Below are 64,545 nucleotides of genomic sequence, written 5' to 3'. Positions count from 1 at the left end.
AATGTAAATTGTTAAGAAAATTGTTTTCTTTTAGTGCCTTCTGTAATGTTACATAATTTTTTCTTTAGCCATTATTGCCAGAATTCCTATCTTCATCCCAGTGCTGGTGAAGTCAAAGATAAAACCAATCTACAGCTTCTACAATAGCCATCACTGAACTGCTTGCAGAACTTGCCTGGACACATTGTGAGCTCACCTGTATGCATTGTGAACTATCTGTTGGTGCAGCGACTTGTGGTAGTGTTGGGGTATTTTTGCTGATGATGTCACCGGTGGTACAATTTTTCAAAGGAGCCCTCAATTGGCTTAATGTCATGGCATTTTGCATCCTCCTCTACTAGTGATGGTCTAAAATTTGGGGGCCAACAGAGGTGAGGCAAAGAACCTCACCCCCCCACTGGTGCAAAGGCCTATCCACAAGTATAGCTGTATGCTGGACCGGTAGTCAGTGACGGGTATGATCCAATTGCAGTGGTACCAACCTAAGACAGGAGGCTGACGCCTAGAGGTCAGTTCATCCGATGACGGGTAAGGACCATATGTTGAATTGGACTGCCTAACAGACACGGTCCCTAAGCCACATGCTTGTTGTTTAAACAGAGAGGGGGAGATGTTGAGAGCCACAGCCAAAGGGGCCCCAGCAAACTTCCAGCTGCCAGCAAACTTCCAGCTGCCGGCTGATGATTGGCTCACAGCGGCCCCAGCAACATCTAGCTGATTGGCTCCTCGGCCCCAGCAACATCTAGCTGATTGGCTCCTCTGCGGTGATGCTCATTGGACTGTTTCCCTGCCCTTTCAGACCACGGAGCTGCTCATTGGGGGACTTTTTTTGGCTCCGCCCACGTGACCCAGCCAATCGGCCTCAAGAGCAGGAGGATTGTGGGAGGTGGAGAGAGGCTTGTGTGGGAGAGAGAGGCTTGTGGAAAGCCAGTGGTGGCAGTTGAGGCTCTGAGGATTTTTCCTGAGAGGCTGTTTTGTTTGGCGTGTGTGGTTCTAAAAATAAAGTTAGTTTCTTTTGACAAGTGGCTCCTGATTGTGCCCAGCCAGACTGCGGCAACCACCAAAGGCAATTTGAGATATTGTGACTCTGTAAATTTTTAAAATTTTTTTGGTACCAGGGATTGAACTCAGGGGCACTTGGCCACTGAGCCACATTCCCAGCCCTTTTTTGTATTTTATATAGAGATAGGATCTCACTTAGTTGCTTGGCACCTCACCGTTGTTGAGTCTGGCTTTGAATTCATGATCCTCCTGCCTCAGCCTCCTGAGCCTCTGGGATGACAGGTCTGTGCCACTGTTCCCAACCTAGGTAAATATTTTTAATGTAGAATTCTTTTTCAAGTCAAGATTTAATGATTCTCTCAACATATTGAAGGAGGACCCCATCAAGTGGAGCACTGATAGATCATTAAAATTAATTTTGTGTGTGTATGTGGTAGTAGAAAAAAAGTGATAATCATGCAGGGATAAATTCATTGAGAAAATACCATATCCACCTCAACACAAGATATGTTCCAATTTTATTTTGCTTTTAATGTCTAATATATATTTGTCAAAATATGTAATGTAAGTTTTAACTATTTTAAAATTTTGTGCTTGGTTTGGTCCATTGTATCTATTCATAATTGAATTATTAACTCAGTCCATAAAAAGCCTTAAATATGTGAGACTTTAAAAATAGAAATACTTTGAAATTTCAAGTTAATAATGTATATACATATACTTACCTTTTATAAGACTTACATAATTTTCACATTGCTTCATTTCTTATCACAAGAAATGTGATATTTCAATCACTAGACAGTGGGTTAAATAGGCAGGGAATAATCACTCTCGTTTTTTGGACAGAAAAGAGAAATCAAAATGAGGATACTAATAGAATTTATGTGTAAACTTAAATAAATGAGAATTTATAGTAAATTTTTCATTCTAAAACTTACCTTGGCCAATGTACATTACCCAAAACCCCCTACTAGGCTAGAGAAGGAAAGGCCAACTTCCTATGAAAGCACAAACAACCCAGACAAAACCCAGCAGCCACCTGAAGCCCAGAGGTGTCTGGAGAGGGGCATGTGAAATGTGGATGACATTGGCCAAAGATATAGGAAGATAAGTGAAAAGAGACAAAGAAGGAAAAGAGTAGTAAATTAAACATAATTATAGAGCAGAGAACACTAAGACGCCTCAAGATTTTTTCAAGGGATAGGGCTATGCCAGATCTAAAGGGCAGGAGGATACAATCACTAGACAATAGGACTACCACACCGAGCGGTTATCTCACCTCAGGACCACAGACCTTGCAATGAAAGCCCAGCAAACACACTAGGAAGGCTGTACCCCTGGAGGGCAACAAGAGCAGAAGCTTCTTAGTGAAGCCGGTGCCTCACTCAGCAAAGCAGTCCAGCAGAATATCTTCTGGGCCCTTCTATTGAAAACTGCAGCAAATTTATTTCCCTTGATCTGTACCTATGGGGAAACGAAGAGTGAAAGTTTGGACAGAGTGAGATGTTGGGCAGCAATTTGGCCACAACTACTCTTGTGAAAGTACCAGAGATAAGGTACTTGAGAAGAGTGGTCCTAAACTGAGGCAAGAAGGTAGAGCCTTTATCCTATACATTGGTCCATTTTTTATTATGAGCTGTCTGTCCTAGCAAGTGGCAGAAAATAATCCAGAGGGGACACTACTGGGAGTCACCAGCTACCAACTCTCACAACAACTGAGGAGTGCGCTTCCTTATGAAAAGAAATGTTTCTGGGTGGTGTACCACAAAGCCCACTGCAACATTCAAGGACTACGAGATTGTTCACCTAGATAATCTAAAAGAATCCAGGGGAGCCAGGCATGGCGGCTACTTGGGAGACTGAGGTAGAAGGACCACAACTTTGAAACCAGCTTCAGAAATCTGAGGAAGTCTTAAGCCACTTAGTGAGACTCTGTCTTAAAATAAAATAAAAAGAGGGAGATGAGGATATAGGTCAGTGGTAAAGCACCCCTGGGTTCAACCCCCAGTACAAAAAAAAAAAAAAAGAAAAGAAGAAAAATCTTGGAGGAAATCAGGACAGTAAGTAAATGTAGCAAAGTTGATAGATTCAAGGCCCAAATACAAGACAAATATAAAATTAAATGAAAATAACATTAATAGGGGCTGGGGTTGTGGCTCAGCGGTAGAGCGCTCACCTAGCACATGCGAGGCCCTGGGTTCGATCCTCAGCACCATATAAAAATAAATAAATAAAGATATTGTGTCCAACTAAAAAATAAATATTAAAAAAAGAAAATAACATTAACAATAACATCAAATAACCAAATACCTAGAAATAAATTTAAATAAAATGTAAATGTGTAACACTACCACATTGAAAACTATAAAACATTGCTGAAAGAAACTGAAGATGGCCTTAATACTTAAGAGATAGAGCATGTCTATAAATTATGAGACAGTATTATAAAAAATATCGTTTTCTACAGTTTCAAAGCAATCTTCCCAAATTCCCAGAAGTTTTTTTTTAAATTAAAACTGATTCAAATTCATATGGAAATTCAGATTGCCAAGATTAGTCAAGTTTATCCTAAAGAATAATTACAAAACTAAAGGACTACATTACCAGGTATCAACAATTACCTCTAATCCCAGCTACATGGGAGGCTAAGACAGAAGAATCATAAGTTTAAGGCCAGCTTGGGCAATTTAGTGAGACTCTGTTTCAAAATAAAATTTCAAAAGGGCTGACTGTGTAGCTCAGAAATAGAATGTTCCTAGATTCGTTTCCCAGTACTGAAAACAAAGCAAAACAAAGGAATTACAATGAAAGTATATCTGTGAGTGTGTGTGTGTGTGTGTGTGTGTGTGTTAGAGGGTATTATAAGAGAGACAAACCAAACAATGAAATAAAACAGAATCCAGAAATAAACTCTCAGTTTTCCTTATTTATGATAATAACAACAACAACAACAAAAGACACTGTAATGTAGTAGGTAAAGATCAGTCTTTCCACAGATGATGCTGAGTCTGGCTATATAACTGGATATACACATACTAAAACAATGCATTGTGATCCCTATCTCACACCATGTGCTAAAAGCAAGTTTAGGTATATTGTATATCTAAATATGAAAATTAAACCAAAAATATCTTCTAGATGAAGAAAGTAAGACAAATATTTTTATGACTCTGGGACAGATAAAAATTCTGTTTGATAGAATATAAAAAGCACTACTATATTGAAATTGAGACCTTTTAACTAAGCATGGTGGCACATACCTATAATCCCAGGGTCTCCCGAAGCTGAAATGGGAGGATCATTGAATCTAGGGGTTTAAGACCAGCCTGGAAAACAATGAGACCCATCCCCCACCACCTTGTGAAAGAAAGAAACAGAACCAAACTAAAATTTTAATTTCATTAAAAAACAAAATACAAAATTAAGAACTTTTGTTCACCAAAAGGCGCTATTCGAAGAGTGAGAAGGCAAACTGTAGACCAAAAGAAGATATTTGCAATATATATATGTGTAAAGCCTCTTATCTAGACTGTAAAAAATTACAAAAGAAAGTCCGATACAAAAGTAGATAAAAAAACAGAGTGTGAGGGGCTAGGCAAAGGTTAAAAAAAAAAATCTATTTTATCAAGGATAACTGTTAAATATAAATAAATTTAAATTATTAAGGGAAAAAAGTAAGCAAAAGACTTAGACACTTTCTTTTTATTCATTTATTTTTGCAGTGCTGGGGATGCAACCCAGGCCCTCACACACAGTAGGCAAGTGCACTTCCATGAGCTCTATTCCCAGCCCAGACATAGATACTTGGTAAAAGAGGATCTCCAATCCTAAAAAGGTACCACTTCACACCCATTAACATGGCTATAGCCAAAAAGTCTGAGAGCAACAACCATTTGGGAGGATATGTGCACCACTAGTGGGGATGGTAAAGTGGGGATGCAACCACTTTGGAAAATGACCTAGCAATTCCTGAAATTATTAAATGTAGAGTTACCATATGGCCCAACAATTCCACCCTTAGGTGGAAAAGAAATGAAAATGTACATCCACTCACAAACTTCTACTTGAATGTTTACAGTAGCATTATTATAGCAAAAAGGTGGGGAAAAAAAAAAAACAAATGTCCATCAACAGATGAATAAACAAAATGTGACATATCTGTATAATTAAATATCATCTGACCATAAAAAGAAATGAAATGCTCATGATACAACTTGGATGAATCTTGAAAGCATTAAGGTAGGCAAAATAAGCCAGTCACAAAAGTCTACATATTATCTAACAGCATTCATATGAAAGTTCAGAATAAGAAAATCTATAGAGACAGAAAGTAGGTTAGTAGTTGCTTAGGGCTTGGCAGGGAGAGTCAGGAGATAAAGGATGATAGCTTAAGGGGATAACATTTCTTTTTGAAATGATAAAAATTTTCTAAAATTGACTGTGCATATCTGGGAACATACTAAAATCCGTTGAATTGCATCATTGAAACAGGTGAATTGTAGAGTATGTGAATTATATCTCAAAAGGTTTTTTTTTTTTTTAAGGGGATATTCAAATGACCAATAAAAAATTTTTTGGAGTGCTTAACTTTATCAGTTACCAGGAAAATACAAAGGAAAACCCAATGTAATATCAGTGTACATTTACATACTAGTTAAATAAATAAGGAAATTGCAGTTTTATCAAAAATCTAGAATAACTAGAATTTTCCATACCTTTCTGTTGAAGGTATAAATTGGTCCAAACATTTTGGAAAATAGTTTTGTAGTATTAACTAATGCAAAACATATGTATAGCCTATGACCCAGCAATTACATTTCCAGGCACATACCCATGATAAATATATGCAATATGTTCACCTAAAGGCATTTATTAGAATAGTCATAGCAGTGCTATACAGGCAAATCTAATAATCATAAAACCTTGAAACTATCCTACTTTCCACCAGTTATTACAAAGGATAGGTAAACTTAGGTATCAACTGATATAATGGAATACTGTGTAGCAATGAGAATGAAAGATTCATAGAACAATATTGATGAATATCACAAGCATGTTCACAGGGGATTTGTTTGCTTATTTGTAGTATTGGGGACTGAACCCAGGGCACTCAGCTACTAAGCTACACACTGAGCCCCATTTTTTTTTAATTTGTGCTGAGAATCAAACCCAGGTCCTTATGCATGTTAAGCAAGTACTCTACCACTGAGTGACATCTCCAGCCCTTTTTAATTAATTTATTTATTTATTTATTTATTTATTTTTTGTTTTGAGACAGGGTGTAAGTTGCCCAGGCTAGCCCCAAACTTGTAATTCTCCTGCTTCCACTTTCGGATATGTGGGATTACAGGTGTGAACCACAACACCTGGCTGAAATACTTATTTATATAGGCAAAGAGTACAGGCAAATCTAATTTATGTTCTTAGAAATCAGCATAAATAGTTTACTTCTGAAGATTGGAAATCAAAATTGGGGAGTGGGCTTTAAGGATGCTGGCTACATAGGTATTCTCAATTTGTAAAAATTCATTGAACTATCACACTTCTGATATGTATACTTTTGGTGTGTTTATTATACTTCAAAAGGTAAGTATGAAAAGTAAAAATAAACCATTCATTTTTCTCATTGCCTATCCAAGATATCCAAGGGTAGGGAGTCCAGGCTGGGTCAAGGACGTAAGTCATCAAGAAGCCAGGCTCTTTTGTCGCTCTGCTTTCTCCTCTTCATGCATGTGGTTCTATCTGCACAGCTGCAGAATGGTTACTTTACTTCCAGGTATCTTACCTTGTTCCAGTCAGGAGAAGATGAGGCCAAGAGGTTTCCCTTGAGAAGCTTTGTCGTTTTATTCAGGAAGGGAACACTGTCTGGAGACTACCCTTTTTTTTTCTTTTTTTCAAATTTTAATGTTTATTTTTTTACTTTTGGGGGAAACAACATCTTTATTTGTATGTGGTGCTGAGGATCGAACCCTGGCCGCATGCATGCCAGGCGAGCACGCTACCGCTTGAGCCACATCCCCAGCCCTACCCTTTTGGTAGTCTGTAATTCTGCTTCAGAATTCACCTAACTGCAATTCACCTAACTGCAAGTGATTCTGAGAAGGTGGCAATTATGGTGAGCATGATGCTCTAAATAAAATTGTGCTTTGTTAGTGATGAAGAGAATAGATAATGGGGAGGCAATAAAAGTGTCCAGCATAGGCTATAAGCTCTCAAGAACCTTACATTCTAGTGGAGGAGAGAAGAGGGTTAACAGAAAACTCAATTTAGCAAGTCCTCTGCAGGAAGTACAAACCCATACAGAGTAGAGTGTTCTTGGAGGAGACCTACCTACCGGAGTAGAAACACATTTGGAAAGCCACACCTTAGAGGACTAGTGGGAACTCTCCAGGTAGAAAAGATGGAAATGATTTTCAAAAGTGATATGAAGCATAAAACAACTATGCACAGAGTGCAACCTACAATCCCAGCTACTCAGGAGGCTGAGGCAGGAGGATGGCAAATTTGAAGCCAGTATGGACAACTTGGTGAGACCTTGTCTCAAAAAATAAAAGGTGTTGGGGGTACAGCCCAGAGTTAGAGTACTCTGAGTTCAACCCCCAGTACTGGAAGAAGAAGGAGATGGTGAAGGAAGAAAAAGCATATATCAGAAAGTTATCAGAGAGTCTAGTAGAAATTGGAACTCAATGTTGTCTAGTATTCCTGGTGAAAGGTTGATGGTGGTGTTAGAAGGGAAGAAAAGATCGGGTTATGAAAGACTTGGGTGTCATGAAAAGGAAGTAGAATTACTGAGCAATTCCCCTAGACCCCCACTTTTGTTTTGTTTTGTTTTGAGATAGGATCTCCTTAAGTTTGGGCCTCAAACTTGTGAACCTCCTGCCTTAGTCTCCTGAGTAGCTGGGAATACAGGCATGTGCCCTCATACCTGGCTGACCCTAAAGAGTTTTAAGCAAAGAAATAAAATAGATTAGGATTTTAAGTAGATATTTCTAGTAGCACATCACCTGGAAAAATTAAACACTCAGAGGTATTAGTTGAATGAATGGGGACAGCCCTGAGTATAGAGAATACCTAGTATGAATTAATAGATGAAGTGGTAGAGGAATGTTTCAAGAGAAGAGCAGAAATAAGGTTTTTGCAACAGTGTGGATGAGATGTGATAATGTGTGTTTGGAGCTCCAGGAAGAGGGATGAAATGTTTTCCATCCTCTGAATATGCTGTTGTATACATTGCTTTTTAAGGTAGGGCTCTTTCCTGGCATTGCTTCCCTTCCTTAATTCCATTTCCTACTAAATCCTTGAAATAGAGTGGGAATTAAGGGGAAAGGAGAAGAGAAAGCCTTCTTTAAGTGATCATTGTTAAGGAAAGAAATGTGTGCAGGGTCCTGGGTTCTGTACCCCTCTCCCTTCCTTTGTCATATGAATGTGGGCACTACCTTCCTCTCTCTCTCCTCCTCTCTTTCCAAGATCCTTAGCTAATTCTATGCACAGCCCTGACTTCTTACCATCTACTTGCTGCTAACTCCCCATCTTTACCTTCTATTCAGATTTCTCTTTAGTAGTTTATATGTTGCTTTGTATCCCACTGGCACTACATTTCCTCCTACAAGCCTCACAACTCCTCGGACTTAAAGCACTGAATAGAACACACTACTCCCTACATCTTGACTTGAGTGAATGGCACTCTCCACATAGTTGAAAGAAACTGGATCATGCCATCTCTAAATCCGTGTTTTAGTCAGCTTTTTTCGCTGTTGTGACTAAAGGACCCAACCAAAACAACCATATACAGCAGGCTTATTTGGAGGCTTACGGTTTTAGAGGTCTCAGTCCATAGAAGGCTGGCTCCATTCTTTGTGGCTCCAGATGAGGTAGAACATCATGGCGGAAGAGTATGGCAGAGGAAGACAGTTCACACGGTGATCAGAAAGCAGAGAGAGAGACTCCATGCTCCATAGCCACATCGGCAATGAACCACTTCCTCCAGCCATACACCACCTGCCTCCAGCTACCCCTCAGTTAATCACATCAGGGATTAATTCACTGATTAGGTTAAGGGTATAACCCAATCATTTATCCTCATTTATCATTTAAACTTTCTTGCATTGTCTCATTACATGAGCTTTTGTGGGACACCTCACATCCAAACAATAACTATTTGTGACTCTGGCTAAATGGAAGATGATGAAAATCAGCAGACATATGAGGCACTGTCTACTCTCCTATTTTCTACTTAACAACAGGGCAAAAATTTCCCCTCGAGAAGGAAGGTGTCTCCTTTCCCCTCTCCCATATGAGGAGGAAGAGGAGAATAACCCTTATCATAGAAGTCAGAAAGCAACAACTTGAATCTTGAATCTGTATAAATAAATCTTCCTAAAATAACCCCTATTCTCCATTACTGTTCTGCATCTATGTACATTCCTACACCCCTAGAAGGACAAATCCTTTTGCTTCATCTTGTCAAATCTCCACAATTTATTGCCTTTTGTTAAATTGTATAGAAGCCCACAATCTTAACAAATTCTTTGGATTTTTCACTTTTTTTCTTATGAAGTTTCCACAGGCATGCAACAAACCTTCCTCTTTTGTTCACCTGTTTGTTTTTTTTTTTGTATTATTATTTTTTTGTCAGTTTAATTCACAGGCCTCAGTCACTAAACATAACAAAGGTAGAGGAAAAGTTTGTCCTTTACATAGTTCACTCTAATCTCTTATATCTAATTAGTGACTGACAATGGTGAGCCATCTGAGACCTGTGCTTCTTGGAAAACAGACCAGTTTAGAAATGTACCCATCCTTATTTTCCTTCAATCCTCAATCTTTTATATTCTGGAGAAACAGCTAACTGCAAAGGACCACCTTAATCTTACATACAAATGTCACTTTAATGCTAAGTGCCACTCAACCTTTACAATCACCTTCCTTCTTCTCAAATATTCACAAATGTTTATGGTTTTTTATGTTGAACAATACACATTTTCTCAATAAAATTCTTTTATTCAGTATAGCTAATAAAGTCATGAGAATATTCTTTTTTTCTTCTATCAGAAACCCACAAGATATCAGAAGAGGTTTTTTTGTTTGTTTTAAGATAGATAGATAGAGAGAAAGAGAGAGAGAATTTTTTTAATATTTACTTTTTTTTAGTTTTTGGCGGACACAACATCTTTGTTTGTATGTGGTGCTGTGGATAGAACCCGGGATGCACGCATGCCAGGCGAGCGCGCTACCGCTTGAGCCACATCCCCAGCCCCTCAGAAGAGTTTTTGTAACCATTTAAAATGTTTTCTGCCCGTATAACAACTGCTCCTCCTCCTCCCCCTCCCCCTCCCTGTCCCCATCTCCCTCCCCCCACTCCTCCTCCTTTTCTGTTCCATAGGAGATTGAACCCAGGACCTCATGCATACTAGACAAGTACTCTACCACTGATCTACATCCTTTGCTCTGAACACAACACCTTAACTAAATTCTCCACTCTGATCCCTCCTGCATCTTTTGGTCAAGATTTAAGAAAGAAGCCAAAGACTTGAGTTTTCATTAAAGGATGGTCACTATCTTTTAAAAGAAACTTTGGTGCCCAAAGAATTATACACAGAGCCAAATGCACAGATTTTCTTTTTAGAGTTTTTTTTCTTTTTTAAGAGAGAGAGAGAGAGAATTTTTAATATTTATTTTTTTAGTTTTCAGCGGACACAACATCTTTGTATGTGATGCTGAGGATCTCTGTATGTGGTGCTGAGGATCGAACCTGGGCCACACGCATGCCAGGCGAGCGCACTACTGCTTGAGCCACATCCCCAGTGCTAGAGTTTATTTTTAAAAACCTGTCCTCAATCCCTAAATCCCAGCTTCCCAATACTTAACCCCCAGGAAGATGTTCTTATCTCCTTAATTACCCTCTACCACCATCCCTTCTCTGGCAGAACCACTGCTCTGTTCACTCTGATTTTTCTGTGCAATGCCTCCTTTGTGTGATTATTCCTATCCCATCTCCCTGTGAAGTGGTAGAGAGTAGCTGAACCTTGGGCATGCTCCTCTGTTACCCACCCACTAGTCAATCAGAGAAATCAAGTAAGTTGATTGAATGAATCCTGCTTCAAGAGGCAGAAGAAAATTCTACCCTTCAGCAATGCCACAGAGGACTACTTCAGTCTCTTTTCAGCTTCTATCCCGAAAAGCAAGCAAACAAAAAAATAATAACCAGAAGACATCAAAATACTCAGATCTTTGGAGCTTTTCTTATCGCAGATGTCAGAGTATCTAACTCTCTCCCCATCCCTCCATTCAAGCGCACACACACGCGCACACATACAGTCTCTCAAATATTGTATGGGTATTCAAAAATCTCACAAACACATGATGAGATTATTAATAGTGCTATCTCATAGAAGTGGAATCAAAGTAATCTTTATTTTCATTTTAGTACTGTTATATAATGAAGATATATTATGTAAAAATAATTAGAAAAAATCAATCTATTTTCAATCTCCTAGAAAAAAATATTGTTTTTTAAAAATCACATAGAAACCTCCATACTCATGCCACTATTAGCTTTTTCTCATGTGTACTATGGAGATTATTATTCTATCTTCAAGAATTTAGGACAGAAGAGGAAAGCACACTTTCTGTCAAAAATAAGCTTCCAAGAGTCAGTAATTCAAAAAAGTTTTCTCTTCTGAATGCTACCAACCTTTCCCAAAACTCTATTGTTTTCTCTGCTGGAATTAACCTCATTCACAGGAATTGGAAAACAGAATTGTTGCTTGTTCATCTGTAAAACAAAATAATGAATTGTTACTTGGGGGCTTCTCATATATTCAGAATGAAAACGTGTCATAAAACCTACTGCATTGCCCTTTTCTGAGCATATTCAGAGTTATAAGAGGATTTCAATTGCTCATATTCTCATGTTGTAGTAATTTTTTTTTTTGGTACTAGATTTTCAACCCAAAGGTGCTCTACCACTGCTACCACTGAGCTATATCCCCAGTCCTTCTTATTTATTTACTTTTTTATTTTGAGATGGGGTCTTGCTAAGTTGCCCAGGCTGGCTTAGAACTTGTGTTCCTCCTGCCTCAGCCTCCCAAGTAGTTGGGATTACAGGTGTGCAGCACTGCACCTGGCTACAGTGAATTATTATTACTTTTTTTTTTCCAAAGAGAGAGTGAGAGAGAGAGGGGGAGAGAGAGGGAGAGAATTTTTAATATTCACTCTTTAGTTTTTCAGCGGACACAACATCTTTGTTTGTATGTGGTGCTGAGGATCGAACCCGGGCCACACGCATGCCAGGCGTGCACGCTACCGCTTGAGCCACATCCCCAGCCCTACAGTGAATTATTAATCACAGCAAAAATATTAGGAATAGTTAGTCCCTTGAGAACAATGATTTATAAAGTTCTTTTGGTCTAAAGACTACATTATATAAAATGTCTTTGATATGGAAGTCTTTAAAAAATGTTTTAAGAGGTCAGATAGTATAATGCGCTACATATCTTAGGAAGGAATACTTGTAAAACTCAGAGAGACCATGAAGAATGAGGCAGAAATATGTCAGGAGATGTAAGTGAAATCTCAGCAATCACCTAGATAGTAGTCACAGACTCTGATGGTTGCTATTTTCAGGTTAGTGGCCAACACTCTTTGGCCAATGATAAAAGTATAAGTCTTGAGTCTTTTTACCTGGCTGTGGGGAAGTTAGATGAAATAGCTCAGTAAAACAATGGAAATAGGGCTGGGGATACAGATCAGTGGGTGAGTGTATGCTTAGCATGTGCTAGGCCCTGGGTTCTCTCTGTAGCACTGAAAACCAACCAACCAATCAACCAGCCCACACTGTCTCCCTGGAAAATAAGAAACCACAGCTAGATAAGTGAGTTGGTAGGAGGGCAGGGGTTGGAAACAGATGTACTAACAACAGTAAGTATTAATTTCGATACCCTTATTGATGGTTATACAATAAGGATATCTTTATTCCCTGTGTGGAAAAAAAATATGATGAAAATAAGTACTGTACCAATTTTTAGAACATGACTATTCCTTGAGAACCTACAGTTTTGTTGAAATATAAGGCAAAAGCAGGACATGGTGGGTACACCTCTAATTCCAGCTCTTAAGGAGGTTAATATCTCTACCGAACATTCCAACTATTAAAATTTGCTCATTCTCCCAAGTTTAATTTACATGTTACATCTTCAGGAAAACTGCCCTTAATTTCAACCAGTTAATTTGTAATTACCATGAGGACAAGAAATATTTTCTTCCTTATTTCTGTATTCTTGCTGAAATAATATGAACATTGTAGATATTTAATAATATTTTCAGAATAAATGTACTACTCTTGTGACAATCTAATATTGTGTGTGTGCACATGTGCATGCTGGGGATCTAATCCAGGGCAAGTGCTCTACCACTAAGCTATATCCACAGCTCCTAAGATAATTTTTGATGTAATTTGAATTTATCATACAATTCTATGCTTCCTTGTTTCTTCTACTGATACCCCTAATTCAATTTCCCCTTACCGCTAATCTTGGCAAATGAAACAATCTCCTGATCCCTCAAGTCCAGATTCTTTGACCTCTAAATTATCCCATATACCAAGAGACAGATTAATCTTTCTGAAACCAAGTTTTAAAAGAGAATCATTAATAGCTCCTCAGAATTAGGCACAAACTCAAGGCTTCCATAATATGAGCTTATCCTGTGTTTCCAACTTGAGTCCCAACTTGAGTACAACTTCAGTTAAACCCAATAGCCATTCAATACTTTTGCAAATTGGTACCTCTGTTCACACTCCCTCTTCCTTTCAAGAGTTGTCTAACAGGGCTGGGGATGTGGCTCAAGCGGTAGCACGCTCGCCTGGCATGCGTGCAGCCCGGGGTTCGATACTCAGCACCACATACCAACAAAGATGTTGTGTCCGCTGAGAACTAAAAATAAATAAATAAATAAATATTTAAAAAAAAAAAAAAGAGTTGTCTAACAAAACTTTACATATACTTTTAGATCACCCCCAAATGCCACTCCCTTGTAATGACTTTTTTTATCCCCCAGCTGAGGAGTAGCTCAGTGGTGCAGCACTTGCCTAGCATGTGCAAGGCCCTAGGTAGTATCCTCAGTACTGCTAAACAACAACAAAAAGACTTCTCTTATCCCTTAACCTGACATCAGCTCTTTCTCCCTTTTGAAATCCAATATATTTTACTTTTTGTATGTTATATAATCAGATCCTGCTTTGTAATCTGTAGAATGTAACCTAGCTTTCCTTCTATACTACAAACTTTTTTTTTTTCTGTGATGGCACCAAACCCAGGGCCTGATGCATGCTAGGCAAGCACTCTACCTCTGATCTACATCCCCAGCCCTATACTGTAAACTTTTTAGAGTAGAGATTGTATCTTACTAGCTTTCTGATACCTACAATAGTAGAAGAAAGAGTTACATCCATAAATCTTGTTTTTATGTTCTGATCTACATCCCCAGCCCTATACTGTAAACTTTTTAGAGTAGAGATTGTATCTTTCTAGCTTCTGATACCTACAATAGTAGAAGAAAGAGGTACATCCATAAATCTTGTTTTTATGTTTACAAATCCAATAATGTGTTTTCTAATTTGTGTGTATGTATGTGTGTGTGTGTATGTGTATATATATATTATTTAGATATAATGATATATGTCCTGTTTACATGTAAAATATCTCATGATATTTCACATTCTATGAAGAAAGAAAATTAAAAGCTTCTGGTATTATTTTTGTTTTCTTATGACCCAATTTTATTAATCCTTTTTTTATTTTTCATAAACTTTTTCTTCCTCTCTATAGAATTATAAGGACCTAGAAGGTAAGAGCAATATGTTCTTCTCTATCTCAGATCAGGATCTTGGCCTACCCAGTAAGTGGCAATAGGAGAATAGGCTGCTTACCTGAATGGAAGACAAGCCCCATTATCCACTGTGTTGCTTAGCCAACTAAGCCATTATGCTTGTGGTCTTGGCTACCTCCTTAAGTCAGGCTGGCCTTAATAAACTGGGCCAACGATACATAGGCTGTGAGTTCCACAATAAGAATTTCATGCTCAGAGCAAGACCTGGTATCCAAAGACCAAGTAGGTGTCTGGCTTCATGAATGGATACTCAAGTGGATAAAGAAGCATTGCTAGGAAGGTTTTGGAAGGAACTAAGTTTCTCATTTATGGTTTGTAAATATGTATCCTACTGCAGAGAAAGTACCAACTAAGAATTAATCATGGATTAGAAAAACTATTTCTCAGAATCAGCTGATGAATTGACCATGAGGCAAATGCAGGTATGTGTGTGTGTGTGCGTGTGTGCATGTGTATGTGTGTGTGTGTGTCTGTCTCTGTGTGTGTGTACACTCACATGTAATTTCCTAAAGCTAGAACATCAGTAAATTTTCTTAGGGCTGGGGATCTAGCTCAGTTGGTAGAGTGCTTGCCTTGCATGCACAAGACCCTGGGTTCAATCAAAAAAAAAAAAAAGAAGAAGAAGAAGAGGAGGAGGAGGAGGAGAAAAGAAAAGAAAGAAAAAAAATGTTCTTGCCACTGGAAAGGACATGAAAACCACCGTTATTAATTTATAGAGTCTAATACTAATGTAAATAGGTAAGAGGAAACTTCTACCATCTAGTTTCTCTTTGTGTTAAAATGTATATAATGCCCTTTGAGGACTTAAATGGGCTCTCACAAAGCTCCCAACAATGATTTTATGAGTTAGCTATTTCTACTAAATGAATCCTAGAATTGAAGAATGTATGTGGGACAGAGAATACCAGAAAAATGATAGGCAACATGCAGCATATTTTCACAATTCCAAAGAACTTCTAATGTGACCAATACACCTGAGATCACAGCCTGTTGACCTAACTTTTTAATAAGTGTATTCCTGAAATCCATTTCTCCAGCCAGGGAGAAAACATAAACTAACAGGATCTGTGTATACAGGTTGTTGCTGGAAGGGATAAATTTTTTCCAGAGTCTGCAGACCCTGACTCACCATTGGGTCCTAAAATGTGAAGATAAAGAACTCATGGCCAGGGCTGGGGATGTGGCTCAAGCAGTAGCGCACTCGCCTGGCATGTGTGCGGCCCGGGTTCGATCCTCACACTACATACAAACAAAGATGTTGTGTCTGCCGAAAACTAAAAAATAAATATTAAAATTCTCTCTCTCTCTCTCTAAAAAAAAAAGAACTCATGGCCAAGCGTGGTGGTGCACACACCTGTAATTCCAGCAGCTCAGGAGGCTGAGACAGGAGGATCACAAGTTCAAAGCCAGCTTCAGCAATGGTCATGCACTAAACAACTCAGTGAGATCCTGTCTCTAAATAAAATACAAAATAAAGCTGGGGGTATGGTTCAGTGGTTGAGTGACCCTGAGTTCAATCCCCAATATCAAAACCAAAATAAAACAAAACAAAAACTGAACTCATAAGGCATTCCTTATAAGATGAAAATGAGTAAAGAAATCATCACATCCTCCTTGACCTCAAAAGCTTGAATAGGGGCAAAGATGGGTGAATGCCTCTAAGAACAGTCACGTCAAGAAGAGTATAAAGAGAAGCTAAAGCCAGGTGCAGTGGCACATGCCTGAAATTCCAGCAGCTGGTGAGGCTGAGGCAGGAGGATCTGAAATTCAAAGCCAGCTTCATTGGGGCTGGGGATGTGGCTCAAGCGGTAGTGCGCTCGCCTGGCATGCATGGGGTGCTGGGTTCGATCCTCAGCACCACATAAAAATAAATAAAGATGTTTATAAAAAAAAAAAAAACAAAGCCAGCCTCAGCAACTTAGTGAGGCCCTAAGCAACTTAGTGAGACCCTGTCTCAAAATAAAAAAGGCTGGAATGTGGCTCAGTGGTAAAGGCCTCTGGGTTCATTCCCCAGTAACCCCATCCCCCCAAAAAAGAAGCTAGTAAAGCTCGCATCTTTGATGCTTCCCATATCCAGCAATGCTGCTGCAATATGTGTACTCAACACTACCCTAGAGGGAAGAGGGAGACAGGAAGTCAGAGCAGCAGACAACACCTGCCATAATTATGTGCAAATTGTAAAAAGCATTCTCTCTGAATGGATAAATTATTAATTTTTATTAATTAAATAAAATTAAAGCTATCACATTCTGCAAGCTTTCTGTAGCTTCAACATTCCAGGACAACAATGAGGAGAGAATGGACAGGACTTCAGTAACAGCAGCACAATCTTAGCAGTGGCCTCTTGGACCCAGCATGAGGTTTTCAACTGAGCATGCATTTAGGAAACTCAATGAATTGGAGGAATTGAGGTTTAAAAAGGGAAGACTAAGGGGAGAGACTGCCGTGTTACTGAACCTGAACTTCCAAAATGGAACTCCCCTCAAGTCCAGCTCCTTCTCCAAGAGAGATTAAATGAGACCTTCCTTGCTTAGCACCCTTCCCAGAAAGACCTTAGCAAGTTTTAAAAACTATGTCATCTAAATTATCATCCTCATTCTGTAGATAATAAAACAAACACTTAAAAAGATTAAATATCTTGTTCAAGATTACACAGCTTATAGGCAGCAGGACTAGGAAGTTAAACTTGAACACCTGTGCCAAACCACCAAACTTGACAGTGACAGGATTCTTAATGCAATGTCTGGCTCTGGAATGAAAGGAGGAGGAAACACCTCTGGCATCTTGTTGTAGTCAAGCCATGTCTTGTACCTCCCAGTATGCTATATTTCACAGCATGCTATAGCTTGGATCAAGTATACCCCAAATGCTTGTGTGTTAAAGCTTTGGTTACCAGCCTACGGTGCTATTAGGAGGTGGTGGAACTTTTAGGAGGTGGAGCTGAGTTTGGGAGGAAGTTAGGTCATTGGGGACATACCTTTGAAGGGGATATTGGGACCCTCGCCTACTTTCCTGTCTTACTTTCTTTGATTACCATGAAGTGAATAGGCCTCCTCTACCATGTGCTCCTGTCATAACATACTGTGCTATTGCAGGCCCAAAGCAACACAGCCAAGCAACTATGGGCTAAAACCTCTGAAACCATGAGCCAAACAAAGTAAGCCTTCCTCCTTATAAGTTCTTTATTGCAGATATTGCAGGAAGGAAGGGTACATAGGGAAGCTGATAAAATCTGTATGAGGAATACTAATGAATCTATACAGATATTTTATTTTGATATTCAAGATTATTAATGTAGGCTGGGCTCAGTGGCACATGCCTATAATCCCAGAGGCTCGGGAAGCTGAGGCAGGAGGATGGCGCGTTCAAAGCCCCCCTCAGCAATGGCCAGGGGCTAAGCAACTCAGTGAGACCCTGTCTCTAAATAAAATATGCTGGCTGGGGATGTGGCTCGAGCGGTGGCGCGCTTGCCTGGCATGCGTGCGGCCCGGGTTCGATCCTCAGCACCACATACAAACAAAGATGTTGTGTCCGCCGAAAACTAAAAAATAAATATTTAAATAAATAAATAAATAAAATATGCTGAGAGCCATAGCCAAGTAGGAATGACGCATGGCAATTTCCTTGTCAGCCTACCCAATGTTGCTTAGAGGGAGGACTCTCCATTGTGGAAATGGGCTTGCCTTGGACCCAGGTCATTTGCAGTGACATTGCATGAATGTTTGAGAGTTTTGGTTTGTAAAGTGACCCTGCTCAGGGATTAGGGCGGTTCCAGGTTTAGGGTGGATCCTGCTGGGAATAGGGCGTATCCTGCTGCCTCTGGTGCCCACTCCTTGAGTTCCCGTTGAGTTCTCGCAGGATTCAGAGGGTATTTGGTACGCAGAGTGCTGGTGTATTTTCCCAGAACGTGCGTGTAGAGTGCTGGTGTATTTTTCCCAGAATGTGCGTGTAGAGTGCCGGTGAGTGTTCGAGAATAAAGAGTTGCTGTTTGAATCTACAAGGCTTTTGTGGTGGCTCGGTTATTTTGTGCCCAGACAGACTGCAGCAAAAATACAAAATAGGGCTGGATTTGTGGCTCAGTGATTGAGTGCCCCTGAGTTCAATCCCTTGTACCCTTGACCCCACCAAAGAGAAATTAATGTAGGTCCTTAAATAGCAATGTAAATGATTTCTCTGGAAAAGTCTGTACAAATTTTTCTTTCACAGGGTGTATTATGAAATGAACAAATTATCCTGTAGCATCAATGCTTCATTCTGTGTTTGGAAGTGAGAGAGGAAATATAGTGCCTCTGGAATCAAATTGCCATGGTCATCTTAGTCCTGCAATTTTATTTATTTATATATTTATACATACATATACATACATACCAGGGATTGAACCCAGCAGTGCTTAACCACTGAGCAACAATCCCAGCCATTTTTGTATTTTACTTAGAGACAGGGTCTTGCTAAATTCCTTAGGGCCTTGCTAAATTGCTGAGGCTGTCTTTGAACTTGAAATCCTCCTGCCTCAGCCTCCCAAACTGCTGGGATCATAGGTGTGTGCCATTCCACTCTGGGCTAGTTCTATCATTTATTGGTGTGAACCTTTGGTAATTTACTGAGTCTCTGTGCTTAGTTCCTTCATCTGTAAATCGGAATTGATAATGGTATGACAGTACCTAGCTGACTGATTTACTGTAAACATTAAATAGTATCAATGTACTCAGAGCAGTGCCTGGTACAGAGGAGCAAACCTGTTATAAAAGTCACTGAGCTGCCTGCTAGACCATCACAGGAAATGGCTTTGCTTTGGTTTGGGGAGATAGTAACAGGCCCAAAGACTCTCTAGTCCAGTGGTCTGAAATCTCAGCATCTATCAGAATCATCTGGAGGCTCTGTTAAAATACAAATTGCTGGCTTACACCCCCAGAGCTTCTGTTCACTAGGTCTGGGCTGGAAGCCAGAAGTTGCATTTCAAACAAATTCCCAAGTATAACTGATGACCTTGATCTGAGGACCACATTTTGGGAACCACTCTCATTCTACAGACATTAAAGCTGAGACCCAGACTGGAAAGTATATTCACCAAGGTCACCTATAGCCTGGACTGAGTACTAAAGAAAACTAACTCCTAGGGCATACTCTTTTGATTTTGCTCAGAGATTAGAGATATGAATTCCTTCTAGACACAGCAGGGGAGCTGCAGGCCCCTGCACAGATCTGCACTTTCACAGCTTTGTGCATGGTTCCCTACTAACCCCTTCAGAGCATTCTGGATGTTCTGAAGATGTATATCTGGGCATGACCAAAATATTTTGTGACAAATGTTGTCCATCTACATGGGTAAAAAGGAAAACAGCATGCATGGAGATTTCCAGGTGAGGGTGCACAATTTTATAGTTCATTCTGGTGGATGTTCCAGAAGGGGAGTTGAGGAGACAATGCCACAGGAGGCCTAGTAAAGGGAGGCATTAATGGATATCAACAAGGACAAGAACAGGGGAGGTACAAGGTTCAAGAGAAGAGTGAAGGACTTTACCAGATATATGGCTAAACAGTATTAAAGAGGTAGAAGACTGAATGCAAGGAGGAATAGGGTAATAGCGAGAGGTCGAGAAACAGTTCCAGAATCATGCATTGGAGTACTGAACTCCTGGGAAGTGAGCAATATTTCCATCCTGCTCCCCAAAAGCACTGTATGATACATTGCTGTATTTGTACATCAGCTCCTTCTGGTAATCTGAGAAGCCAGACGTGATTTGAGATGTCAGTGATAACTTCAAAAAACATTCCCATGGGCTGGGGATGTGGCTCAAGCGGTAGCGCGCTCACCTGGCATGCATGGGCCCGGGTTCCATCCTCAGCATCACAATCAAACAAGGATGTTGTGTCCACCGAGAACTAAAAATAAATATTGAGAGGTTCTCTCTCTCTCTCTCTTAAAAAAAAAAAAAAACCAACATTCCCATGCCTTTCAAGAATGGGGACACTTCAGGGGCTGGAACTTCCCTATATCTTACCAACCTATCATAGGCCTTGAGGAGAAAAATATTTTAAAAGACTGAAACAACTTACCTATCTCCAGGAAACCTACTGTCTGAGACCTGATTTCCTCAGGCAGCGACCCTGCCCTCTCAAAGTACCACAAGACAGATGATGGGAGCAAAAAAGACCGTGTTCTGCTCCCCACAGCCACTGGGCATGTGCATCAGACTGTCTAGGTTCTATAGATTCTCCCCATGGTATCTACTGAGGTCCAAAAGGAGAGAGAAAGAATGTGGCTGTAGAGAGAAGCAACTATTACGAGTTATTATTACTTATTCAACAAATATGTATTTGCTATCATTTAGCGAATACCTACTATGTGACGTGGGGAAACAAGTCAAACACACTATCTTTAAAAAGCTCACAGTCAGAGGGAAAAACAATTAGAATTATAATTCACTACAAATGATTTTTAATATAGTATTATACTATCGGGTGTGTACAAGATGCTGGAGCACACAGAAGGGTTTACAGGTCACCTAAGGGAGTTCAGAGCTTTTTAGAGGATATGTCACCAGAGCTGACAAATAACAAAACTTACCCTGAGACACCAACATCTCATCTTTTCCTAGGGAGCACTTGTATGCTTACAATTTAAGGACAGACTTAGTAGGGGAAGGGTTGGTTGCGGTGTGGCACCTATTTCCTGTATTCCTGGCTCTCACCCTGGTCTAGTACTTTAGGTAATTGAAGACAGCAGCAGTAAGGCAAAAGGATTCCACCCCAACAAAGGATGGCTGGAAAGCAGTTAGTCCCACAGTGGGTGAAAGACAAGTCTCTGGACTGGGAGGTGCAGAATGTCATGGCCTTCCACTTTGTGATGGCATCAGGAACGCCTCCTTGCCTGAGTGACTGTGAAAACAGGAGAGCTCTCATCTGCATGTTTATTCCTGCTGCGGTTTTCCAGGCATAGGGTAGGTGAGACCCAGGGCTTGGATAGCAGAAGTAACAGAAGGAAATCTTTCTCAGGAGTATTGATGTTTGCAAGCTGCTGCTGCCTCATCTAAGGGAACTGCAAACGGAAGGATGGTGTTCAGAAAATGTGAAAAGAAACTTGGTACTGTTATCACCCCAGATATATGGAAGGATGGTGCAGGCATCACAGAAAGTGGTGAAAGAAAGCTAAATGAAAAGAAAGCTTTGACTTCAAAAAGAGCAAGATTTGATCCATATGGAAGGAATAAGTTCTCCTCTTGCAGACTTTGTAAAAATTCTGTGCATCAGCCGGGTTCTCATTACTGCCAGGACTGTACCTGCAAAAAGCCCATCTGCCATGTGTGGGAAGAAAAGTTTGGATACCCAAACTACAAGCAAACTTCTATGTAGATGTATTGATGAGGTTTCTGGCTTTTTATGATTTTTGCTTTCTGCTTTGAATTTTTAAGACATAGTAGAGATAGTCAACTTAAAAATAATCTATTTCTGGACAAATGATTAAGTTTTAGCCAAGAAAATTGGTAGGCATCCATTCTTTTGCTCTCAAGTTCTGAACAACCACTTTTGCATTAAGTGATTATTTTCCTTATGAGCATTTTATTGAACTAAAGTAAGTGATAAATTTAATGAAAAAACATTCCCACGTTCAATATGTACCTTAACATTACTTAACATTATTCTTGGGGGGCGGGTACCAGGGATTGAACTCAGGGGCCTTCAATCACTATGCCACATCCCCAGCTCTATTTAGAGACAATGTCTCACTGAGTTGCTGAGTTGCTTAGCGCCTGACAGTTGCTGAGGGGGGCTTTGAATTCATGACCCTCCTGTCTCAGTTTCCTGAGCTGCTAGGATTACAAGGCATTCGCCTCTGTGCCCAGGTTAACATTACTCTTATTATCTCCTCCATCTATTTTATTTATAGATATTGCAAAAATGAGATTATTAATATTTTGCTTTGAACTAATTCTAATTCTAATTCTAAACCAGAATTAGAATTCTTCCCTCATTTTTTTAATTGATGGCAAAGTTCTTAGAATCAGCAATTCCTTAATTAATTGCAGTTTCAGAGGATATTTAAATGTTTGAAGCTATTATTGCTAAATGGTTCCTTAGAAATTAATCTAGACCCAAATCAGATAAAAGTTGGGTTTGTGATTTTTTTTTTTTAATTTGTTCTTGAAGCCAAAGCACCAGTTCCTTTCATATAGGAACAAGAACACAAGGAAAACCCATGTGTCCAAATGAGTATACTGAATTTCAGAAAAGCACATATTACACACATTGCCTTGAATTCAAATTGTCATGAACAGTGTGCATATTGATGTGTAAATGAAAATGACCCTCTCACACCCTTTTCGGAAAACTCTTTGAAGCTGAAAAAAAAATTTTTTTTTTTTAAAAACATCCTTTCTATCTCTCATAGAAATAAATAGAACAAAGTAAACATCTTGACTTTTTTTTTTATAACATAAATGCCAAGAAACCACTCTGAGGTTTCAAATGAAGATTTTTCTTACACTGCTTTCATAGGTTGAGAACTTTTATTTTTAAAATTTGTAGCCTAGTATAGGTGGCCAAAAGGGTATTCTCTATTTCTAAGGAACCAGAGGAAGGAGGAGGGGAAGGAAAGGGGAGATACTAGGGATTGGCATTGACCAAATTATATTATTATATTGTGTGCACATTCAAATATGTAACAACAAATCCCATCATTATGTATAACTATAATGCACCAATAAAAAAATTAAGAAAAACTGGTAATGGTGGCCCATGTCTATATTCCAGTGACTCAGGAGGCTAAGGCAGGAGCCAAGTTCAGCAGCTTAGCAAGGCTCTAAACAATTTAGCAAGATCCTGTCTTGAAATAAAAACATCCAGGGATGTGGATCAGTGGTTAAGCACCTCTGGGTTCAATTCCCCATACAAAAGGAGAGAGAGAGAGAGAAAGAAAGAAAAAACAATAACACAGTTGGAAAAAAACTAAAGTCAATACTTACATTTAGATTTGTGTGACCTAGAGTAAGAATGCATGGTCTGTATTGTAAGGAGGTGAAGATTTGTAAATCTATTTTGGTGAGTGCATATAATTATATAAGAATTCAGGGAGGGGCTGGGATTGTGGCTCAGAGGTGGAGTGCTTACCTAGCATGGGCAGGACCCAGGTTAGATCCTCAGCACCACATTGTGTTGTGTCCATCTATATCTAGGAAAAAAAATATTAAAAAAAAAAAAGAATTCAGGGAAGGAAGGAAGTTCCCATACCCCACCAAACTTTCTTGGTTTTAGACTTAGATTCATTAGAAATTATCTAAATTTTCTGGGGACTCCACATTGTGTTATCTTGCTGTGCTTTTGAGTTGTCACTTATCCAATAGGAAACAGATCCCAGAGTCAGGTCTCTGGGAAGAACTGAGGGGCCTGATAACCTTCCAACTGGAGTGATGGAGATGATAATTTAGCCTCTGGATGAATATCACTACTTCTTGATGAGGTTAAGAATAAGAGAATTTTGGAAACACAAGATTTCTGTTATGAGCTAAGTTGGGATGAAGGGACCACTAGAAAAAAAGAGAGGAAAGCAGAGAACACTCAGAGAAAAGGAGGAAAAACTGAGGGGCTGATTGGTTACACAAGCCAACAAAGGTGAGTGATAGATGAGGTTTGATCGGGAAATGAACAGATTAAGACTTAAGGTTTTGAAAGCCCTAACCTGAGAGAAAAATTCTTGGGAAAATTCCTGCACCTGTGACTCACAACCCAGTAGTATTCCACAGGAAGAAACTCAGTACAAAAACAGGAGACAGAAAGGAAGCTTCCAAAGCTCCACTACTAAGAATGTCTGGAGAATCCACAGACCTCAAAGGTAACTTACCTTCTACACCCATTACGGTGCTGTAGTTTGGAAATTGGTGACTAATATCTACTGGCTCCTTGATTTTGACACTTGACGGTGCTCCTTTCCCCTCCTACAAGACCTACTGCCAAGAAATTCCGTTCTCAATCAGGTTGAACCAAAATATTGCTTTTTTATTAATAGCGAGATTGGTGATTATTAATACTCATTCAGCCATCAAGATGGGTTCAATTCTTGCCTGGGATGAAGCTCAATGATAGAACACATGCTTAACTCATGCAAAGCTCTGGGTTTAATTCCCAACACTCCCTCCCCACCATACACACACAAAAAATAGATGGGTTGACTCTTGTTCCATCTAGTATGGAAGGCTTGCTCTCTCTCTCTCTTTTTTTTTTTTGGTGGTGGGGATTGAACCCAGGGCCTTGTGCATGCTGGCAAGCACTCTACCACCTGAGCTATATCTCCAGCCCCCAGAAGGCTTTTGATTAAACTTAACCTCATTATTAAAAATGTTTACTGTTTCTTCCAAATGTTAGTCACTGTGTCCTTACTCTTTGACTCACATTCTGAATTTTCTGAGGGACAATATTAGCTTAGTCGATTCAACAAAAATACAGTGAGCATTATGTATGACCAAACATTAGAGAGATGTAGAAGACATGGTCCCTCACCTCAGATACCTCCTGGCCAAAGAGAGGTTACATATCATCCCAAGCCCCAGTTCATAAAACAGGTGCAAAAACTTTTTTTTTTTAGCTAAAAAATTATAGCTTTATTTGGGGCTGGGGTTATGGCTCTGCGGTAGCTCACACTTGCCTGGTTCAAAATAAATAAATAAAATAAAGCTATTGTGTCCATCTACAACTAATTTTTTTTTAAAAAAAAAACAGCTTTATTCATCTTCAAGAGATTATTCTTTGGATAAGAAAATTATGTAAAAAAATAACAATGATTTTTGTTTGAAAAAGTCTATCATGTTTATTTGCTAACACAATTCTATTAACTGCAGTATATATAAGTCCCAGGATACACTGTTCATACAGGTGTCTTATTTATGTGCTTGAGGAAGACATGGGAGTATGTGTTGAACCTCCCTGGTGTCTTTTAAACTAACTTTAGCAATTAATGGCTTGGAGAATCCAGCACATAAAACTGTCTAGCCTCTTTTTCTTTTAAATCTCTACTATCACTTCAAAATTCCCTTTGTGGCAACAGGCACTTCCAGGTGGCTCTACCTGCTGAAGGCTGCTTTTCTAAGTAGTGAGACTTGATCCTCACTGTCCACTTCTTCAACTTCTGCTGCTTCCCTTGAGCCTCTGATTTCTGGGTTAAACTGACCAATCTCATCGTTTTTCTCCATGATGTATTTTAGTGCTAACCACTATCTTCTAAGCAGTACATTTCATTATATGAGTTCCTTAAATGATTGAAAGAATTAGAAATGTGAAGTTTGAATGTGAAAGGCCCCAATGCAGTGAATTATTCCTCTTGGCTAAGAGCTTCACATACTCAGGGTTAATTGTGGTTCTTTTCACATGTCTGCTGGTAAGAGAATCACTGCTGCTCCTCAGCCTTGGCCTCCTCCTCCACCACTCAGACCACTCAGAACAACCCAGGAAGGTACACAAAGGAAGAAAGAGGCAGCTGCCCAGATGGTCTGGTCAGATTTTTTCACAAAAACTTTTTAATAATAATGATAACAGACTTCTGGTTTGCCTTCCCTAATGTTCTTTCTTGACTGATCCCATGGAAATCAATGTCTGAGGACAACAGAAAGACAAGGACTGGTTGTATACCCTCTCACAGTGGTTCTCTTCCAACACAGCTGGGGAACTCCTTCAAGCAGAAGGGCCAAGAAAAGCTGCCTCAGGGGCTGGGGATGTGGCTCAAGCGGTAGCGCGCTCACCTGCCAAGCGTGCGGCCCGGGTTCGATCCTCAGCACCACATACAAAGATGTTGTGTCTGCCGAAAACTAAAAAATAAATATTAAAAAATTCTCTCTCTCTCTGTCTCTCTCTCTCTTTAAAAAAAAAAAAAAAAAAAAAGAATTCCATGTCATCCTTTCTCTCCTGTCATCAATATGAATTCTATCATTGTAAAGTTAGAATATGTAACTAAATGTGGAATACCATTCTGGGTTTGTGTAAAATAAGAGTAAACACTTTAAAAAAAAAAAAAAAAAAGAAAAGCTAGCTACCTCATACAACAGAAGATTCTTCCAAGATTTTCTTTCTTTCAGTGCCTAGATGAATCTCTCTTCTTTCTTATATATGAACTTCCCTTTACCTTCCTCCTCTACCGTTATTTCCAAAAGAACAAATTGGTTAGAGCAGCTCTTTGGAAAAACTGGAAAGATCCATGCCTTCAAAGAACCAGAGCCTCCAGATAATAGAATGCTTGCTCAGATGCTCTCCAAACCCCAGATCAATGAGAGCTTGAGAAAAACCCCATGGGCCAGTCTCTGGACACTCATCATATTCAGCCACTTGTGGTAGTGATGATACTGCTACCGCTGTTGACCGGTGACGAGTCCTTGCTTCCCCAATGTTGAAGAATAACACCAGAGAAGCACGCAGAGGCAAGGTCAGAGTAGAAATTAGAAGTTTATTAAAGGACAGCAGAAAAGACTTCTCCAGGAGGAAGAAGGGGACCCAAGAGGTGGGTGGGCCAAAGAAGTAATCTGGGCACTTCCGAGTCAGCATCTTCAAGTTTGCTGTTCATTAACATTTCTTTGGGATGGGCTATCTTCAAATCTGTTGGGGCTGTTCATTAACATTTCTTTGGGATGGGCTATCTTCAAATCTGTTGGGGGCTGTTTCCTGGACTTCATTAACATTCCAGGAGAGTTGCTCAACTTTTCTGGGTATTCATTCTCAACATGGCCTCCATTTTAGATTTCACTCGATATTAGACCCGATTTACCTAACTACACTGACTACCTAACTTTAAATCTGGCTTCAATACCAGGAAGAAAACATCATATAGGCCTGACAAGAGGGGAAAAAGGGAACAGAGTATTGAAACAGTGAAACCAGTTGAGAAACCTGGTGTCACAGTTCATTACTCCCAAATTACTTTTATTTGTTACTCCAGAATTCTTAGATTCATTCTATCATAATTATCTTCCTTACTCTTCAAATGTTAACCTCTACTGCACCATTTTTCATAATCTTCATGCCTTCAATTTCATCCTCTTTTCTTATTAACATCCATATTAACTATGCCCATCTCATACCATCCTTCCTACTTTCATTTCCATACCAGCTTTTCTACCACCTGATGGTGCTGTATTATTTCCCTAAGACTTTCTTCCCTACTTGCTGAAATTTCTCTCATTCTGATGCAAACTGTCCTCTTTCAATTCCCTCCCCCCACCCCAGTAGCAGACTACTCACAGAGCTGTTGCTCACCTCTCTCCGGCAAGACAGTTTCATCCACCACCTGGAGGACACACAGGGATCCCAGAGCGGTTTACAGCTACAGCTGCACATCTGGTCCTGGCAACTGCTGGGAAAGTGAGAAGCCAAGTGAAAGCTAGGGAAGGGAAAGGTTGACCGTGGGGATCAGATCAGCCTGTAGAGGAGGGGAACAATGTGACTTGGATCATCAGCCAACATACCCAGGCTCCTTCACTGTTACATTTACTTGTCTTTGTAACATCCAGCTTTTCAGGACTAATATATTTGACAGAGGTAGAAAAAGCAAACAGCACAGTAGAGTAATATAGAAAGTTAGGGAAAAAAACAAGTAGAAAGTAGAAAAGCTCTATAGAATACATGACTCCCTGGAATGAATTTTTAAAAAGCAGCAGCAGGAAATTCATTTCAACATGAATCTAAAACACTAAAGATATTAATACCAGATAGCATCCGATTTTCATTTTTTCTAGGTATTTTCCTGAGTCTACCTTGTCTCCAAAACCAGTGCACACAGATCTTTCTCCATACCCAGCTCTTTTTATCACCCCATTCAGTTGCCATTTTACATGGCTGTTAAAGCACATTTCTTTCTCTCTTTTTTTAATATCTTTATTTTATTTTTATTGTGGTGCTGAGGATCGAACCCAGTGTTGTCTCATGCATGCCAGGGGAGCACGCAACCACTTGAGCCACATCCTGAGTCCCATAAAGCACATTTCTACGGAGAACTAAATGTTGTCAGCTCTAACACCTCAGTGGGGAAAATGCCATATATCACCAGGGAGGGAGCGGGGGTTAGTCTGGAAGTGAATGTCAGTGAGAGAAACAGAAGGAGCCCTTCAGTGCTGAAAGAGAACAGGGGACATACATGTGCACCCACCATTGCCACCTGAACACACTTCTCACTGGACCACCACAAGCCTCAGTTGCCCGTCATGTCTGATTTTGCTATTATTCTGTTTGTGTTCCGTTCTTGTTGCTTCTATGCATAAAACTCTTCTCTGGGATTTTAAACTATCCTTTTCTCTTCCAGGAGGAGCATGTATACTCACCTTTCTTCGTAGAGTTCACATGTTTCTGCCCTTCTATCTCCAAACTCCCATTCTCAATTACTTAAAAAAGAGAAGAAAATAATGAACAGCACAGAAGTTACGGAGTTTCACCCAGGCCTTACCTGTAGAGCATCTTTGCATCCCTCCTCCCGCAGCTCAGCGTCTGGGGAAAGTTATCAAATAAAGGATGCTGCTAATGGGTCCCAATGTCTCTTCCTCCAGTTAGAGATTTGGCTGAGAACCATGGGTGGGGGGTGGAGGCAATGGGGAGACAAAAAGGTCAGACAGTATTGAAATCATCCCTCACAATAGATAGCTATCTTTCATTTCTTGGAAATTTCCAGACTTTTTTTTTTTTTCCTACCTATAACCCTTATAAAATCAGCGAAAATCCATCCTCATGATTTTTTTTTTATCACAGTGCAATTCAAAATTTAGTGGAAATGAATGAACCCTAAGATACCCTGTGCCCTTGTGATGGTGGAGAAATCTTCCCTAACTCCACCTTCCTGTCCACTCACTGGAATTATTGCTCAGTGAATTATTGCTCAGCAGGCTGTCAGCTCCTGCTCCTGCTGAGGGCTTGATGTCAGTTCCTCAAACTCCCACCTGACCCCCAGAGGTTCCATGAGGCTTGGCCAGAATTTCACTTTCCTCCTAGGCCCCTCCTAGGCATGAGGCAGTGGGTTCCATTCTCAGTACTGCAAAGCAAATGAACAAATGAACCAGTAGTTTACAAAATGAAATTTCCCCCTAAGTTCCATGTCCTTCACACTTTCCATTAACCAAGGTCTCTACCTTTTGGCCCTGCCCAACAAGTTTCTCAGTTAATTTCTCATTTTATTTTCCCACACAATTGTCCTGGGATCCTGTTTAAAATCTATTTTCTTTTTTTTTTTTTTTTGACATGGTGCAGCAATACAGTAACCATTAGCCGCATGTGAATACTAAATGCACTATTCAATATTCACTGACTATTGAAATGGGGTTAATCTAAACTGAGATACGTTGTAAGTATAAAATATACTGTTTCAGAAAGTTAGTTGAAACAAAGAATGTGAAGCATCTATTAAAATAATCTTTTTTTTTAAAGAGAGAGAATTTTAATATTTATTTTTTTTTAGTTTTGGCGGATGCAACATCTTTGTTTGTATGTGATGCTGAGGACCCGGGCTGCACGCATGCCAGGCGAGCAAGTTACCGCTTGAGCCACATCCCCAGCTCCATGAAGTATCTATTAATGGGCCAAGTGTGGTGGTTCACACCTATAATCTCAGCAGCTCAAGAGGCTAGACAGGAGGATCACAAGTTCTAAGCCAGCCTCAGCAACTTAGTGAGGCATTAAGCAACTTACTGGGATCCTATCTCAAAATAAAAAATAGAAAGGGCTGGGGATGTGGCTCGATGGTTAAGTCCTCCTGGATTTAATCCCTGGTACCCCCCCCCAAAAAAAAAATATATATATATATATATATAATCTAGCTGGGGTTGTAGCTCAGCAGTAGAGAGCTTGCCTAGCATGTGCGAGGCCCTGGGTTCGATTCTCACACCACATAAAAATAAAGTATTGTGTCCAACTACAACTTTTAAAAATCATCTATTAATAATATATATCTTTATTTCAGGTTGAAATGATATTTGGAACATATTGGGTTATGTAGAAAGACCTGTCTCAAAATAAAAAATAAAAAAGGGCTGAGGATGTAGCTTAGTGGTAGAGCACCCCTAGAGCCAATCCTAGTACTCCCTACAAACATAAAATATATTATAAAAATTAATTTTACCTGTTCTTTATATTTTATTTTTCTTTGTGTGTGCATGGTACTGGGTCTGAACTCAGGAGCACTCTACTACTGACATCCCCGTCCTTTTTATTTTTATTTTATTTTTATTTATTTATTTATTTTTAAAGATAGAGTGAGAGAGGGAGGGAGGGAGAGAGAGAAAATTTTTAATATTTAATTTTTAGTTTTCGGCGGACACAACATCTTTGTTTGTATGTGGTGCTGAGGATCGAACCCGGGCCGCAGGCATGCCAGGTGAGCGCGCTACTGTTTGAGCCACATCCCCAGCCCGTTTTTTATTTTTATTTTGAGACAAGGTCTTGCTTAGTTGCCAAGGCTAGCCTTGAACTTGATCTTCTTCCCTCAACTTTAATTTGGTAGTGTAGCATCTAAAATTTTTGAAATTACATATATGCCTTGCATTATATCTCCATGTAGATAGTCAATCGATCCATCCTCTTTGGCTGACTCTCCCCATTCCCTTTCCTGGTAAGTATATTCTCACCCATCCCTATTTCCTGTCTCACATAGTAGGAGAAGACAATTTCTTGGTTAGAGCTTGCATCAGCTAGATCAATATAGTAATTCACCAGCACTTCCTGGGGCTGGTTACATTTCAAGAGGCCATTTAAACTGTAGATGCAAGGAAGCTGTGGGTTGTGTTACAGAAGGGTCACAGGTGCATTTTGGTAGTAATGAGCCATTGTTCTGAATTATACATTAAATCTTCCATGTGGAACCTACCCTGAAAGAAAAAGTAGGTTCCACAACCTTGGAACTTGTACCCCAACCATCTTATCTCCCTGTAAACTTGTGATTATGATTTCCAAATAGAGCTCTTTCTCTCAAATCTTCATTACCTAAGAGTGGCATGTGGGTACTTCACTAGAGGTCCAGCCAAGGACAATTGAGGAAGCCGGTTATGGTGCTGAAACATACTGACATATAGAGTAAGAGGAGGGCTGAGGTATAATTGTCAAAAGATGAAAAATTATGGGTGATAACACCTTCCGAATTGATGTCTAGCAGAGAGATAAGCATGACCAAGATTATATAGAAATCAAATATTATATTTTAGGGGTAAGAAAATGAGGCTTAGAACATAATAAGATTGAAAATAGTTAGGTCCGAGTACAGTGATTGTGCAATGCCTAGAATAAAGAAATAGTCCAATTAACTACAAGACAGGAAGTATGTGATGGCTTAAGTAATGTGGCTGAATGATTGCTGTAATGTCTCCAATTCTTCTCCCTCTGTGTATCAATATTCTTTACCATGTAATTTTATAGTACCCTCTTAGCTGACTGTGAGCCCACCAGGTGACCTTGAAAGGGATATTTGGATCCTGGCCCCTTCCTGTCTTTCTCTTTGTTTTCCAAATACCACAAGGTGAGCAGGTCTCCAAGGCCATGTGCTCCTGCTGAGATGCATTGTGTTGCCACAGAGCCAAACAACAGTGGCCTGAGACCTTTGAAGAGCCAAATAAACTTCCTCCCTTTAAGCTGATTATCTTAGGTATTTTGGTCTAATGATAGAAAGCAGACTGACAAAAACCATTTTTATAAGTAATAGGAGAGAGAAGAAGGAAGAATAGAAAGAAAACTTTACTCTGAGCCATTTTTTCTTCTCTAGCCTGCTTTCCAATAGGAACAGACAGAGATAGGGATAAGTTATAAGACAAATTAGTAGAAATAGTGGTTTTTATTTGAAAAGTTATTTGATAAATATTAAAAACAGGATCTAGGAAAGACTTTTTGTCAACTGTGGAGTAGGATTGCTGAGTAAAAGAGATGGAATCACAGATGGATGATTAAAAACAGAAAAATTCTGACATTTTCCTGTAGTGAAGCCTTCCTCTCTAAGAAGCCAACCTCCTGGTGCTTACCTTGAAAAACCAGCCTCTACCTCAGAGCAAAGCCTGTCCAAGGAAGGAGGCGTGACCTTTGTCCTCGGAAAGACCCACAGAGCACTCCTAGGCACACACCCACCCTGCTGAGTTGTTTATCTACAAATAACAGGAGAGATCTACTGTGCCAGGTGTCCCTGACTCAGTCAGGCTAGGTGGGGACCCATAGCAACCCCCTAGGAGCCACCAATCAGCATGAGACAGGGAAATACCTGGGATGCCAGATGACCCTCCCAGTAGTTTATGGTGGTTGATAACACCCCTCTTGGCTTAAACCAATCAGTTCAAACGAATCCCCCTCTTGTAGTAACCAGTCACCCCTGCCCAACTTGTTCCCACCAGTGAATGTGCTAATCGTGTTTTAGAGTTGTTTTATGATTTTCCCGCAGTGTGTGATGATTTGCTAAGAGATGCTATGATGTATGTGAAGTCCCTGCCTTCTCCAAAGAATGTATAAAACTGCTGCAAACCCTGGGCTCGGGGCCTCTCAGCGTCACCAGTTGCTGTGTGTGCGCGGAGGACTGAGCTAGCTCCCAATAAACACCTCTTTGCTGCTTACATCCATCTTGGTCTCTGGTGGTCTTTTGGGGGTCCCAAATTTGAGCATAACAATCTCCAGAGAAATATCTGTCCCATTCCAGTCAACTGTATCCAGTGAAGAAGAAGCAAGACCCTGCTGTGAGTAATTAGGGTCTGGTGGTTCCATTTATGCCATAAATCACCAGAAACACTGGATGATTTTTAAAATTTTTTTATTTGTTCTTGTTAGTTAACATGACAATAGTTGGATGATTCTTGAGGAGGGAGTCATCATGGACCCTAACTCTGACATTTCCCCCCTTGATTGTGAGTTAAGAACAGGCCACCTCCAATCCCTCATGAGGGGATGGTTTGGATACTTTGAGCGGGTAAGTTCCTGGGACAGCCCTTTTCCTTTCTTTTTTCTTAATGAGCCAGGAAGACCCCTCTTACCTGTCCCTTTCTCCACCAACAAAGCCACATTTATGTTGTGTTTGTACACACACCACTGAAGTTGAAAGTGGACATTTACCAGATGCCACAACTCATCCTGCTTTGTCAATCTACTGAGGCAAAGAGAGGGAGGGAGGGAGGGAGGGAGGGAGAGAAGAGAAGAGAGAGGGAAAGAAGAGATGGATAATGTAATTCTTACTTTCATTTCATAATGTATTACAGAAGGAAGTAATTTCTTATCTTCATACTTTAGTTTCTTCATCTTTAAGACAGAAAAACTCTCCTATAACATGGAGTATTCACCCAAACATACATGATCATGAAACAACACTGAGGCTCCAAGATATGTGAAGGGGAAAAGAACCAACTGTAGAACTAGAAAACTGTATCTTACAAAATTTGGGTTAATTTTAGACAGACTGAAAAAGACTATCTGTTTAGGATAAAGAACACTTCTTTGTTCTTTGGAGCTGGGATAATAATCCTGTGAAATGCTTTTTACTTTGGGCTTTTTACTACTTTTCTACACTGGTGCTTTCTGACTCTTTGGGATATGTGTGGATGAGTGTACTTTTCTTTCTTGTTTTTAAAATTTGGGTGTACTTTTCTACGTCTCATTTTCTCACCTGTCCTGAGAGTTTCCTGCATCTGTCAGGGAACTGATTTTTTTCCACCTCTTGATACCAGCAAATACTAGTCTTCTGACACACAGACACCCCCACTGCCTCCCTCCCTATGGCCTTCCCATTGCTGTACCTAAAAAGAGGAGCGCAGAGCTGGAAAACCCCACTTGAGATTCTGCCCTCTTCCCCAGACACTGCAGTTCCCTCTTCCCTGCATTGCAGCCATGGGAGTGCCCTGAAAATCCTACCCTGCTTTAGTTTGCTCTCTTACCCTCTCCTGCTTTACTCAGAACCTTAGAATATTCCCACTACACATAAGTACCACCCTAAATGCAGCAACGGTACCTTTTCTCCTTACTCTTCTTTCCTGTGAGATTTAACACTGGACTCTCCACAAAGTAGACACTAAAATCAATAACACTGACCAAGAGAGCAACGGAAAGTGAAAGCAGAAACATCATTATTAAAATTTGTTCTGGGATAAGTCATGACTCCAAACCATAAAACATCATGAGTTTTAACCTGACCATAATTCCCCTCCCCATACGCAAATCATCACTTCTCACTACAGCTTTAATATCCATGAGATCCAGAACTTCTTTTTTTTTTTTCAAAGAGAGAGAGAACTTTTTTTTTTTAATATTTATTTTTTATTTTTCGGCGGACACAACATCTTTGTTTGTATGTGGTGCTGAGGATCGAACCCAGGCCGCACGCATGCCAGGCACGCTACCACTTGAGCCATATCCCCAGCCCCTGAGATCCAGAACTTCTGCTCTTACCTAAGACATATATTTTTGTAAAGAAAGATTCTTCCATTGTCAATAATTATTTGGGTTCGAACACCTCCACTTTAAATTAGACAATACTGGGGAGAGTGGAAAGAGACATGGAAAAGGAACAGGAGGAGGACATGACTAAATAGGTAGTGAACAGAGGGGCATAAAAGATAGTGATATTAATTTAATTAATGATTGTAACTGGTCCTCTTTGTGCTTTGAATACAGCCTTTGCTGCTCTGCCACTGTGTTTATTTTTTTTTTAAATATTTTTTAGTTGTAGGTGGACACAATATCTTTATTTCATTTTTATGTGGTGCTGAGGATTGAACCCAGTGCCTCACACATGCTAGGCAAGCGCTTTACCTCTGAGCCCCAGTCCCAGCCCCAGCCCCAGCCCTGTTTTATTTCTTGAATGGACATGTTTCTTTCTCATCTTCTCTCCCTTCCACCCTAATTTCAGGGGAAACAGGACTACCTTTCTTCCCCAACCTAGGCAGAATTATCTGTCCTTGAGCACATACCCACCACAGGAACAAATTCAGATTTGGGGATGGCACCGAAAGATCTCAGAAATGACCATCTCCCAAATTAATAAGGGAACTATAACTCTGACAGAGAACACATAGAATATAGCCTTTGAATCACCTTTTTAAAAACCTGCTATTCACCTTTTTAAAAACATGCCTCTAATCTTGGCTACTCAAGAGGCTGACAGGAGGATTGCAAGTTCAAAGCCAGCCTCAGCAACAGCGAAGTGCTAAGCAATACAGTGAGATCCTGTCTCTAAATGAGATACAAAATAGGGCCGGGATGTGGCTCAGCGGTCAAGTGCCTCTGAGTTCAGTCCCTAGTACCCACCCCCCCCCAAAAAAAAACCAAACCTGCCCCACTGTTCCCCCAGATGGGCAGAATCACAGCCTCTGGGACAGAAGTCCTCTGTGTATCTCCTTTGCTAGCAAAGCAATAAACTTCCTTTCCTATTTTCTCAAAGTCATGTCCTCATTATTGTATTGGGATCAGGTACAAGGACCCTAATTAATTTAATTAATTATTAATATAATTAATGCTTTTGGCTAACAGCATTACTCAGAATGCACTGAAGATATTAACTCATTTAGCACTAATGCAAAAATGAATAAATAGCCCCTCCCTCAGAGCAGATTTTACTTTGCCTTTGTTGATTTTGAGACAAGAGTATGCCCAGCATTTTGATCTGCTAACTCCCCCACTTACCATATTTTTCCATGCTGAAAATTGTCACTCTGCCACTGTCACTATAAAGGTGCCCAACATTGCCCTCTGGTGTCAGTTGAAAGGATAGGTCTACAATGCCTTACTTGAGCACCACTTCCAGCCATTTTGCGATCCCGTTGCTATTTGGATCCTGGGTCCAATAAAGAGAAACTGCATGATGTGCCTGTCTGCTTCTTATTCCGTACTGTGAAAAGCAGGCAAAGAAGCCAAGAGCAGGTAAAGAATCCTACCTATTACTCATGATTCCTGTGATCTGCATCCAGGAAGAGCTACTCCCTGTCTAATTTATAATTGTTTTTATTACTGAATCAGATAAATATTTCTAGAGATTCAGACTTACTTGGAAGAGAAAAAGTCCTCAGGAATTCAAATTATTAGACTGAGTTCTCTAGGGTGTTATTAGTTTTAGAGAGTGGGCTTTAGGCTTTTATTATTTACTTACTTACTTACTCATTTATTTTGGAATGGAGATTGAACCCAGAGGCACTCAACCACTGAGTCTCATCCCCAGCCTTTTTTTTTTTTTTTTTTTTTTTTTTGAAATATTTTATTTAGAGACAAGTTCTTGCTGAGTTGTTTAGGGCCTTGGTATGTTACTGAGGCTGGCTTTGAACTCACTATCCTCCTGCCTCAGCCTCCCAAACCTCTGGGATTATAGGCATGAGCCATTGTGCCCAGCTAGCATCTTATTTATAAAGGAATGTTTTGTTTATGTTTGGTCTCTTTTAAGAAACAAGACTGAGGGAATTGATTGTAAAATACCTTAGAGGTAATTTAAAGGAAAAATAGAGGTGATACTGTGAGGAATTCACCCTTTTGTTCCTGTTCCTCTGAGACTTCTCACATATATTCATGGTACTATTTAGCCATTGTCCATGACAAGACCTATTACAAAATGAAGAATAGCACAAAACCATTCCTGGTTAAATTGGCATGGCATGGAAAATCACAGGAATGGCAGGGAGTGTGGTTACAGTGGGGATTGGTGTCCTTGTCTACAGAGGAAATGGGGGCTGGATAAGAGAACAGAAATAATTTAGGGAAACTGGGATCTTGGTGCTGAAGCATTCTTGGAATTCTGGACCAAGATTTCAGAGGTGTTTCTGCCTTCAAGGTTTAGTACTATACACTCACTTCTTCTTTCCCCACAACTAACAAAGACTTACTTGTAGCTCACCCTGGAGTATTGAGGAAGGAAAGCCAGGTAGAGTAAGTTAAAGCAGGATATGAAAAAGAATAAGTTTGCTAAAAGCAAAAAATGCACAAAGAACTCTTCCTATCTCTCTTGCCCATTTCTTTCTTTCTACCTGTCTCTTTTGTGCCCTGAGAAGAGAATACTTGAGGGAAAGACTTATCAGGAATGGGAGGAGAGAGATTGCTCAAAGGGATGGCCAGTCTCCAAAAGTTTTCAAGAAATGGAGCTCCCAAATCCTTTAGCAGTCTTAAGTGCTTTAGGACTAAATTTTTTCACAACAAATAAACCTATAGAAAAATGTTAATATCCTGGGGCTTACCATTATTTAAACTTCTTCTTGGAAACCAATCATCTCTTGACCTCTTCCTATGTATCTGAAAGCCTATAGACAGGGAGCTTACTTTCACTTATTATAAAATAATTTTGGAAAAATTTTGTTTAAAAACCTTCCATCAAAGGCTCATGTATAATTTTCCCCAAAACATGGTTGCCAAATCTAAAGGCTAAATCTGTAAGTTGGTCAAAACAGGTCATTGTGTTTGTAAGTAGATGAGATTGAAAGCTGAAATTTGGTTACGAAAGGGCTCAGAGAGGATGCAAAGTCATTCAAAGGAGAAAATCAGTTTGGGTCTACCTTGGAAAGGAAAAGGAATGAAATCAGATGATGCTTGCCTTTTGAGTCTTAGGCAGTACCATGTGATGCCAACCAGTGAAGAAGCTGATATAAGGGATATTGGCAAAAACTAAGGAGGGGAAAAGGATTAAAGTACCCTAAGATTTCCACAAACCTGAGACCATATAGACAATGAGGAGGCAAATATCACTTTGTGACTTTGTCACAAAGTCCAGAAAAGGAACACTTCCTCTGACAACAAAGTACTGTTCTCACACAGGAGGCCAAGACTCAGGAAGGACATAGGTTAGTCAGAAGTAGATTCTTGAAGGAAATAAGTACTCAACTAGGTAGGCAACATTTCCAACTGTAAATTGCCTGAGGTTTCTGAATATTTGGATAGAGCAATCAAATTAGACACGGACAGTTCATCTTGGTCATAATTTTGTTGATTGAGGATAAAATATTATACTCTATAAACTCATAATTTTTGTTCCTCAGTTTCTTGGTAAAATTCCTTTTGTTAGTCTCAGTGTTTCAGCTGAACCTGCAGGATGAAGACCGGAGCTATTTTACAAGAGGATACAGCCTGAACGGGGTTGATGATGAGATCAACCTCCAGGGGGCAGTAGAGTCTAAGACAGATCTGGTGTTTCCTCTGTAGATCTAGAATTTCTGTAAGGAAATACTCAATATTTATACCAAACTCCTGCTGAAGAGGGAAAATAGATGATGGGAGGGAAGAACTAAAATTAATTCTAAATTGGAAAAGTGGTGGAGGAGGCTACCCATCAACAAGCTCCTAGCTTCCCTGTACACAGGGAAATAAAACAGCAGCTAAAAGATCATGGAGTAGAAAATGAAAATAATGCATTCCCCATGTACATCTTAAAAAGTTAACTTGAGTGCATGAACTGTGACTGAAGGAAAAAGAACGCAGCAGGGGCATCTAAAAGATAAGTATTTCAGAAGCATGTAGAAATTATGATAGCCCCAAAACAGGATTAAACCTATCATGAGACATTGTCAGGAACAAATTTCTGTTCAAGGAAAATGTAAGTATATTTGCCAAATGTTGTCACATTTTTACCTTTCATAGTATATGTTTAATGTTGCCTTAAGAGAATTATCTACTTCACATATTTCCTTGCTTCATACTAAACCAAAGATAGTGACAGTGCATGTATTTTCATTTTCTTTTTCCTTTTGTTAAATACATTCCTAAACTGTCCTCCCTCACTCCAGTACTGGGGTTTGAACCCAGTACTAAGCACAAGCTCTTACATTCCTAACCTACTATATATCTTCTTTCTCCCACCCCCAGGCTGGAGATTGAACCCATAGCCCAGCACATGCTAGGCAAGTGCTCTACCACTGACCGGTATCCCCAGCCCACCAGCCCCTATTTCTTAATATCTAAACTGCAGAGCCACTTGGCATTACTCCTGAAGAGAAGGTCTTGAAATGTGCAAAAAGTTTTTTTTTTTTTTTTTTTAAAAACAAAAGCTAATGGACTCATCTCTCAGGAATGTTAACCTAATTGACATGTAGATACTCAGAGTAAGAACTGGTCATCTCTGCTGGTTCTTAGGTGGACAGAAGTGAGGATATAGGCCAGTGGTTGCTGCTTCCTTTTGCATATGTGTTCTACAACCCAGCAGACAGGAGAATTTCTACCCAGGAGACTCTCTTCTTTGCTTCCTTATTCTCTCTCATTCTTTCTTAACCCTTTCCCTTTCTCTCCTCCCAACTAGATTCTTACCTTGCTTACCTTGTCATTCACTGGAACAAAGTCATCTCTCTCTCTCTCTCTCTCTCTCTCTCTCTACTGGGAATTGAAATTGAGCCCAGGGGCACTTTACCACTGAGCCACATCCCTACCCGCTTTTATTTTTTATTTGAGGCAGAGTCTCACTAAGTTGCTTAGCCCCTGGCCCCCCAAATTGGTGAGACTGGTTTCCAACTTGTCATCCTCCTCTACCTCCTGTGTCAGTGGGATTACAGGTGTGTACCTGGTGACACCACAGAAAGATACTAGAAAGAAACAGGTGTCATTAGCAGAGAGGATTTTTCTTGCTCTCGGAATCTTTTTTCCCACCCATTCTGTTTCCTCACAAGTACTTCTGAGTTAGCAAAACCTCATTAGGTTTAGCTTAAAAACAAAAACAAAGCAACAAAAAACCTAGTCTGAGAGAAAGAGAAGTAGAGCCCAGTTTCTTTTCAGGGCTCCTGACTGTGAAACCTCATAATGGAATGTCCCTCTAAGGAAGAAAGGATAAATACGAATTAACAGGAGCTGTAGCCAACTGCCCTGGCTCTAAGACCCAGGAACCCAATTACACTTATATTCTGCTCCAGGAGAAATGTGTACTTTAGTTTTGGATACATGCACAGCAGTAGCAACTTCACCCTCTGTGCTTGCTGGTATAACAAAGCACCTATTTAACACCAGTAACACATCAACCCTCCAGAATTTGTTAGCTTCTGTCCTCCAGGTTCCATAAGCTTATCACCAAAGTACAGATCCCCTCCACCATAGCACAGCTGTTTCCCCTGTCTTTGTTCATCCCTGATTGTGTGTTCCTTACTCTGCAGCCCTGGGGTGTGGATAGGTTTATCAGTCTGCATAAACATACTTCCTTGGAATTATAACGTTTTTCTTCTTCACAGCTGAGATATTTCAAACTCTGGACATCTGAATTGTAGCCACTTCTGTACCACCAGAAGGAAGTGGGACCTAGGCAAGAGAGGGGAATTCTGGGGAGAAGTAGGATATTGAGGGAACAAAACCAACTGGCCCACAGCTTAACATGGGAGAATAAATAGAAAAGAACTGAATTAGACAGGGGCAGCAAGGGTAGAACCCAAAACAAGATGCCAGGAAGAAGGGAAACAATAGAATCTAAAGTTAAGGTCAGGATCTAAAAGAAGACACCCAGGTCAAGAATGTGGGAGAGTTGTGGTCAGGAACTCAAGTTTAGGCTTAGAGGCCATAGCAAAAGTAAGATAATAGAGGTCATACTTGAAGTTTGACCAAGTAAGTGGCCAGGGAGGGGCACAGAAACGGAAGAGATTACAGTTAGGGCTGAGTCAGTGCTTACTGAAAAGGAGATGCAGTACAAGCGTTCCTTCAGTCCAGAGTGTTCTGCCACATCTGAATCTTGTCCTTGGTCTCCAGAATAATCATAAATTTTATATCACAGTCCCCAAACCTCAGATCTAAACAAACCTTCTGAGTGAAGGGGAAGTTAAGCTGGGTTGGTAATGTCAATAGTAGTTTCTACTAAGGGAACAAAAGAATTTCAGTGTATTAATGGTTCATTCATTCAATGAAAAACTAAGCATTTTCCCTAGAAGCATCCAACAAATAGCAGTGAATCACATAGATTAAGCTCCTGTCTTTACAAACTTCATTTTCTATAAGGGAGAAGCAGAGGAGTAACAAATAACTCAGAGCACAATCTTAACCCTCCCTGATAAGAGGCCCCCATTGAGAAACTATACCTGGAATCCCAACAGGAAGTTATGGCTAACACAGAGAACAGGGCACAAGGAGTCTACTATATTTTAATATTAATCTTTTTGCCAACCTTCCTTTTGGTGCTTCAGCTTTTCTCCCTAAGTAAAGGATCAAAGGGACCAAAGATGGGAAAAGATAGGCAAAGAAGCCACCTTCCCTAAATCAACTCTGACACCAAGTGCTTATGGGAGGAATTCTGCAGTGGCTGGCAATAGAGCTAATATTCTTAGGAGTTGCGCACACAACTTTGGGGGGGTGAGAGATGGCTCAGGATCTGGAACCAGAGGTCACCTCCCCTGCTGCTCTTATATCCTGGACCCCCAGGAAGAGTGTGCAGCTGTGACTGATGCTCTGGTCAACCAGGCTAAGGTGGTAGAGCAGGGAGGGGCCACAGTTCACTGCCTTAAATTTATTTCTCCCTGAAACATTCACACTGGTCCAGTCAGTCCATAATAGTGACTTTGGGGAAAAGCCAGATTGAGCATTCAGAGAGGGAAAGCCCTCAACTCATTTTGGACTTCTCTCTTTTTTTCTGGTTATATTCTAAACTCCCACTCCTGGTTGATTTCATTTTCTCTTTTTATTATTCTGTTAAGGCAAGTCTGAGAACACAGGTATAGAGTCACTATTAACAGAAAATCAGCAAACCTTTTTCTAAATGGAAATTTTTAAAAATCGATACTATTCAGTATTGTGACTCTTTAAAAATAGGAACATACACAGCCCTAGAAAGAATATAAATTGGACAGCCTTTCTGAGGGCCGTTTTACAACACACATCAAAAGCTTTTAAGATGTGCTTTATTCTTTGGCATATTCCTTGGCTCATAACTCCTACTTAATGAGGAAAAGAGCAGGAGAGGTAGTTACATTGTTTCTTCAGTGTGTTTTATAATGCAAGACCTTGAACCCACCTAGAATACAAACTAGTAAAAATGGTTTCCTGGCCCAGTGACCAACCCACATCAAAATAACACAAGCAAAAAAAAAAAAAAAAAAAAAAAAAAAAAAAAAAAAAGATTTATAGGGTGGATCAGACATGAAGAAAGAACTGAAGGAACCAGACCAAAGACTTTATTTATAACCTGGAATTAGAGTTGCTGCTGCCAGGACCCACTTTTCCCAATCTTTTCCTATTTACTGGTCTCTTGCAGCCTCCTCTTCTCCTATCACCTATGGGCTTTCCCCACCTAAGTAGTGGGGAAGATGGCCGGGAAGTGTCCTCAGTCTATATTCTTACAGTTCTATGATGTCAACTGACAATAATTTTCACCTGTTTTCTTTTTTTGTGAAAAAATTGTGCACAGATCAACACAATTTTATATTTTATTGACATCATCCACCTATTTTTCAACTGCCTGTCAAGAGTCAGAAGAGTTGGATAATTTCTGCCATAGAAACACTGATCTCCTTTTGTGTGTGTGTGGCGCTAGGGATTGAACACAGGGCCTCATGTATGCTAATATCTCCGGAGAAACACTTTGTTCCTTTTCTTCTGTGCTCATCTCTGAAACAATCATTGTAGCCAGGACACTGTGATAGCAGGACCTAAGTCACTTTCTCATTTGGAGGCTGGTGGTACTATGACTGGCAGCCCCACTAGAACCACATGGAGTTGGGAAGGGGAAAATCTCAAAACAGAAGAAAGAAAGAAATAGGAGTCGCTACTTTAAGAGGTGGATTGGGGCAAAGAAGCTGCGAATAAAACATTAGGAATCACATCAATACACCCTATGACTTTGGTTGAATAAACTCTCATGTTAATACACAGCAATACTATGCAGCCATGAAAATTATTTCCTGATTTGGGTAGAGCAGCACGTGCATATATTACCAGCTACTTAGGAGGCTGATACAGGAAGATCAGTTGAACCCAGGAGTTTGAAGATAGCTGGACAACATAGCAAGACCTTGTCACAATAAACAAATTAATTAATTAATTAATTTAAAAAAATCTGGCTGGGGTGTAGTTCAGCTATAGACTTTAAGTTTTCTAATTTCACTTGGAATCTGAATTACCGGCAAGAGCACTGTTCCCTTTCTAAAAATGAGAAAAAAGCCAAACAATCTGCAAAATCACTTTTTTTGGACCAAAGCATTGAGCCCAAGAGCTGAGCTGATATTGAGGTCCAAAAGCCTAATATTGAAAAGGGTAACATTTCTCATGAGCAGAGCCTGGATGTATGGACTGTCTCATCCGCACCTAAGCAAAACTTTTAGTGGATTACCAAAGATCTGGTGTAGGCCAAAAGACTAAAGAGCCCATGGGTGTTATAGAAGAGGAAGCATGCCCTTGCTCAGAGCATGCACTTGCTCATTACTTCTACCAGATGTTTACAAGGAAGATAGAGGGTGAGGTGGGTGGCTAGAAAGAGCCTCCCTCAATATTATAGGCCCAGAGGACAGCAGAACTACCACTGCAGGAAGCCCAGCTGCCCATGATGCTCTTACTCAAAAGGCTTAAGACTCTGGGGAGGAGCAGCAAATATTGTTGCTTCCAGAACACAGACAAAAACCCACTGTTGGGTTTAGATTGTGGCTCAGCAGTAGAGCATTTGCCTAGCATGTGTGAGGCCCTGGGTTCGATACTCAGCACCACATAAAAATAAATAAAATAAAGGTATTGTGTCTAACTACAACTAAAAAATAAATAAATAAAAATAATTAAAAAAAATTGTTACCAGAGGATCAGGTTGGGGGAAAAGCCCACCCCTGGAGGTGTGACAAGAAACTGTTCTGAGCCTGGGATTATATGCCAGTATATTTAAAAGTCTCCTAAGACAAGGAGGGGCAGGGAAATCTTCACACATAAGAAAAACCACAGATACAAAGCTGAGTTTGGCAACCTGTCAGTAGGGCAATTCTGAGAAAAGTTCATCTCCAGGACCCAAGTATTATATACTTTTATAAAGCTACCTAAAATTACAGAGAACCATTCCATCTCTTCTTCTCCACCCCAGCGAAAATACCAAGTAATAAATAGTAGCTCTCTGCGATTCACTGGCAGAGAAGCAAGAACATGAAGAAAGACTACTTCTGTGGTGCTACCTGGTATAATACAGGGAAGACTGTGAGCAGAGGGTGGAGCACAAGCATTGAGAAATCCTGGCAGCATTCCAGACACCATCCCAAGCATAAGGCACTAGAAGTGAAAGCCATTTTGGCCATAGTTAAATTTAATCTAACCTATCTTTTAAACTAGATTGACTCAATCCATCACACTGTCTGAGAAGAGGCATGTTCATTCCAGGCATAAATACTGCTTTCCTGAATTTTTCTTGTTCTACACAAGATGCATTCAATAAAAAAAAAAAAATTATAGTGTGTACCAATATAAGAATGAAACAACAACTACCCCCGTCAAGATACAAAGTAATCAACAGAACCAGATTCAGAGATGACCTAGGTGTTAGAAACTATCAAGAACTTCAAAATGGTGAGGATTAATAGGTTAAAGAATTTAATTAAAAAATGAAAAGCATACATGAACAGATGGGGAAATTTAAAAACAAAGATGGAAGTCATCAAGTCAAAAGAATGCTAAAAATAAAAAAATATGGGAGCATATGCTTAGGATGCACAAGACCATGTTCAATACTTAGCACCCAAAACAAACGAACAAACAAAAACTCTGCAGTATTAGAAATAAGGAACTTTCTATTGGCTCATTAGTAACTTAACACATCTGAGGAAATAACAAATTATCTTGAATAGAGGTCAGTGGTTGAATAGAGGTCTATGGTTGTTTTGGGGCTACCATGGAAGACTTGGGAATTATAAGAGACTATCTTGTCTTCCATCCAAACCCCATTCAATCCCTTGCAGAAAAAGTTTGTTAGCCCCTATGATAATATACCAGACAAAAATAATACAAATAAATGAAGATTTCTGGAAATAATATCAAATAAAAGTTTTAAAATATTTGAAATAATTCTTAAATGACTGCCTAAAAACAGCTCATTCTGAGCCATGGTATAGGGATAATGAATTTTCTTACATGTAAAGACAAAGAGGATGAAAATAATAAAAGAAACACTGTATGGCCTGCTTAACATAATTCCTTAGGTACCTTCTCTCATATTTTGTATTTTCTTACTCTAAATTTTACTTTCTTCTTCTCCTTGTAAATTGTTCAGGGTCCACCATGACACATTGTACTTCTCTTAGCTTTTGTAAAATCCCATTAAGGAGGATACCTTTACTCTCTACAATCATGAATCTTCTTTTACCCTGGCTCTTTTATTCTAATAGATAAAATTTGTTAATTTCAAGATCCTACTGAAAATTTTCTAATCCTGTGGGCAATACTAAGACAGAAACTCAAATGGATTATGGTTCTAGTTTCAGGGTTACCTATTCCTCCAAAAACATAGTAGCCATACAGTGAAAGCATAGTGTGTTTTGCATCACTGTGATGAATACCTGAGATGATCAACTTATAAGGGAGAAACATTTATTTTTGCTCATCTTTCAGGGGTTTCAGTTTATACTCATTTGGCTCCGTTGCTCTAGGCAGAGAGTGCTTGGTGAGTGAAGCTACTTATATCATTGTGTCCAGGAAGCAGAGAAAGAGAGAAAGAGGCCAGGGTCTCAATATATCCTAAACTGTCACATTCCCAATGACCCAACTTCCTTCAGGTAGGCCCTAACTCCACCAACTCAATAGTATCATAAGATGAGCAGCCTTCAACATTTGAGCATTTAGGAGGTATTTAAGATCCAAATCATAATAACATTCTGCCCTGGCCCCCAAAAGCTCATGTACATCTCATAATAGAAAATGCATTCAGTCCATCTGCAAGAGTTCCCATAATCTTAAAAAGCATTGTTCAAAAATCCAAGTATATTGGGGGCTGTAGTTGTGGCTCAGTGGCAGAGCACTTGCCTAGCCTGTGTTCAATCCTCAGCACCATATAAAAATAAATAAATAAACAAACTAATTAATCAAAGGTATTGTGTACATATACAATTAAAAAAAATTAAAATCCAAATATAAAGTTTCCTCTGAGCTTCAAGACAAACTCTTAGCTTGGAACCCCTGTAAAATAAAAAAGAAAGTTATATACTTCCAAGATACAATGCACAGGGTAAACATTCCCATCCCAAAAGAAGGAGGTAGGAAAACAGCAAGGAGGAATTAGATCAAAACAGAACCAAAATCCAGCAGAGCAAACATTAAATCCTAATGCTCCATGTCTCACCTCTGGGTCACAAGGTGGAATGATATGAGTTTCAAAGGACATAGACACCCAACCCATATGGCCTTACTGGCTGCAACCCTGTGGTTTCTATCTTGGGCTGGTTCTTCTCCCTACTTGCAGGTTTCCTTGCTGGTCATTCCATTTTCACTGGTATCTTCAACTTCCTGGAATCTCCACTGAAATTTTGGCTTCACTGTAATAGCTTCACACATCACCTTGACATAGGCTTCTTGAAGGAATTCTTACACTGCATCACTTCCCAAGCTTTCCTTTGAAATTATGGTGGAAGCTTCTATAACCCTGTAACTCTTGAATTCAGCTTGCCTGGAAAAGTAGCACAGTAATGATGCCAAGGTTTGTCATTAGCAGAAGCATCAGCCAGACCCCCTTGGACCATGGCTTCATTGCTCTAGGCTCCTGGATGGCTGAACACAGGGAGACAAACCCTGGGAAAACAATTCCCTAGATGGATCTATGAAACCAAGGCAACCCAGGCCTCTAATCTCAAAGCAAAATCTTAGAAATAAGCTTACACTTTTACGTTCTTAAGTCTGCATTGGCTGGCGGGCGGGGGAGAGTCTCAACAATTTCTGAGACAATCATTAGAGATTTTTTATATTGTTCCAATGTAAATAACTTGATTTCTTTTAAACAGTGCTCTCTTTAGCAACTTCAGCTTCCTGGGCTATAACTTTAAAATGTGCTCATTTTCTGGAAAAACTGCAAGTTTTCCAAATCTTTCTGTAGTGCTTTTTCCTCCTGTTTCCTCATTGTAAATTTGGCTAAAAGGAGTCAGCAATACCTATACCACTGCCTGAATGCTGTGCTGCCTTTAAATTCCCTCTGCCAGAAAAACTAGTTCATCATCTTTAAACTTGGCTTCAAAAAAGTCTCAGGACATGGACAAAATGTAGACAAGTTCCTTGCCAGAATATAACACAAATAGCCTCCAGTCCAATTCCAAATTGAGTCCTCATTTCTATGTAAAACCTCAGGATTTGGGTTTTTTTGTCTTGTTTTGTTTTATTTTGTTTGTTTAGTTTTGTTTTGAACCAGGTCACTTAGCTAGTGAGCCACATCCATAACTCTCATATTTTTTATTTTGAGACAGAATCTTGCTAAGTTGCTTAGGACCTCACTAAGTTGCTGAGGCTGGCCTAGAACTTGTGGTCATTCTACCTCACCCTTGTGAATTGCTGGAAGGAGCACAGCTTTTCCTGCCTGGAAGGAGCACAGCTTTTACTGTCTGGTTTCCTATCAATATTTTGATCATCTGAGCTCTCACTAATATCACCCATTAAGCTATGCTCCTAGAATTCTAATGCTTCTCTAGCTAGCATCTCCAAACTTTTAAAAACTCCTCCTGAAGAACAATCCCAAAGGTTCCAAATCACATGGTTAAGTATAATCACAGCAATAAACCATCAAGTATATCCATCAAGGTCATGCCCCCAAGTGATCCAACTTTCATCAACTAGGATTTACATTCTGAAGTTTCCACTATCTCAATAGCACCATAATTATTTGCAGGGGTCAAGCCTTCAGACATAAGTGTTTTGGAGACATTTAAGATCAAAACCAATGGGCTGGGGATATAGCTCAGTTGGTAGAGTGCTTGCCTTGAATGCCTAAGGCCTTGGGTTCTAACCCCCTGTGCTATGAAATAAATAAATAAGATAAAGGTCAAAGTCATAACAGATTGTAATGCTTAAACTAGGAAAGATGTATTTATCTTGGGTTCCTAGGAAGTTAATTTTACTTCTAAGGGGAATTCAAAACAATATTATTGTCCCAGCAACCAGAAGACACCAATCTTGCAGAAGAGAGAATGGTGCAAAGAATCTGTACATGTCATTTATTAACTGTGTGACTCATGGCAAGTTATTAATATTTCAGTGTCTCAGTTTCCTTATCTATAAAATGAGAACAGTAATAGCACACATACAACTGGTGTAAGAGTAAAATTATTTCATATATGGAAAATGTCTGGAACAGTGTTAGGCACAGTAATATTGATACAAATTCTAGAATATGATGAAGCAGCCTTTCTTAGTGTTAGTAACTTATAATCAATAAGAATTTTTAAATTATTTTTATTCATTCTACTTAGTTGTATATGCAGCAGAATACCTTTCAATTCACAGTACACAAATGGAGTGCAACATTTCAATTCTCTGGTTGTACATGGTGTAGAAATGCACCATTCATGCAATCATTTGTGTACTTAAGGGTAATGATGTCCATCTCATTCTACCATCTTTCCTATGCCCTTAACCCCTCCTTGCCCTGTCCTTTGCCCAATCCAAAATTCCTCCATTCTTCCCATGCCAGTCCCCATCATTGGTCAGCATCCACTAATGAGAGAAAATATTTGGCCTTTAGTTATTTTTTGGATTGGCTTACTTCACTTAGCATAATATTCTTTAACTCCATCCATTTACCTGAAAATGCCATAATTTTATTCTCTTTTAATGCTGAGTAATATTCTATTGTGCATAAATACCACAGTTTCTGGGGCTGGGGATGTGGCTCAAGCGGTAGCACGCTTGCCTGGCATGCGTGCGGCCTGGGTTCTATCCTCAGCACCACATACAAACAAAGATGTTGTGTCCGCCGAAAACTAAAAAATAAATATAAATAAATAAATAAATAAATACCACAGTTTCTTTATCCATTCATCTATTGATGGACATCTAGGTTGGTTCCACAGTTTAGCTATTGTGAATTTAGCTGCTATAAACATTGATGTGGCTGTGTCACCATAGTATGCTGACTTTTAAGTCCTTTGGGTATAGATCGAGGAGTGGGATAGCTGGGTCAAATGGTGGGTTCCATTCCAAGTTTTCTGAGGAATTTATGCACTGCTTTCCAAAATGGTTGCACCAATTTTCAGTCCCACCAGCAATATATGAATGTACTTTCCCCCCCCACATCCTCTCCAACACTTATTATTGCTTGCATTCTTGATAATTGCCATTCTGACTTGGGTGAGATGAAATCTCAGAGTAGTTTTGATTTGCATTTTTCTAATTACTAACTAAGGCAAGATCTGTGGACTTATTACATAACAACATGCTAATAGTTAATACTATTAAACTGTACACTTCCAAAAGGTTAAAAGAGTAAATGTTTCTGGGGACAGTGGTGCATGCCTGTAAACCCAGTGACTTGGTAGGCTGAGGCAGGAAGATCACATGTTTGAGGCCAACCTTAGTAACTTAGTAAGACCCTCAGCAAGATCCTGTCTCAAAATAAAAAATAAAAAGGCTGGGGAGGAGGTTAGTGGTAAAGCACCCCTGAGTTCAGTTCCTGGTGCCAATTAAAAAAAATAATTAAAATAATAATAAGAAAGATTTAGAGATGGGGGAATCATGATAAAATTAATTTATTCTAGCATTTCTCAATTAAATCAAACTTCCATTTAAAAAATTGTGGACAGATGTTTACTTATGCTTGGGTGCATGAGGAGTACCAAAGGCTTAGCAGAAGGCCCAGAGATACACATCAAAGCGTGAAGGAAAAAACTTGAAAAACAATTTCATACACAAGCTTTTTTCCTGCCCTTCCCTTTGCCTTTTCTCTTTCTCTATCTGTAGAATTTCTCATTGTCCTTCAAGATTCAATACACTCCTTTTAAGGGCATTTCTAACCCACCTCCTCATCTTCCACCTCAAAGGCAGAACAATTTTCTCATTCTCCTATACTCCAAATCTTCAGTCCTTTTTTTTTTTAAGAGAATTTTTTAATATTTCTTTTTTAGCTTTCGGAGGACACAACGTCTTTGTATGTGGTGCTAAGGATCGAACCCGGGCCGCATGCATGCTAGGCTAGCGCACTACCGCTTGAGCCACATCCCCAGCCCCTCTTCAGTACTTTTTGAAGTTGACCAGAGCATTAGCCATTTTGTCTGGTCACTCTTACATGATCCTTTTCCCCACTCATACAATGAGAATAGGATGAGAATCAGTTTATCTATCTTCCCCTAGTCTAGGTACTCAGTGTGATCCCTAAATGAGGAGCAAAGGGCAAGGATCATCCCACCTCCTGTCCATCTCTGGATGGTCTCCAGAGGAAATCCTTTGTTCTTCCTCTCCTAAACCCTTTCAACATTCCTTCTCTGCTTGATAAAAAAAAAAAAAAATTACAACTAGTGGCAACAGTAATTAATTATTCTTTTTTTATGGTAACTTGACAATACTTTATGAACTGTGGGGGAAAAATATCCATTTTCTACCTCAATTTATTAATTAGGGGGTAAAATGCTTGTTAAAACACATTTTGCTGGGCCCTGGTCCTATAGTATATGATCCATTGATTTGAGATGGGACCTAAGAATTTGAATTTTGAACAAAACTTTGGGTAATGCTGATGCTTCTAGTCCGAGAACAACCCTTTGAGAACCACTGATGTAATGTTGGGTTAAGAGTAGGTTGTCAAGAAACTGGAGTTTAGAGCAAAGTTGTGATAATAAAAGTGTAGAATGTCAACCTTCCCCCTACATATCCCTTACCAATGTCCAATAGAAAGAGGCCATGAGGCACAGTGGTACATGCCTATAATCCCAGCTATTGGGAAATTTGAGGCAAGAGAATTGCAACTTGGAGGCCAACCTGGGCAATTTAGCAAGATTTTGTCACAATAAATAAATTAATTAATTAATTAATAAAGGCTGGGGATGTAGCTCAGTGGTAAAGCTTGTATAGCCCACTCAAGGCCCTGAGTTCAGTCCCTGGTACTGAAAGGGGGAAAAAAAAGCAGCAGCTATAAAATTATCTTTCTTTCTCTTATTTTATTATTATTTTTTTAAATAATTATTTCACCTATTTTCTTTTTTTTTTTTAGTTTTCTCTCTTTTTATTTTTTAAGAGAGAGAGAGAGAGAGAATTTTAATATTTTATTTAGTTTTCGGCGGAAACAACATCTTTGTTTGTATGTGGTGCTGAGGATCTAACTGGGGCCGCACACATGCCAGGGGAGCGCGCTAACGCTTGAGCCACATCCCCAGCCCTTTCCTTTCTCTCATGATTCTCTGTCTCTTTCAGTCTGTTTCTCTCAGGACTTCTCTGGGCCTATTATCAGCAATTATACTTTGGGACTCTGTCGGGACAGAGTAAAATGAAAATAGTCACTATGTGGGGTATGAGAAACAAGGTGCCAAGGCTAACAAGTTCTCTGTGGAATAAGTCTTGGTGTATTTTCCCTTGATGGGAAACAAAGTTGCTCAGAAAACACGAGGGATTGCCTCAAGTTTTTATTGTTTGTAATTGTCTTTAAAATATATCTACATGAGTAGTGATTCACAAGTAAAACAATGAATGATCAATTTAATCTACACCTTGGAGTATTTGGTTAGCCTTTGAAAACCCATAATATAAGATTCACATCTCTTTTTTTTATTGATTTTTTAAAAAAATAAATGACAGCAGAATGCATTACAATTCTTATTACACGTATAAAGGCACAATTCTGTTTGTATATAAAGTATGTTGACACCAATTCGTGTCTTCATACAAGTACTTTCGATAATGATGTCTATCACATTCCACCATCCTTGCTAATCCCCTGCCCTCTCCCTTTCCCTTCCACCCCTCTGCCCTATCTAGAATTCATCTACTCCTCCCATGCAAAGCTCTCTTCTGTGCACAGTGTCTGGAGCCCAGTAGACTATATAAGCTATGAAGGCAGGGATTCTGTTTTGCTAATTATTGTTGTCTCCCAAGTATTGTATAGTACTTGGCACCTAGGAAGATTTCAGTCAATATTGATATAGAGTACTTTTTTTTTTTTTTTTTTTTGCCAGGAGTGGTGGTATACTCCTCTAAACCCAGCTACTTGGGAAGCTGAGGCAGGAGGATCACAAGTTTGAGGCTAGCCTGGGCAACTTAGTAATTTGACTTTGTCTCTAAATAAAAAATAAAAAGGGCTGGAGGTGTAGCTCAGTGGTAAAGTGCCCCCTAGGTTCAAACCCCGGTACCAGGAGGGGAAAAGTACATTTTAACTCATCTGCGTTTGTTTATTTATTTACACATATGTATACATGTATATGTGTGGGTGTGTATGATTGAATCTGACATAAAAATCCCTTCAGAGCCTTGCTAAGAAGACTCTAGGGGACTTGCTGCTATGGTCTAAAATAATCCCTCTATTTTTCCTCTCAATCCCAGGCTAAACACAAACAATAGACGCCTGTACAGGCACACACCAGTGCTCTTTATTAAGTATGGTTTGCTTACAATTGCCTCTAGAGTCTCTGATTGATTTGAACACAAGGGAATAACAGTACAGCCAATTAAGGTTTTGGCCTACACCACATAAATTTTAAAATAAATTGTCGTTTACTACCAATAATTTGCAATCTTACAGAAAGCTTATATGAAAACGAATACCAATTTAAAAAAATAGGATATTCCAAAATATAGAATTTCAAATATCCTAGAATATATTCCATTGTTTCATTCTTTTTTCTTTCTTTTCCAGAGCTGGGAATAATCAAACCCAGCACAGGTTAGGCAAGCAGTCTACCACTGAGCTATATTGGCAGCTCCTCTTTCTTGTCTTTGAACACACAGTTCCATAATACACTGTTATGGCTTGGATCTTAAATATTCCCCAAAGGCCTGAGCGTTCAGTGTTGGGTTGTTTTCCTGTGGTGTTTTGGGAGGTGGTAGGACTTTGGGAGATGGGGCCTATTGGAAGGAAGTTGGGTCATTGGGGGCATATTCTTGAAGGGAACACTGGGACTCCAACCCCTCCCTCTTCCTCGGTGCTTCTTGGCTACCAATAGGTGAACAGCTTTGTACTACCTCGCGTTCCTGGCAGTGGTATTCTGCCTTACTACAGTGCAAAAAAGAACAGAGCCAATGAACCATGCATTGAAACTTCTGAAACTGTGAGTCAAAATGAACTTTTCTTCTGTATAGTTTGTTTTTCTAAGGTATTTTTTTTTATAGTAACAGAGATTTGACTAACCTTCCCTTTTCTACCTGCCCCTTCCTTAAATGTCCATGAAGGGTGGTTGTTTGGATGGCTTTTAACTATGGCTAGGGTCAGTCTCACCTCTTAGGGGCTTCAAACATGCTTCAGTAGTTAAAGAGTTATATTACACTAATTATGTACAAATACTTTCCAATCAATTACATTTACTGATCTAACTGGTAGCTATTTTGAATTATAATTGGGAAATCTCTCCACATTTTCTCTCAATTTGAACTGGACTGCAATTCAAATAAACTTAAGAGCATCAGCAGTCCCAGATGGCCCATGAATGTGATTTGGTCATAACACTGATATATGAATGAAATATATGATAGAAGCTTGGTTTTGATATTTTATTTTTCTTCATCCCATCAGTCTGTCTCTATTTCCTGCATGAGGGGACTTGCCCAGGTCCATTAAAATCAATTCCTCTATAGGAGGCTAATTGGTCTGCCACTGGGAGCTGTTTATTCAGTTCACCACTTCTGTTGGTTAAATTGGTTCACTCACTGATATTTTTCTCTCTTCTGATCTACTTTAAAACTTATTAAAATGAAGTTATCAGCCTGATAATCTGTCTGGAATTTGGTGGTGGAAAATGTCCATAGTTTTAACAATCTCCAAAAGTACTGCTGCATAAATTCCCTATTCCTGGCATATCATGTGACACAAAGACAAAACGGAGCTGTCCCTGCACACTGTTGGTAGGAATATAATACAGCCATTATGAAAAAGAGTTTAAAGTTTCCTCAAAATATTACAAATAGAACTGACATATGATGTAGCAATCCCACTGCTGGATATATGTCTCAAGGAAATGAAATCAGTATACCAAAGAGACATCTAGTGCTTGTCTTGAACACACAAGGCCCTGGGTTCAATCACTAGCACCACACACACACACACACACACACACACACACACAGTGAGTGAAAAAGACATCTGCACTGCCATGTTCATTGTAACACTATTTACAATAGACAAGAAATGGAGACAATCCATCCATTAGCTGATGAATGGATAAAGAAAATGTGATACATATGTATACTGGAATACTATTCAACTATAAAAAACAAACAAACAAACAACAACAACAAAAAAAACTCCTGTAATTCCAAGCAACATAGATGGAACTGGAGATCATTATACCTGAAAAAAGGCACAGAAGGATAAGTACTACATGATCTCACGTATGTGGAATCTAAAATTTTGATTTCATGGAAGTTGAGAGTAGAGTGGTGGTTATCAGAGGCTGGGGAAAGTGGTGGGGAGAAAGGTTGATCAATGGGTACAAAGTTACAGTTAGGAAGGCGCAAGAAGTTCCATGGTATTATTGAACAGGATGGTAACTATAGTTGACAATGCTATGCTGTACATTTCAAAAAGTTGTAAGAGAGGATTTTAAGTTTTCACCACAAATAAATGATGTATCAGATACCTAAGTTTTTTAAAAAACTGAGTCATGTTGAGGTCTATTCTATAAAGGAATTAGCTTATTGCATTTTGTTTTGTTTATCAGAATACTGACTTGAGAGTTTTAGCCTACATAGATATCATAATATATTACTGGAAGGTTTCTTGCATTTTGATCTTTATTGCGAATAATAAAAGCATTTCTGCGGTAAGCTGTATAGCAATTATATACTATCTTAGTAGCTTATTATCTTATGCTTTGGATAAGTGTCCCTCAAATGTTCATGCATTAAAAACGTGGTCCCTACATTGGCACTGTGGGAGATGGTAAAACCTTTAGAAAGTGGCACTTAGTAGGAGGTCTTTAGATCATTGGGGGTGTGTCTGTAGGACCTGGTCCTTTCCTCTTTTTCTTTAGCTTCCTAGTTATAAAGTGAGCACTTTGTTCCACCATTCTTCCTGCCATTCCCATCTGTCAGGCCTACTAGAAGCCTAAAGGAACAATCTACCTATCTTGGATAGGAACCTTCAAACTGTATGCCAAAATAAACCTTTTTGTCTTTATAAATCACTTAATAAGGTATTTTGCTATAGTTTCAAAATGTTACTAACACATGGTATATATTATATCAGGCATAACTATTATATGTATATATTCAATCTGTAATTATTACTCAAAGGTACTAATATAAATTTCCAATTCATCCTCACCAAAAGATTAGTCATGCTATTTGTGTGTATATGAGCATGTGTGTTTTGCTGGGGATTGAACCTAGGACCTCATGCATGGTAGGCAAGTACTCCATCATTGAGTTACACCTACAGCCCAGTGGTGCTAATTGCTTGATAAAGACCAACCAATACAGCTTCTAAGAAAGATGTTTTTGTATTCTTCTATTTTTGTAATATCCTAACTTTCTTGACTATTTTCTATGTATTTTGTATTTTATTTCACATCATTCTGTTCATGGATATTACGTTCTCATTTCCAGATTATTTCCACTTTTTCACATATAGTCTTTGGTTTTATATCTGCTAAGATTTTCTTCAACTATTTTACTTTTCTATGATGAACTTTTCAAAAATCATTGACCCACTTTCCTTGGGAACCTCTAGGAGATAGTCTGGTTGTATCTGCTGCAGAATGGTATTCTTAGCAAGCCAGTTTTCTGTTCTCCTTATCCCAGAGGAGGCCAGAAGGGAGGGATCTATTTCTTTCTCATGCCAGGACTGCTGATCTGAGGCTTCACTTCTGGAGAGCAGGGATATAATCAAAGTAAGTCACAATACTGATGAAAAGAAAAAGGATTCAGCTGAAGTTTGTGCCAATCCTTGCTTGCCTCTGTGTTCCCTTTATCCTTCATACTAATTATGGACCTCACTCTTCCTTTCTCAACTCCATTGAGTAAACTATGCAATGTGTCAAAGTTCACAAGTGAGTGCATCAAAGCAAATGAGGTGGCCACACAACCCCAACCAAGCTTAGACAGTACATCAATTAACATGTAGTTTCCTAAAGTTAGAATGAAATTAAAATGGAAATCTGTGTTAGAGGAAGGAAAGGATAAACATGGAGATCAAATGATCAGATTATACTTAGGTAAAAACACTTTTTTCCAATAAATATTTATTGAGCAGTATTGTGGAGTGAATTGTGGCCCTTCCCCAAATTTGTATGTTGAATTCCTAATTCCTAGATATCTCAGAAAATGACTGTATTTTGAGATATGATTCAGCCTGATGGTTTATCCTGCAATTTTTGGACTAGCCAGCCTCCACAATCACACGAGCCACTTATAAAATATGTGCATTCTGTTTCTTTGAAGAACGCTGATGAATACAGACACTTTCAGCATGTTAGACATGATAGGAAATATATCTGATGATGTTTTCTTTGACTTCAAGGGAAATATTTCAGAACATAAGATATTCATATATAACAAGTAAAACTAAAGAAATGCTATTGAAGAGTATGTGATTTATTACTTAAAGTGCACTAGTGATGATAAAGATTCTTCACTTAGAAAATAATGGGTGGGTTAGAGTTGTCAGGAAAAGTTTAATTGCATGTAACTTAGCATATAACTGAAAAAATTTTCAGGAAAACTCTGGGTTTTTTTCATTATACTTTTATCCTACTTACTCTTCAAACTATAATACTTTCAAACAACCAAAAAGAGTTTCCTCTTCCCTCTTGAAGGCAGGATCCCCTCCCTCAGTCTTACTAACTATATCATTTTCTCTATGAGATGCTGTCTTGTCCATACTAAGCTGCCCTTTCTGAATTTGTTGGCACTATCTTGGGAGGGAAGAAGAGAGGTAACAAAAGACAGAAGTGCTTCCTGTGAGGCATAAACTTTTTCAGGAAAAGAAGACTAAACAAAGAATTCAAAGGAGACAAGAACAAAGGGTTTCCTTAAAACTCTGAATGCCTGATACAGAGTAAGTGTTCAATACATTTTTGTTGAATACCTTAAGAGAATAAGCAAAATAAATTCTTCAAAGCTAGGTATCCAGATAAAATTACATTATACCTTTAACCACCATCTTTTTTTTTTTTTTAATATTTATCTTTTAGTTTTTCGGCAGACACAACATCTTTGTTTGTATGTGGTGCTGAGGATCGAACCTGGGCCGCACGCATGCCAGGCGAGCGCGCTACCGCTTGAGCCACATCCTCAGCCTACCACCATCTTTTTGTTTGCATTTTGTTCTTTTGTTTTGTTGGTGCTAGGGGTTGAATCCAGAGGTACTTTGCCACTGCCCACATCCCCAGCACTTTTTATTTTTTATTTTGAGACCGGGTCTTGCTATGTTGCTGAGGGTCTTATTAAGTTGCTGAAATTGGTCTCAAACTTGTGATCCTCCTGCCTCTGCCTCCCAAGTCACTGGAATTATGGATGTGCACCACCACACCTGGTTCTAGTCACCATCTTATTAACATGTTAGAGGACAGAACACGTTATACCCCCTGTTCATTTAGAACAGTTGGCTATGGTAGGCATTCAATGAATATGAACAAACGAAAAAAAAAATGAGATCAAAACCAGGCCTAATTGTGATGATTTTAGCAAAAATCAGGCATCAAAGACCTTTTAAATTTTGTCCCTCATACAAACAGCAAAAAAGACCTAACAAAAATGTTCAGAATCAGTTTTAAAACTCTGGAAATTAATGGAGGGCTTGCAGCAAGCCAAAGAACAATTAAGAAAAAAGGTTGGATCTTAGTAAAAGCCAGGAGTTTCTTAGCAATCATTCTTCAGTTCAGTGATGAAAAATAAAAACACCTGACATTCCTAGAACAAGCAGGATCAAAAAGGACCTCATTCCAAAGAAATATCATTATTTGATCTATTTGCTGGTGGTTCACTGGAAGACACCAGAGAAAAGATACTATTTATTTATTTATTTAATCTCAGATTTTCCCAGTGCTAAATGCCTCTGGAGGTGGGGGAGAGATTTTAGTAAGTGCCTTAACATCACAGATGCCTGAAATAATTCATAATAGTGTTATCAACAATATATTAACCAAAAAGCTTAAAAGGAAAGCCTGATAAATGGGATACTTATAGAGACTTTGAAAAATTCTGACATCTAGAAATTATCAAGGAATTAGTTCAAAAGACTTCCTGGTTATTCACTAAATAAACATATAACACTAGCTCTAAAAAGCACTAGCAGCAACAAATGCCGGAGAAGCAGATTCCTGCTCTGATTTTCAGAGATGCCACATTATCTGAGACCTCTGTTTACTTTTCAACCCCCCAAATTATAAGAAACAAGAAGGCACACTTCATACACAGAAGATAAAAGCAATTATATAAAACAGTCCCTGAAGCAGCTCAGATGCTAGACTTACTAGACAAAGATTTTAAATCTGTTTTAAATGTGCTCAAAGGGTCAATAGAGAACACATCTAAAGAAGCATGAAAATGATGTCTCAACAAAGAACATAAAGAATGAGATTTAAAATTTTTAAAATGGTCAAAGAGAAATTCTAGAATTGAAAAATAAAACTGCTGGGCTGGGGATGTGGCTCAAGCAGTAGCGTGCTCGCCTGGCATGCGTGCGGTCTGGGTTTGATCCTCAGCACCACATACAAACAAAGATGTTGTGTCTGCCAAAATCTAAAGAATAAATACTAAAAAAATTCTCTCTCTCTCCCTCTCTCTCTCTTTAAAAAAAAAAAAGAAAGAAAAGAAAAGAAAAAGAAAACTGCTAAAATGAAAAATTCTGTAGAAAGGCTCACTAGCAAATTTGAGGAGGTGGAAGAAAGAATCTGTGAACTTAAATACAAGTCAATTGAGATTACCCAGGATGAAGAGCATAAAGAAAAAAGAATAAAAATAAATAAAACTTCAGAACTTGTGAGACACCATCAAACGTATCAACATACTTATAAAGGGAGTTAGAGAAGTTGAGAGAGGTGTGTAGAAAAAATATTTGATGAAATCATGGCCTAAAACTTCCAAAATGATTTAAAAACAATTTATACACCCAAGAGTTTCAATGAATTCCAGGTTGGAATAGCTCAAAGAGATCCACATCTACACAAATTATAATTAAACTGTTGAAGGATAAAACAAAGAAAAAACCTTGAAAGCAAAATGATAGAATAACTCATTGTATATAAAGGATCTTTGTATTACTAGTTGATTTCTCACCAGAAACATGTCTGTAATCCAAGTGACTCCAGAGGCTGGGGCAGAGGATTGCATATTCAAAGCCAGCCTCGGCAATTTAGCAAGGCCCTACACAATTTAGGGAGACACTGTCTCAAAATAAAAAATAAAAAGGGCTGGGGATGTGGCTCAATGGCTGGGTTCAATCCCTGATAAAAGAAGGAGGAAAAGGAAAGAAAACAGAAACCAGGGAAATCAAAAGGCAATGAGAGAGCTGGGGTTATAGCTCAGTGTTAGAGTGCTTGTCTTGCACATGGGAGGCCCTGGGTTCGATCCTCAGTACCACGTAACAATAAATAAATAAAATAAAGGTATTGTGTCCAAATACAACTAAAAAATAAATATATATTTTTTAAAAAGGCAGTGAGATAATATATTTAAAGTGCTGGAAGGAAAACACCTGTCATATAAGAATTCCATATCTGGAAAGAATATCTTTCCAAAATGGAGACATTATTCCTAGATAAACAAACACAGGATATTTCACTGCTCCAGGATGTTTCTTGCCATATGAGAAATATAAAAGGGAGTCTTTCAAGCTGAAATGAAAGGATTCTAGAAGTAACTCAAATTTACACAAAACATGAAGAATGCCATTTAAGGTAATGAAATAGATAAATATAAATGTGCACTTTAAAATTTTTTTTTAAATTGTACCCAGTCCCTTTATTGATTTATTTATGTGGTGCTGAGGATTGAACCTAGTGCCTCACACATGCTAGGGGAGAACTCTACCACAGAGCCACAACCCCAGGCCCATAAATGTGCACTTTGTAATGTCTTTTTTTTTTTCTGTATAATATAACAATTATAAATCCAAGTTGTAGATTTATATGTAGAAAGATTTTGTTTTTTACAATAACAAGAGGCAGAAAACAGAACTTCATAGGAGCAAAGTTTTTGTATACTATTTAAGTTGGTATAAGTCCAAAGTAGATTGATCTAAATTATTAATGTTAGTCCCCAGAACAACACTAAAAATAAACTTAAATATAATTTTAGCACTAAGTTATTATCATGTATCACTCATATATTACAGAATTTATCTTGGACTTATTTCATTTCACTAGTTGCTCAGAAGTTTGCCATAAAGACATACCTTTGGGGCTGGGATTGTGGCTCAGCGGTAGAACGCTCGCCTAGCTCAGGCAGGACCCGGATTTGATCCTTAGCACCACATAAAAATAAAGGCATTGTGTTGTGTCCATCTACACCTAAAAAATAAGTATTAAAAAAAGACATACCTTTGGCAATTTGTCTAGTAACTGTGCACCATAGTATTCTATATGGTTGCCAAAAACATCCTTCAAAAAGTGTCTTTACATTCTGTATAAATTTGTTAGAATCTTTGAAAAGATTTGGTGGAAGTTCTTGAAAAGAGAATATTAGATCATGTTTAAAATCCAAGGAATGCCACCAAAAGTTTCTAAAGGAAATGCTCAGTTTATCAGTAATAAACTGTATATTCTTAGGAGTCTGATAGTAAAATCCATTGTTATTTTAGGCTACATCTGTTAGTAATTCAGAGTACAGAGGGCATATTTAAGGGGAAAAAGGTACTAGAATAGGATAAAACAAATATTTTTAGAGACATGAACAGAAATAGAAAGTCATATGGTCATAGACATTAGGAAGCTTAGATTGTTATCTGGGCAAGGATACAATATGGGAAGTGATAGAATACTTGGGAAACAGGTTCTGCCAAATTAAGTTAGAATATTATTTGGTCAAACTTGTTCAAATATGAAATTAAATGACAGGAGAACTACCTAAGTGGCTTGTCCAGATACTTTTTGTCACACTCATTTGAAATACATACATCCCTTTCATACATCCCTTTATGCCCACAGTGCCAATCTTTCCAATGTACTCTGACCTAAAAAGTCCTAAAAGAGGATATAAATAGAACTTTTAAAATACCTTCAGAGAAAACTTTATAGATATAGATTCTGGTTGCCTTAAGAATGCTTATATGTATTTGGATGCTTCACTGAAAGCTCAGTAGCTATAAGATTGGACCAAGTAAAGTTGTGAAACAAGTATGAAATACTAAGAACAAACCAAATGTTGGGAAGAAGTAGGTTCAGAGAACAACATAATACTGGACAATATAATAAGGTGTGATCCAGAGTACAGGAGAAATAGTGACAAATTTCTTAAAAGATGTTTTGGGACTTAACACATAAGGATAGAAGGCAATCAAAATTAGCAGACTTAAAAAGGGACTGATAAAATACCTGGATGTTTAAAAAAATATTTTAAGCATAATTCCAATTCTGCCCATGAGGGAATAAGTGCTGTACAAATTGCCCTATAGCCATAAACAACTGAAAAACCAAATAAAATATGTGAAATAATGGTCTTCCAACATTGGACAAAATTAGGACAGGTAGCTCAGGACTCTATTCACTGAGAAAAAAGAAACAAATGAGATGGGCCTTAAATTTTTAGAGGTTGAGAAACTAAAACTTGCAGGGCAGAGTTTTTTGTGCTATCATTACATGTTAGAAATCACTGGAGAATCCTCTTGAGCCTTCTGTTAGTCCTGAATTGAATATCCATAAGAACACTAAACGAGGTGGGGAGCATCAATTAGGATGTGGTTAGCTGAAAACTTATGGAGATCACATAGACCTGAGAATATTTCATGATTCTGGCAGTCTGAGTCGATAAATATCATAACATACACACCCTTGGTAGGGTCCTCAGAAGGTTGTGCATTAGTAATGTAGAAAAATTAATTTTCAGAAAAAAATTATTGAACCTGTCCTACTAAATCACAAAAACAGGGCTGGGGTGCAGGGTAGCTCAATAGTAGAGTGCATATTTAGCATATGCAAAAGCCTTGGGTTCAAGTCCCAACCCCTTTTCCCAAGTAATATAAAAGCAAGACTCAAAAGAATCAAATAGATTCCAAGTAACTTAACTATTCCCCAGAACAAAGTGCAACAATATTTAAAAGAATACAACAAGGGGCTGGGATTGTAGCTAAGTGGTACAGTGCTTGCCTAGCATGTGTGAGACACTGAGTTTGATTCTTAGCACTGCATACAAAGAAAAAAATACAGGTCCACTGAAGAGACACTTCTCAGAATATGATGTACAATCAATCAACAAATACATGAAAAAATGTTCATCATCACTAGCAATTAGAGAAATGCAAATCAAAACCACTCTAATATTTCATCTCACCAGTCAGAATGGCAGCTATTATGAAGACAAACAACAATAAGTGTTGGCGAGGATATGGGGAAAAAGGTACACTCATACACTGCTGGTGGGACTGCAAATTGGTGCAGCCAATACGGAAAGCAGTATGGAGATTTATTGAAAAATTGGGAATGGAACCATCCAGCTATCCCTCTCCTCAGTCTATACCCAAAGGACTTAAAAACAGCATACTATAGGGGCACGGCCACATCAATGTTTATAGCAGCACAATTCGCAATAGCTAAATTGTGGAACCAATCTAGATGCCCTTCAATAGATGAATGAATTAAAAAAAAATGTGGGGGCTGGATTGTAGCTCAATGGTAGAGCACTTGCCTTGCATTTGTGAAGCCCTGGGTTCGGTCCCTAGCACCACGTAAAAATAAACAAATAAAGAATAATAAAGATATAAAAAATGTGGCATATGTACACAATGGAATATTACTCAGCAATAAAAGAGAATAAAAAAAATGCAGGTCCATCAACAATTAAAAAGATATTTAAAAAAAAACAATACAACAAAATCCTACATAATAACAATCTAAAATTCAATGTGTGATATCCAATAAAATTTCAGACATGTTCAGAAGCAGGTGAGTACAATATATAACCAGGAAAAAAAATATAGCAATAGAAACAAACATAGTGTAAAGACATAATGTAATTATTAGAAAAGATCCTGAAAAGAACTATTATAAATCTTATCAATATGCTAAAAAATGTAAAGAAAAACATGAACAAGACAAAAAGAAAAATGGAAGAATAAAAAGAATTCAAATGGAACTAGTAGAAATTAAAAAATGCAAAACTAAAAATAAGCTGAATGAGAATAATAATAGACCAGACACTGTTGAAGTAATGATCATCAAACCTGAATACATAAAAATAGAAAACTGTCCAAAATGAAGTACAGAGGGAAAACAGACTTTAAAAAGTAGAGAGACTATTAGAGACCCATGGGGCAATGTTGGGAAACTAACATGTAATGATAGCACAAGAAAAAGAGGGATGCATATTTGAAAAGAAAACTTGAGACCAATATCTCTTATGAACACAGATGCAAAAAATCCTCTACAAAAGCTAGATATGGTAGAATGCACCTATATATAGTCCCAGCTACTCTAGAGGCTCCAGTGTGGGTTCACTTGAGCCTAGAAGTTTGAGACTAGCCTGAGCAACATATGAAACTCTGTGTTAAAAAAAAATTCCTCAACAAAATATTAGCAAATCATA

The 64,545-nt window shown here is 38.9% G+C and overlaps 2 protein-coding genes across 2 annotated transcripts; one reads left to right on the top strand and one right to left on the bottom strand.

Moving 5' to 3' along the window:
* Positions 1 to 11,735: 11,735 nt before the first annotated feature.
* Positions 11,736 to 48,330, bottom strand: A2ml1 (alpha-2-macroglobulin like 1). Its single transcript, XM_048787860.1, is given in 37 exon segments — positions 11,736 to 11,776; positions 12,588 to 12,688; positions 12,821 to 12,845; positions 14,959 to 15,011; positions 15,013 to 15,093; positions 15,818 to 15,993; positions 15,995 to 16,027; positions 16,943 to 17,000; positions 20,088 to 20,154; positions 20,157 to 20,206; positions 20,518 to 20,611; positions 20,947 to 21,023; positions 21,025 to 21,095; positions 21,639 to 21,687; positions 21,689 to 21,768; positions 24,220 to 24,337; positions 24,610 to 24,821; positions 26,509 to 26,548; positions 27,044 to 27,224; positions 28,108 to 28,248; positions 28,832 to 28,885; positions 28,888 to 28,968; positions 29,184 to 29,235; positions 30,447 to 30,455; positions 31,495 to 31,610; positions 31,613 to 31,781; positions 33,484 to 33,550; positions 33,552 to 33,610; positions 34,472 to 34,601; positions 34,814 to 34,888; positions 36,512 to 36,546; positions 36,548 to 36,730; positions 40,758 to 40,947; positions 40,949 to 41,049; positions 41,414 to 41,466; positions 41,469 to 41,592; positions 48,217 to 48,330. Coding segments are annotated over 37 exon segments (3,360 nt in total).
* On the top strand, positions 21,943 to 22,242 carry LOC107159925 (cysteine-rich PDZ-binding protein-like). The gene has a single exon (XM_048787827.1). It carries the CDS (start codon positions 21,943 to 21,945, stop codon positions 22,240 to 22,242), a length of 300 nt encoding a protein of 99 aa, XP_048643784.1.
* Positions 48,331 to 64,545: the final 16,215 nt, after the last annotated feature.

This window comes from Marmota marmota, unplaced genomic scaffold (assembly GCF_001458135.2).
Source record: "Marmota marmota marmota unplaced genomic scaffold, marMar, whole genome shotgun sequence".
In the NCBI taxonomy this organism is placed as follows: Eukaryota; Metazoa; Chordata; class Mammalia; order Rodentia; family Sciuridae; genus Marmota; species Marmota marmota.
The sequence above is the reverse complement of the archived record's forward strand: the minus strand, read 5'-3'. Positions and strand labels throughout refer to the sequence as shown.

Excerpts from the sequence above, each read along its gene's own strand:
- LOC107159925 (XM_048787827.1), top strand. The coding sequence starts at position 21,943 with ATGGTGTTCAGAAAATGTGAAAAGAAACTTGGTACTGTTATCACCCCA.